At 37.3% G+C, this 72089-nt stretch overlaps 1 protein-coding gene across 2 annotated transcripts; it reads right to left on the reverse strand.

Annotated features, from left to right (window-relative positions):
• Window positions 1–887: 887 nt before the first annotated feature.
• LOC105480804 (lipase family member K) lies at window positions 888–40897 on the reverse strand. Of its 2 annotated transcripts, XM_071068851.1 has the most exons (11): window positions 40758–40897; window positions 40581–40637; window positions 29963–30078; window positions 27706–27823; window positions 23782–23881; window positions 22681–22790; window positions 21312–21448; window positions 15842–15988; window positions 13595–13666; window positions 10273–10344; window positions 888–1147 (listed from the first exon to the last, which is right to left on the reverse strand). In XM_071068851.1, exons 2-11 carry the CDS (start codon window positions 40594–40596, stop codon window positions 908–910), a joined length of 1128 nt encoding a protein of 375 aa, XP_070924952.1. In that variant the 5' UTR covers window positions 40597–40637; window positions 40758–40897; the 3' UTR covers window positions 888–907. The 2 variants fall into 2 exon arrangements, with proteins under 2 accessions (XP_070924952.1, XP_011738280.2); XM_011739978.2 differs by lacking the exon at window positions 40581–40637 and having other exon boundaries at window positions 23782–23980.
• Window positions 40898–72089: the final 31192 nt, after the last annotated feature.

The following is a 72089-nucleotide window of genomic DNA, read 5'->3' on the forward strand; positions in this document are numbered from 1 at the left end:
AGTTTACTATTGCTGATAACAAATTACCACAAACTTAGCAGTTTAAAACAATATACATTTATTATCTCACGTTTCTGTGGGTCAGTAGTCCAGACATGGTATAACTGGGTCCTCTCCTCAGGATCTCCCCAGGTTACCATCAAGGTGTTGACCAGGATGCTCGCGCAATGGAGGGTTACTAGGGAAGAATGGGCTTCCAAGTTTATTCAGGTTTGGGCAGAGTTCATTTTCTTGTGGTTATGTGACTGAAGGCCTTGGTGTTTTGCTGTTTTATCAGCTGGAGGCCACCCTCAGGTTCTAAAAACTATGCTCAGTTCCTTGTAAGGCAGTTTTCTCAACATATCTGTTTATTCCATCAAGCTAACAGGGAGAATCATTTGCTCTAATCTGCTAAGATGACGTGCAGTGGCATGATCTTTGCTCACTGCAACCTCTGCCTCCCGGGTTTAAGTGATTCCCCTGCCTCAGCCGTACAAGAAGCTGGGATTACAGGTGTGTGCCACCATATCCAGCTAATTTTTGTATTATTAGTAGAGACAGGGTTTCACCATGTTGGCCAGGCTGGCCTGGAACTCCTGACCTCAAGTGCTCCTCCAGCCTCAGCCTCCCAAAGTCCTGGGATTACAGGTGTGAGCCACCAAGCTGGGCCGACTTCTTATATAGTGTAATCAGGATTGACATCTTATCACCTTTGCCATATGGCATAACCTAATCAAGGGTGTGACATCTTACACCTTTGCCAGTTCTGTTGACTTGAACAAAGCCTCATATCCCACCCACGTTGAAGGGGAGGAGATTATACAAAGGCATAGATACTAGAAGATGGAAATCACTGGGGATCATTCTAGTGTCTGTTCATCTCATTATTATTATGAAAATCCACTTGCTTAGAGAAAGGAAAGTACATTTAATTTTTTAAATATGCCTCCATCAGTCTAATTAGGTCTTGATAAATTTCCTGAGGTGCATCCTCTCCAAGGTAAAAATCCACATGATTGTAGTGTGGAATCAGCTTGTAATAAATAAGGTTGGCAATTTGAGGAAGTAAATTTTTGACATCCTTGGGATCAGCCACAATGTCCTGTCCACCATTCCATATTGCTGTTGGAACTTCCATCTTAGTAATGTTGTATAAAGGAGGTGTAAGCTAAATGCAATAAAAGAGAGAGAAAAAAGTTTTTACAGAAAAATACATTATAGAAGTAACATTAACTATCAGCTGTTGAGCAAGTTCTTTAAATGCTACAAGTGTACAATTAGTTTACACTTAATGGTATAGAAACATTAAAATGTTAAAAATACTTGAAACCACTTTTGTGCACTAATATGAATTGTGAATCGAAAAAACAATGATTGTATTTCTGACTTGCACGTTTGGGAAAATAAGAAAAGATTCTAGAGGAAGAGGGTTCTTTTTTCCATGGGGGATCATCTTTCTAGTCAGCATTTGATCTCAGAATGTGACCTTTTCAAGCAAAATGTCGGATAGGATAAATATCCTTTCTCCTAGGCACAAATCTGGGCTCAGTGGCATTATCAATATTTGGGAATCAGCAGACTCTTCAGGGAGCATTGAGACCAATGCATGAAAGACATTTGAAGTATGATGTTAAAAAGGAGTCAGTCTGTTACAAATAACTAGTGACTATAGTACTCTATAAACTCTCAACAAATTTTCCCTTACTGCTTCTTTCTTGTATTGATTCAACACAATCTCTGGTCCAGGTAACCAGGTCTGGCCAGTTCGTCCTCCATTCTTCAGGCTACAGTGATTGTATGAGAGATAGGCATGTGACTAAAACTGGGCCAGAGGCCACTCTAGAATGCTTTGCCATAGCCATTGAGAATATAGTATCTTTTGGTGGAGGTTGGGGTGAGGGGGCCGTTGGAAAAACTGTATGAACTAAGTACATCTAGTCACCACTGTTTCCTCACAAGAGACAACCGTATTCTAAAATAGTGTGTGTGTGGCATATCCCCACCCCACTCCTGCCACGTACATCTAACTATAGCAGCTGTGGAGAAAAGTCAGATATTTCACAAGAGTTAGAATTGAGTTATACATTTTCATTATTATAGTTGTTATAGTAGTTGTTATGGTGACATTAAAAATTCCCACATTAAAAATTTTTTGGCTGGGCATGGTGGCTCAAGCGTGTAATCCCAGCACTTTGAGAAGCTGAAGCAAGAGAATCGCTTGAGCCCAGGAGTTCAAGATCAGCCTTCACAACATAGTGAGACCCTGACTTTATTTTTAAAGGTAAAAGAAAAAAAGAAAAAAAAAGAATTTTTTTTCCCCAAATTTCTACATCCTAGATTTGAAAAACCCAAGTATCATTGAAGACTACTTTTTCAGTTTAAGCTCAGTCTATCGGCAAGAAGCCAAAATCATTATTGGATTTCCTCACACACTTGGGAATAAAATAACAATAACAACAATACACATTTCCCTTTAATATAAAACTTTCTCTAAGTTTTCATAGATCTGGTGACACACCAGATCAAAAGTAGTACTATTTGCTAGGGAATGGTGTGCCCTGGCAGATACTACTACTTCCTAAAAATGATACTTCTTACTTATATATTTAATGATCCAAATAATGGTATTTTTAAAAGTGGCTAGTAAATGACATCCTAAAGAACTATTAGGCAGTCCTAGTTATTAAACATAGATAAGAAGTCAGAGAATATACTTTAAAAACAAATATGTTTTTTGTTTGTTTGTTTTTTGTTTTTGTTTTTCTGAGAAGGAATAAGTGTAGTGGAGAAGACTAGACTTTAAATCCAGGAATCCTGGGTCATATTCTGGTTGATTTTATTCCCCTTCCAACTTTTATTTTAGATTCAGGGGGTACATGTGCAGGCTTGTTACATAAGTAAATTGTATATCATGGAGATTTGGCTTACAAATGATTTTGTCATCCAGGTAATGAGCACAATACCCAATAGGTAGTTTTTCAATCCTCACTCTCCTCCCAGCCTCCATCCTCAAGTATGCCCCAGTATCTGTTCCCCTCTTTGTGTCCCTGTAAACTCAATGTTTAGCCCCCACTTATAAGTGAGAGCATGTGATATTTGGTTTTCTGTTCCTGTGTTCATTTACTTAGGATAATGGCCTTCACCTGCATTCACATTGCTGCAAAGCACATTATTTCATTCTTTCCCATGGCTGCATAGTATTCCATGGTGTATATGTACCATATTTTCTTTATTCGGTTCACCTCTTATGGGCATCTAGATTCCATGTCTTTGCTATTGTGAATGGTGCCACAATGAAATACGTGTACATGTGTCTTTTTGATAGAACAATTTATATTCCTTTGAGTATATACCTAGTAATGGGATTTGTAAGTCAAATCACAGTTCTGTTTTAAGTTGTTTGAGAAATTGTCACATTGCTTTCATTTACATTCCCACAAGCAGTGTATGTGCATTCTCTTTCTCTACAACCTCACTAACATCTGTTATTTTTTGACTTTAAAATAATAGCCATTCTGACTGGTGTAAGATGGTATCTCATCATGGTTTTGATTTTCATTTCTCTAATTATTATTGATATTGACCATTTTTCATATGCTTTTTGGATGCATGTATGCCTTCTTTTGAGAAGTGTTTGTTCATGTACTTTGCTCACTTTTTAATGGTGTTGTTTGGTTTTTCCTTGTTTGCTTAAGTTTCTTATAGATTTTGGATATTAGATCTTTGTCAAATGCATAATTTGAAAATATTTTATCTTATTCTTAGGTTGTGTGCTTACTCTAATAGTTTCTTTTGCTATTCAAAAGCTCTTTAATTTAATTAGGTTCCACTTGTCAACTTTTTGTTGTTGTTGTTGCAATTACTTTTGGCATCTTTATCATGAAAGTTTTGCCAGGTCCTATGTCTAGAATGGTATTTCCTAGGTTTTCTTTTAGGGTTTTTACAGTTGTAGGTTATACATTTAAGTCTTTAATCCATCTTGAGTTAATTTTTGTATATGGTAGAAAGAAGGAGTCCAGTTTCAATCTTCTGCATATGGCTAGCCAGTTATCTCAGCACCAATTATTGAATAGACAGTCCTTTCCCCATTGCTTGTTATTGTCAATTTTGTTGAAAATCAAATGATTGTAGGTGTTCAACTTTATTTCTGGGTTCTCTAACCTGTTCCATTGGTCTACGTATCTGTTTTTGTACCAATACCATGCTATTTTGGTTACTGTAAACTTGTAGTATAGTTTGAAGTCAAGTAATGCCTCCAACTTTGCTCTTTTTGTTTAGGATTGCCTTGGCTATTCAGGCTTCTTTTGGGTTTCATATGAATTTTAAAATAGTTTTTCTAATTCTATGTCAGTTGTCATTTGTAGTTTGATAGGAATAGCATTGAATCTGTAAATTGATTTCGACAGTATGGCCATTTAAATGATATTGATTCTTCCTATCCATGAACATGGAATGTTTTTCCATTTGTATCATCTCTGATTTCTTTGAGCAGTGTTTTAAAGTTCTCATTGTAGAGAGCTTTCATTTCCCTGATTAGCTGTATTCACATTTTATTCTTTTTGTGGCTATTGTGATTGGGATTATGTTCTTGACTTGGCTCCCAGCTTGGACATTGTTACTGATTTTGGTATGTTGATTTTGTATCCTAAAACGTTACTGAAGTTATTTATCAGTGTAAGGAGCTTCTAGAATGAGAGTATGAGGTTTTTTAGATATAGAATCACAACATCCATGAAAAGAGATAGTTTGACTTCCTCTCTTCCTATTTAGATGCCATTTATTTCTTTCTCTTGTGTGATTGCTCTGGCTAGGACTTCCAGTACTATGTTCAACAGAAGTGGTGACAGTGGACATTCTTGTCTTGTTTCAGTTCTCATTGTCTTGTTTCAGTTCTCAAGGGGAATGCTTCAAGCTTTTGCCTATTCAGTATTATGTTGGCTGTGGGTTTGTTATAAATGGCACTTAATATTATTATTTTCTTTTCTTTTCTTTTCTTTTTTTTTTTTTTGAGACAGAGTCTTGCTCTGTTGCTTAGGCTGGAGTGCAACGGTGCAATTTCGGCTCACTGCAACCTCTGCCTCCTGGGTTTAAGCTATTCTGGTGCCTCAGCCTCCCAAGTAGCTGGAATTACAGGTGCCTGCCACTACACCCAGCTAATTTTTGTGTTTTTAATAAAGATGGGGTTTCACCATGTTGGCCAGGCTAGTCTCAAACTTCTGACCTCAAGTGGTCCACCCGCCTCAGACGGGATACAGATGCAGAATGTGCAGGTTTGTTATATAGGTGTACATGTGCCATGGTGGTTTGATGCTCCTCTTGACTCATCCTCTAAGTTCCCTTTCCTCACCATCCAACCCTCAACAGGCCCTGGTGTGTGTTGTTCCCCTCTCTGTGTCCATGTGTTCTCATTGTTCAACTCCCACTTATGAGTAAGAACATGTGGTATTTGATATTCTGTTCCTCTGTTAGTTTGCTGAGGATGATGGCTTCCAGCTGCATCCGTGTCCCTGCAAAGGACATTATCTCATTGGCCGCATAGTGCTATGACTGCATAGTATTCCATGGTGTATGTGTACCACATTTTCTTTATCCAGTCTATTATTGATTGGCATTTGGGTTGGTTCCATGTCTTTGTTATTGTAAACAGTGCTGCAGTAAACATACATGTGCATGTATCTTTATAGTAGAATGATTTAGATTCCTTTGGGTATATACCCAGTAATGAGATTGTGGGGTCAAATGGTATTTTTGATTCTAGATCCTTGAGGAATAGCCACGCTATCTTCCACAATGGTTGAATTAATTCACATTCCCACCAACAGTGTAAAAGTGTTCCTATTTCTTCACAGCCTTGCCAGCATCTATTGTTTCCTGACTTTTTAATAATCGCCATTCTGACTGGCATGAGATGGTATCTCATTGTGGTTTTGATTTGCATTTCTCTGATGATCAGTGATGTTGAGCTTTTTTTCATATGTTTGTTGGGATGGCTTTTATTATTTTGAGGTAAGTTTCTTTGATGCTTAGTTTGTTGAGGGTTTTTAACGTGAAGGGATGTTGAATTTTCTTAAGAGTCTTTGCTGTGTCTATTGAGATAATCTTGTGGTTTTTGTTTTTATTTCTGTTTATGCGATGCCTCAAATGTATTGATTTGCATATTTTGGACCAACTTTGCAACCCAGGAATAAAGCCTACTTGATTGTTGTGAACTAGCTTTTTGATGTGTTGCTGTATTAGGTTCACTAGTATTTCATTGAGAATTTTTGCATATATGTTTATCAGGGATATTGGCCTGAAGTTTTCTTTATTTGTTGTGTTTCTGGTAGATTTTGGCATCAGAATGATGGATGCTGGCTTCAAAAAATGAGTTATGGAAGAGCCCCTCCTCCTCGATTTTTTGGAATTATTTCAGTAAGATTGGCACCAGCTCTTCTTACAAGTATAGTAAAATTCGACTGTAATTCATTCTGGTCCAGGGCTTTTTCTGGTTGGTAGTGTTTTAGTACCGATTCAATTTTGGAACTTGTTATTGATCTGTGTATGGTTTCAATTGCTTCCTGATATAATCTTTGGAGGTGTTATGCTTCCCGAAATTTATGCATTTCTTCTAGATTTTCCACTTTGTGTGTGTAGAGGTGATAATGATCGTCTCTGAGGAATTATTGTGTATCTGTGGGGTGGTGGTAATGTCCCCATTGTCATTTCTGACTGTATTTATTTGAATCTTCTCTCTTTATTAGTCTAGCTAGCAGTCTATCAATTTTATTTATTCTGTCAAGGAACCAACTTGTGATTTTGTTGATCTTTTGTGTGTTTCTTTGCATCTCAGTTTCATTCAGTTAAGCCGTGATTTTGGCTATTTTTTCTTCTGCTAGCTCTGGAGTTGGTTTGCTCTTGTTTTTCTAGTTTCTCTAGGTGTGATGTTAGGTTGTTAATTTGAGATACTTCTAACTTTTTGACGTGGTTGTTTAGCACTATAAGCTTTCCTCTTAACACTCCTTTAGCTGTGTCCCAGAGATTCTGGTATATTGTATCTTTGTTTTCATTACTTTCAAAGAATTTCTTGATTTCTGCCTGTATTTCATTATTTACCCAAAAGTCATTCAGGAGAAGGTTGTCTACTTTCCTTATAATTGCATGGTTTTGATGGATTGTCTTGATATTGGTTTCTACTTTTATTGTACTGTGATTCATGAGTGTATATGGTATAATTTCAGTTTTTGTTTAATTTGTTGAGAATTGCTTTATGGTTGCATGTGTGGTCGATTTTAGAGTGTATGCCATGTGCACATGAGAAGAGTATGTATTCTGCTGTTGTTGGGCAGAGTGTTCTCCAGATGTCTGCTCAGTCTATTTGGTTAGGTGTCAAGTTTAGGTTCCAAATATCTTTGTTAGTTTTCTGCATCAAAGATCTGTCTAGTACTGTTAGTGGGGTGTTGAAGTCTCTCACTATTGTCGTGTGATTATCTAAGTCTCTTTGTAGGTCTCTAAGGGCTTGTTTTATGAATCTAGGTGCTCCTGTCTTGGGTGCATGTATATTTAGGATAGTTGTCTTCTTGTTAAATTCAACCCTTTATCATTATTTAATGCCCTTCTCTGTTCCTTTTGATAATTGTTTACTTAAATTCTGTTTTGTCTTAAGCAAGATTAGCAACCCCTGGTCTTTTTTCTTTTCATTTATTTGATAGATATTTCTCCCTCCCTTTTCTTTGAGCCTATGAGTGTCATTGCATGCAAGATGGGTCTCATGTAGGTAGCATACAGTTAGGTCTTGCTTCTTTAAGCAATTTGCAATTCTTTGCATTTTAAGTGAGGCATTTAGCCTGTTTGCGTTCAAGGTTAATATCGATATATGTAGATTTGATCCTGTCATTGTGTTGTTAGCTGGTTGTTATGTAGGCTTGATTGTATAGCTGCTTTCTAGTGTCAGTGGTCTATGTATTTAAGTGTGCTTTTGTAGTATCTGGTAACAGTCTTTCATTTCCATGTTTAGCATTCCATTAAGGACCTCTTGGAAGGCAGGTCTGGTGGTAATAAATTCTCTTAGCAATTTTGCCTGAAAAATATTTTATATCTTCTTCACTTATAAAGCTTAGTTTGTCTGTATGTGAAATTCTTGGTTGGAATTTCTTTTCTTTAAGGCTGTTGAATACAAGCCCCTAATCTCTTCTGGCTTCTAGGGTTTCTGCTGAAAGGTCCACAGTTAGCCTGATGAGGTTCCCTTTGTAACTGCCCTTTCTCTCTAGCTGCCTTTAATATTTTTTCTTTCACATAGACCTTGGAGAATCTGATGACTGTATGTCTTGGGGATGGTTGTCTTATATACTATCTTGCAGGGGTTCTCTGAATTTCCCAAATTTAAATGTTGACCTCTCCAGTGAGGTTAGGGAAATTTTCATGGACAATATCATCAAATATGTTTTCCAAGTTACTTGCTCTCTCTCCCTCTCTTTCAGGAATGCCAGAGAGCTGTAGGTTTGGTGTCTTTACATAATCCCATATTTTCTCCAGATTTTGTTCATTTTAAAAATTCTTTTTCTTTATTTTTGTCTGACTGGGTTCACTGAAATAACCAGTCTTCAATCTCTGAGATTTTTTCCTGAAATTCTGCCATACTATTCTGCCATTAATACTTCTGATTATATTATGAAATTCCTATAGTGAGTTTCCCAGCTCTATCATATCAATTTGGTTATTTCTTAAAATGGCTATTTCATCTTTCAGCTGTTAAATTATTTTACTGGATTCCTTAGATTCCTTGGACTGAGTTTCAACTTTCTCCTGAATTTCAATGATCTCTGTTGCTATCCAGATTCTGAACTGTGTATCTGTCATTTCAGTCACTTCCATTTGGATAAGAACCATTGCTGGAAAAGTAGTGTGGTCATTTAGAGGTCATTTGCCTTTTCAAATTTCCAGAGTTCTTGCACTGATTCCTTCTCAACTGTTTTGGCCGATATTCCTTTAATCTTTGAAGTTGCTGTCCTTTGGATGAGGCTTTTTGCTCTTATGTTCTTTGAAGCCTTTGATATAAGTTGTGTTTAGTTGACCGGCTTCATTTCTGAATGACTTCAGGGTGCCAGGGCTCAGCTCAGCACTCCTGGGCTGTGTGCTATAACCTTGGTAGGTGGGACCATGTGCAAAGCTTTGTTCTCTGGCCACTACTGTACTGGAGAGGCTGAGATGTTCCTCATATACTGGCAACAACACTCTGATGGGAGGCGGGGCAAAAGCACTTCATCCTAGCAGTGGTGGTGGTAAGGTTTGCACACATGCATGCTTGCAAAGCAGTCATGGGAGACTACAAGTATGTTCACATTGGTAGGGGCCCATCTGCAAAAGCTCTCCTATGGCTAGGCAGAATCTGCCAGTGAAGGAGGTATGGCAGTGACCACTGGGGAAGCACCCTGGTTGGGCATGTGAGGCTGTGCTGCAAGTGGGTGCAGCCAGGCAGGAAACCTGAGAGAGGCCAGCAGACAGGGATGTGCTGAGATCACACTGGCCACAACCCATGGGTAAGATAGCCCTGTTCTGTTTAGGTTCAACAGTCAACAAAGGCCAATGCCACCTAGAGGAGCTTGGCGAGCCTTGGGGAATGGATGTCACTGGCCGTATTTCACTGCAACTCTTCCTGCACCAAACCCTCTTGGCTTTGCACAGGCAAGAGTCCTGTCCCTGCCAACTCTCCAAGCAGCTCTGCCTACTAGCTCAAATGTCTATGGGGGTTGTGGGGTGTCCTGCAGCTATGTCCATAGTAAGAGTGGGCCATTGCACTGCTATTTAACTCACCTCTTCCCCAGGAGCTAGTCAGGGCCTGGAATGAGTCCTGGTGCTCAGCAACCCCGTGCAGGCTTCCCAGAATCCTCCCTCTAGCCCAGGCTCAGCATCCTACCTCCATTCACTCTCAATGCCTTTCTTCTGAAGATCTGCTTAGAGTGTTCCAATCTTCTTGATGGTCTTGTCTCTTAATGGGAGAACCTCTTCCTGGCTGTGTCTAGTTGCCCATCTTGAGCCCCTCTCTCTGGTTGTTTACTAGCTGAATAACTCTGGTAATTTACCTACCCTCTCTGTACCTCTGAAAAAAATAGGGATAATAATATTTACTTTGCAATGTCGTTGTAAAAATTAGAAATAATGATGTGGCACATGGCAAGAACCCAATAAGCAGCTTGTGAGAACAGCAATAAGCAATATCCAGTGTGGTAAATGGAAGTGGCAGGTGCTTAATGAGTGGATACTATTTTTGTTAGTTCATTTGCAGCATGGAACTGATTATGAGGATTATTTTTATACCTGGTGAAAGTGCATCATGTTCTGATCAGAGTTTCCCCAATCAAAAGCTTGGAGCCGACCAGAATTAACAGCCTAAAATAAAATAAACACATTAAAATAATATAAGAAAATAGTGTACATTTAAAGACAGTACAGAAGAAATATACAAAGAAGATTAACATTATGCCCCACTCTTTAGAAATGTAGTTCAATAAAGATTAAGAAAATAAGTAATAAAAAGTGATAACTCTTACCGTAATTCACAGAATTGGTACAATCTTTTACTCATTCCTGTATCTTTCCAATGAAAATCATCAGATTTTTTCATTTAAATCCAATGCCTTTAAATGTTATCATGCTGCACACAGAAATATTTTTTAAAGATGCAAAATTGAATGATTCTTGAATATCTTTGCTTCAGGAATTTTAATAATTTTTTTAAAGGCATTAACTATAAATTTCTTACATTTAAAAATTACTGCTATTGTTATTATACAACTTTGTACCTTATCCTCATGATGTGGTCTAAGCTGTTATGATTATATTCCCTATCCTTAAACATTGTTTTCACTATTAAAAGAAATATTCACCTACTGAGCTTTCCCAGTTGTGTGTGAGGTACATGGCTGCTGTCTGCCTCCCATATGCCAGGGCAAGCCACCTGCTGTGATGTGCATAACGTAGCCATGGGCTGACTGAGACACTGTGCATGACTACTTTTGCATTTTGGTATTGAAACTTCAAGTATTAGAATATAAGGACATTCATATACACAGCATTTCATTTTTCTGTTATTTGCCACCCACGAAGGATCGATGAGGCAGATAACTTTTACATTTATGTCAAGCACTTCATTAAATTATTCTCAGACTCTTCTGTGTTTTCCTTTCTTAGCTTGAATCTCAGATATTTTTCCCACTTACTAATTTAGTCCTGATTTTTAGTTTAAAATTATTCCCATCATGATTTATATTCAGAGAGGCAGCAGTCTGCTGCTGTTGAAATTCTGCGAGCTTTTAGAAATGGGAGGCAATAGGATGTAGTACTTAGGAACTTGGGCTCTAGGATCAAATCTGGTGATTTGGTTTGGCTCTGTGTCCCCACCCAAATCTCATCTCTAATTGTAACCCCTGCGTGTCAGGGGAGGGGCCTACTGGGGGTGTCCCCACCCAAATCTCATCTCTAATTGTAACCCCCACGTGTCAGGGGAGGGGCCTAGTGAGAGGTGACTGAATCATGGGGGCGGGATTCCCCTTTGTTGTTCTCGTTATAGTGAGTGAGTTCTCACAAGACCTGGTTGTTTGAAAGTGTGTGGCACTTCCCGCTTTATGCTGTCTGTCTCCTGCGCCGCCATGGTAAGACGTGCTTGCTTCCTCTTCGCTTTCCGCCATGATAGTAAGTTTCCTGAGGCCTCCTAGCCATGCTTCCTGTACAACCTGTGGAGCTGTGAGTCTATCAAACCTCTTGTCTTCATAAATTACCCAGTCTCAGGTAGTTCTTTATAGTAGTGTGAAAGACACTAATACACCTTGTTTGTATCCAGGCTTAATAGACTACTGAATCTGTGATTCAAAGCAAGATATTTGTGAAATGAGAATGATAGTAACACTATTTCTTAGGATTGTGAAGATTATGGTAACATCTATAAAGCATGTAGCACCTAGTAATACCCAACAAACAGCTTTTTTTCACTAGGATTACTACCATCATCATGATCATCACTTTTCCCTTAGCTGCCTATGTAACTTATAACCAAATATTTACCATGCCCCCACCATCCCCACTTATTTCTATCCTGAAGAGGATTTTCTGTCAAAGGGGAAAAGTTTTTCTTAAGTGAAGTCAATTGTAAAATGTATAAGGAATAGGCAGCCATACGCAGTGCTCACGCCTATAATCCCAGCACTCTGGGAGGCTGAGGTGGGAGGACTATTTGAGTCCAGCAGTCCAAGACCAGCCTAAGCAACAAAACAAGACCTCATCTTTGTACAAAGAATCAAAAGTTATCCGGGCATGGTGGTGCATGCCTATGGTGCCAGCTACTCAGGAAGCTGAGATGGGAGGATTGCTTAAACCCAGCATGTCAAGGCTACAGTGAGCCATGATTGTACCACTGTACTCCAGCCTGGGTACAATGATAGTACCACTGCATGCTTTTTTTGAGACCCTGTCTCAAAAAATAAATAAATAACATGCTATGACATTTGTAGAGTGGGGGGATATCAATGCCTTTACTAAAAAGTTGTCATAATAATTCAGTGAGACTGAATAAAATCACATGTATGAGCAGCAAGAAGAGCATATATTAAGTGCTCAAAAACTGTGAAATTAAACGTGTACTACCTTGGAAGGTCATGCTCATAAGAGGACTTATCTGTCTCCTCATCAGTAGGAAGCCCTATATTCTGAACATCTTTCTTCTTAAAGGAACTTGAAGCCTTATATCCTGGAGGTCAAACTCTTCCAAGTATTTCAGAAATTCTCACCTAGTATTTCAGGCTATCTATAGTACTGATTGTCTAAAACAGGGAGCAAATTTGTTAGGGTATATATTAAAATGCAAATTCCTGGGGGGGGGTCTCAGATATATTAAACCTTTAAGAAGACACCAACCCTCTCCCAGTCATAGAATTATTTATATTTTGTTCACTTTTCAAAAGGCGTTGTGACTGCCATCAGCCAAGAATATAGGCAAATATTACATAATAAACAAATGAATGTGCGTGCACATGTGTGTGCATGCATACACAAAGACACACACAAGCCTCAGAAAGTCAAACCAATTAAATTAGACTTATCTCTGAGCTTTCTGTATATTGAGTAACAAAATAAAACAAATAAAACTTTAACTGAGGGTAAAAACATAAGCCATAAATCCATTTTAGTTCTTCCCTAGCTTTCAGTTTGCTCTGAATAAAGCATCATTTCCACATTCTCAAATGCCCCATATATTGATTGGAGGATGAACAGCTCTTTCTAGAATAAGATGCATCATTTTATATAAAGTTCTATTAGAGTTGATGACTTTCTGAAAGAGGAAATAAAAGCCTTCCCTTGAAATGCAGTTTGGAATAATCTAAGGATCAGAACTCAGTCAGAATATCTGAGAACCATGCTCAAAACCCAGACACTGAGGACAAGGAGAAGAAGTGGGAATGAAGTAAATAAAAATGAGGAGTTGATGCTGATTCCAAAAACATCAATGTGACAGTGGCGGGTGCCTGCAGAACCCTGCAGTGAGCTCTCTGAGAGCACTCCTTGAGGGTCTTGCAGAGGTATGTGTGCATCAAGCAGGAATACGACAGAGGTATGTGTGCATCAAGAAGGAATAAGAAGCACGTACCTGGGCCCAGTGCAGCATATTCTGAACAGATGTTCCCGCAGGATTGTGTGACAAGTAAACATCCAAGCGACTCTGCAAAGAGATTACTTCTCATTTAGAGGCTAATCATATTATCATACCACAAGTAAACATTTGAGAGAAATTTAAAATATTTCTTCTTTTTCTCTTTTCCCTTTCTTTATTTCTTTTTTTATTTTTATTTTTATTTTTGAGATGGAGTCTCGCTTGTTGCCCAGACTGGAGTGCAGTGGTGCGATCTTGGCGTGCTGCAGGCTCCACCTCCTGGATTCCATTCTCCTGCCTCAATCTCCCGAGTAGCTGGGATTACAGGCGTGTACCACCACGCCCAGCTAATTTTGTTTTTGTATTTTTAGTAGAGACGGAGTTTCACCATGTCAGCCAGGGTAGTCTTGATCTCCTACCTGCCTTGGCCTCCCCAAAGTGCTGGAATTACAGGTGTGAGCCACCGCGCCCAGCCTCTTTTCCCTTTCTTTAAGGAAAAAAACATGTACCATATAATCTGAAGACATATTAACCAAAGAAGCCCATCTTAGAAGAACTTTTTCCTCCACCGACTCCGTCCTGTCCTCAAACCTACAGGGGGAATCCCACTGGGCAAAGACAAAAGGAAATCTTTTTCCAGACTCAACTCCCATAGGTTCAAGGGTATAGGAGATTAAAGGATAAAAACCCCAGTGATCTTCTCCTTCACCCCATGTTAAGTCCCAAAGGACATTCAAAGGGAGCTGTTGACCCTAAGGTGCTAATAATAGATCTGAATGTTACCTTTTGTTTTCTGAATTTTAAAATGTGGTAAATATTCTACAGGACTCTGAAAGTTTGTGTGGCATAATTAATTCAGTCGGTTTATTCAGATATCTTATGGATAAACAACCACACACACACACAAGAACAAAAACAAAACACGCACACAAACTCTTGATTCTCTTATATTTTCAACTGCACTGTTTTTAAAATAAGAAGAGTTATTTTCAACCAAAGTAAGCATCAGAAACATCTTAGGGCTTTAAAAATATTTTAACCTACTTATTAAGCTATCCAAATGTACTGAATACAAATCAAAATCTCAAAGGTTGAGTTCTGGATATGTGTATTTTTCCAAAGTTCCACCAATATTACTTATGCACCCCTGGTTATGGTTCTTTGAAACAAATGTCCGTGAAGGTGCTGTAATATTTTGTAAGCCTTGCTTTTTGGCAGGAAGACAAAAGGTGATCTGAAAAAAGGTGTCCATATGGACAGCAAGGGCCAATGAATAGTCAAGGGTGTTATTTTGTGATGTCTTTCTTTAGCAAACTCTTAGGATATGCTGAGAGGGTGCTTTTAAAATACACTCATTTGTGTTTGTTTCAAGGTCTTTTTACTCAGCTCTATCTACATGATATGCTTTCCCCTATATATATCCTTACATCTAAGTGATAGGCAAGCATAGTTTCCACTGTACATTGAGAAAGTGAGAGAAGAATGTAGAAAGGCAGTGGCTAAGACATGTTTTGCATAAAAAGTCTTTTATAAATCTTTCTTGAAAGCAAGAAATATTTTAAGCAGTGCTTTCCACTGACTGGAAGATTAGGCTCTGGGCAGAAGTCTGTGAGAGAGGTGGAGACCAACTTCAGCCTGATCCTACCTCTGGTTTCAAACACATCTCCTCTCTTTCCCTCCTCCCTCCCCCAACTCCTTGGGTCATCATGGAAAATATCTCAGTTAAGTTAGACATTACTTGACAAGAACGCTGACACTGATCCTTCTCAGTACCCCTTGAACAATAAATTTGTAGCTGTTGTTGAAGAACCATCTCTCCTTTTATCTCTTTGGATTAAGGAAGTAAGTGGTTCATAAAATAACTTTCCAAATCAGCTGTGAAAGTGGAAAATTGGTAAAAATAAAAATACAAATGTCTGGACTCATCCCTTGATATTCTACTTCAGTGAATATGACATAAGGCTCAAGCACAGCAAGATAAATATCAAACCCATAGCCTTTATCTAAGTGAAGGACGTTTCAGGTAAGAAGAGATGAGAATTGTTGGCAGTAAAGCTTTCTTCTCAAATCCTCCTGTGAAAGCAAGTGGACTCTCAACCCTCACTGGAAGCCATGAATGTACTGATGACATTCCAAAAGCAAAAAGGAAACCTCGAATTGCAGTTGCCATATACTCCAGAATGAACTTTCATCACCTCTGTGCAACAAAACAATGTTTTCCCAGACCCAATTACTTACACTTACCATATTTAAGTTTTGCGGATCAAATCCACTCAGAGTAAATAGGAAGTTGCTGCAAATACGATGGAATAGCTTCCGACTGCACACTTTGGTGGCAATGAATTTGTCAAACAATGTATGAGGGTGGAACATTTTGTCACCAAACAACACCTACAAGATAATTTAAAACCATCAAATCTTATAGACGTGGATATCAAAAGTGGAGAAAGAGGTAGTTCAAAGAAGGACTGCACAGTATTAGGTGACATCTGCTCAGTGTTGGTCCTTAGTGAAATCATGAGGCTTGTTATTAGGTATGTAATCCTTCCAATGCACCTCTTAATGGCTTTTCCCAAAAGCCCTTAATTGGGGTGTTTTTTAGAATGCCCCTTGAGAAACTAGTTCCCACAGGAAATTTGTAAGGCTTTGGAGTGAGGCATACATGTGTTTCATTCTGGATTCAAACACATTCTATACCTTAGGAGAGTTTTAAATTTCTATTATAAATTTTCTTGTCTATAAAATGGAAAAATGTTCTTATAGGCAGGGCTGTTGTAAAGTTAGTAGGTCATGTTTAAAAGACAATTAGTGCAGTTCCTAGCATCTAGTACACATGAAAATATTATTTAATTAAAATATAAATTAATGTAATTATTATTACTGTCACAATTAGTGACTCATACAGATTTGAGCCATTCCTTCCGGAATCCTTTAATGAATTCTTTCTATAGACAAAAGCTTAACCCACATAAATGAATCTTTACTAGTGGAATTTCAGGCAGTGTTGCCAGCAAGTTCCTTTGCGTCACAGCTACTAGTTTTATAATATTAGCATAATAAACTACATATAAAGTTAAAAAGATATTTTTTAGTTCTTAAAACTTTGGAAACACCCATTTACAGTAAAAATAAACACACATTTCTTCTGGAATTCTTTATTAACCAGATATTACAACTAAAGAACAGTAATAACTAGCATTTATTCACTTAAAATCTAATTCACTTTAAGATCTTATACTATATCTAGAAAACTAGATCAAGTAAATTCCTACTGTTCATAGCTTATTAAATTCTGACTTTAAAAATGATTGTCTTATATAGGCAGATATAATCTTTATTTAATGGAATATTTGATATTCCATGGAATATTAATGGAATATATGAAGTACCAAGATTTCATACTCCGCTTCATGCCCAAGAGAGGAAGAGAGGGATAGAGGCAGGGAAAGAGGAAGGGAAGGAGGGAGAGGGAGAGAAGATGGAGGAGGAAGAAGAAGAAGAGGAAGAAGAAAAAGGGAAGGGAAAGGAAGGACAACAATATGTTAAACTACTTCAAACCACACTTCTCAATTATTTAGGTCTGGAAAGTAATAATAAGCCTTATACATATTATCTAATTGATTCCAGACTCTTCTTCATTTTATCACAATCACTAGGACACTTAGATAATACCCTAGATAATTAATTTAACTTGCCAAATTGTAATTCTTCCTGTGTAAATGTCCCCATAATAATTTAATAATAGTAGCAGCATACACTCATAAAAGGAGTATATCTTTTAAAATAATGTTGACATTTACTTCATGTTTTCAAGTGTGACAATTTAAATAGATTGTCAAATGAATAAATAAAGTAAAAGGCAGGATCTGACTTTAACCAGTAAACAAATTTATTTTTATTTATCAATAACTTAGTCATCCATGCTTGGCAAAACAAATCCATGTGAAAGAAAATAGCCAGTTCATAAAAGTAATCAACAATGAAAATGCAGTGTTAAGAAACAGGTGACATCTACCGTAATGGATTCTTGGTTCTCTGTTCTGAAACCTGGAGTTGGCTTTCCCAAATACAGAGTAAATTAGCAGGACATTCTCTGATTCCACTCTACCTCAATATCCCGTGACTCAGCAAAATTACTATGCATTTACCCAAAGGCGAATAATTTCTCCTTTACCCTAACCTAAAAGAGAGGATATTAATGAGGCCAGCCAGTAGGAGAGCACCCATGTACACAGTAGCAAACATGCCAACTTGTAGATGTAATTCCAAGTTGGCTCTGGAGGAGGCATGTTTGTCACATAACAGCAGGGAGCCAGTCTCCTTCTAGTAGCTCTTTTGGTATGTGTGAGAATTAGAAAAGGCACCTCTCTTTATGGCAACATGGCCCCATGCCAGGGCACATGGCTTGCTAAGCAGAACATGGGCTGGATTCAGCCCTCAACAGCCCATTGAGCCGGTCACCCTTGTTCACTAGCTTCTTCAGGTTGGCATTGAAAAAGTGGAAAAACCACCACATATAAAAAAGACCATTGGTTGGGTTGCCTGGTCACATCTGGGTTCAAATTCTAGCTCTGCCATCCATTAGCTGGGTGACTTGGGACAGGCTGCTTAGCCTCTCTGAGCCTCAAGTTCCTCATTCAAGAAATGGAGACAGTACTAACAATCTTTAATGTTGTAGAGACACGTCAAAAGCAAAGGATCAAAGCAATCTATAAGTCAGAAAGAAAGTAAAATGACAAGAACACAAAGGCATAAAAGTCCAGGGGAAAAATGGGATGTGAGGAAGGGGAAATGGATGAATGAATTTCTCAACTTGACAAACTCTACTCATTCTATCAATGTGAAAATTGAGGCTTAGCATGGTTAAATAACTTGTCCAAGGTTACAATTGGCAGGAGGCGGAGGCAGAGTGTGAACCCAGTTTTGTCTGACTTAAATCTTTATCCTCTATACTCAATTCAATTCAACTCTCATGAATTGAGTTGAAGTAATAGAAATGGAGCAATTGAAAATACTGGCAGCATCAATGAAAAAGGAAGTGCTAATCAGAGAGAGAAAAAATGTTGTCTCAGTCCAGAAGCTCCCATATAAAAGGAACCCTTTCACCAAGCATGCCTGCGAGCATCTGGCTGATGGGAGAGGAGAGGAGAAAGAAAGTCTCTTCCTCAGAAAGTCAAAAACATACCTAAACATTGTCTATCATTTCATTGTCATATCTTATAGATTATTTTTTGTTGCACAACTCTTGTTCCAATCCCCAGTATCTATCAACTGATGTGTTAACAATAACTCCATCATTATTCTCCTAATCTTTCACCCTTCTTGATGTCCTTTACCCCCATCTGCTTACATTTGGTTCCCAGGGGAATCTTTCTAAAAAGGGGCATTATGCATGTCATTCCTCTGTGCAAATATTTCCATGCTCCCCAATTACCTATAGAATACATTCCAAACTCATTAATTTGGCACTCAAATCCCTGTATAATCTGCCTCTACATTTCCAACATGATTTCTCATACTCTCCTTTACTAATACTAATATAAAACTCCAGTAAAGTGAGTTATGTGTGGTTTTCCATGACCTGAGCTTCACCACTTCAATGTTGCTCATGCTTCCCTCTTGCTTTGGAAAGCCTTTCTATACCACACTCTATATTGAAATGTTATCCTTAAGTGCAAACTAAAATGCCATCTTATCCAAAAAGTCTGTTGTGATTCCAACAGCTAGAAGTATTTTTGCTTTTCTCTGAGTTTACCTAGCAAAGTTTTTGCTCTATCATTATAATACTGGAATTTCTACTAGGAATTAGTAGGTCATATGTGGCAGTTCTTCTGTTGGTACATAGTTACTCTACTGGAGTTATAATTTAGAAAGGGCTGAGAATGACGTTTTCCAGCTGCATCCATGTCCCTACAGAAAACCAAACACCGCATGTTCTCACTCATAGGTGGGAATTGAACAATGAGAACAATTGGACAGAGGAAGGGGAACATCACACACCAGGGCCTGTTGTGGGGTTTGGGGAGCGGGGAGGGATAGCATTAGGAGACATACCTAATGTAAATGATGAGTTAATGAGTGCAGCACACCAACATGGCACATGTATACATATGTAACAAACCTGCACGTTGTGCATATGTACCCTAGAACTTAAAGTATAATAAAAAAATAAATAAATAAAACAATAATTTTGAAAGGGCAATCTTTCTAAAATTACAAATTTGATCAAGCCACTTTTCTATTTAATATTCTTCAATGGTCTTCCATCATTAACAGAACAAAGTCTAAACTCCTAGTCATGACACTGCTTTCTTCCATTGTCTCCTAATACCTCCTTAGTTGAATCCCATTCTACTCTCACATACACCCTAGTTTTTACTCATACCAATGAGCTGAAAAGTTTCCTTGTAGACATAGCTGTTTCCTAATGCCAGGGCCTTGAAATAGTAGCTCCTAGATATCTTTTGGCTGAATTAACTTGTACACCACATCCTACACATGTCAGGGAATGCAGTAAGTTTAAAGACAGCTATGCAAATGAAGAGGAATGGAAAGATCCCACTGTCCTAAAATATCTCTTAATTGTGTGGGAATACTGAAATAATTTAGCAAACAGTCTGACATTGTTTACTTAATAGCAGGAGCAGGCCAGAGTGAAGTCTCAATGGTATAAGAGGCCCAGGTACCAACAGGCAATGTAAGCATGTTGTGTTATTTTCAGGTGGTTTTTCTGCTACCCATCTTTCTGGGATGTATAGATAGGCACTTCAATCACCATAGACTAATTTGTTTAGCTCTCAACAGGAATCTTCTGTAAATCTTTGGGCTTCTATCAGAATTGTTTCACTTTCATCTGCTTTCATTGAAATCACTGAACTGTACAATCACCACCGTGGGAGTTATTACCATGGGAGAAGCCCATGTTAAAATACAAGAAGAAAACACACCAACCCATGTAATGCAATTCACCTGGACTAGATAAACGATCAGATTAGTTAGCCGTCAACTAGAGGAGATCAGGGGGCCCAGAGTTTTGCCTGGGTTTTCGGAATTGTCAAAATGACAGCCTATAAAGTGTCAGGAAATGAAACAAGGTTGGGCATTTAGTGATGGAGGAGGGTACGTTCTATAAAACTAATGATAGCCAAAACAATTGTTAACATTTATTAAAGGTTTACAGTATGCAAGACATTGTTTTAAAGTATATGCTGTATTAATTCACGTCGTCCTCATGGTAGCCCTATGAGTGAGAAGTATTATTATCCCCACGTTACAGATGAAGAGCACTTAAGGTCTTGACCAGATTTACCCAGCTCACAAATCATACAAATGAGATTCAAACCCACACCATCTGATTCCCTGCTGTGAACTCAACCACTACTGCCCCTAAAAAATTAGGGATCACCAGAAAAATTTAATCCGCTAAATTCAACAAACCAATCAATCAAATAAGCTCTCTCTATCTGTGGTTGAGGAATGATACAGGAGACATGTTTCTAGACATAGTTGAAGAAAGTAGGGTAGATTAACAACAGGGGGAGTTCCCTGAACTCTGCTAATAAGATTGCGTACATCATCAGTGAACTTACATGGATTATCTTGAATACCTATTATTTTCTCAGAAGTTTGTAAAATGTCATTGGTTTTCTGTTGAAATCAGTGGAAATAAAGCTACTTTTAGTTATTTCAGATTAAAACTTGGGAAGTCACATACCTTGACTACTTGCCTGGAAAGAGTTGTTAGTTTTTTCATAGGACTTCGGGTGTATTTCAGTGTGACAACTGGAGCCAGTGCAAAAAATATCTTAATCCTTTTAGCCAGTTCTGGGTTTGTAGAAAATGCTATAAAAGCTGAAATGGAAGAAGACACTAGTTCATAGTTTTCACATAATTATTTGTTCATTGTAAGTTGTAGTAAATGTAGCCATATTAAAAACAAAACAGAAAACAACATAGAATTAATACCATTTGTAGAGAAGAATTTCTCAATTTCTCAAGGGTGGAATTGGCTAATTCAGAATAAAGTGTTTCCTGTCCCTGGGGAATGCAAGGAGAGAGGGTTCAAATATCTACTGTGGGGCATGTCTAGGTAAACTCCAAAGCCCATTCCAGCTTGACGATAGTCCTGGTATCAGACAAAACTGGGCTATAAATTTGGCTTCCTATTTACTTCCTATTTCCTACTTCCTATTTACTTCCCTGTGTGAGTCTCGGTTTTCTCAGTCTGTAAGTGTGAATGGTAAAATCCTTATAGGATGATTTTTATAAAAGTCAAATGTATGTAAGTTATATGCATTTGACCTTTATAACCTTTGTGTCTGTAATCTTTATTAAAGATATGAAATGTAAGATGTTACTTGGGAATATCGCCATTGGAACAGATTGCTCGATTCAACCATTTGTGGAGCATGGATGATAGTGATTTCAGATGTTTGCAGTTTCCAATAAGAGAATGTATGTGAGATGTGTGATACAGTACAAGTATGTACAGACCTGCTTTACACCAGAATCCTGATTATAATTAAGATATAGAAAACGGACTGATGGAAATCCTGTTGGTAGTGTTAAGGCCTCTAGCCAAAGTGAGAACAGTAAGGGGACAAATAGGCCTCATAACACTGCCAACATAGCCCTACCCACATCTGGCCTACTCCAATGCCTCCCTGGCAACTAAAAGTCATACTGATTGTAGCATATAATTGCTGAGTTTTGTAATCTCTGCTTTCTTTCTAGTGTCCCTCACTAGACTGTGAGATCTTCAAGGAAAGAATGAATACCATATTTATCTCTGCTTCCTCAGCATATAACAGTGTCTGACAAATGTTTGTTGGTCGCACAAATGAATATATGAATAATTCTCCCTCTTTCAGGCTTATCTATCAACCTCCAAATTTAGTGTTGAGGGAAAATTCCCTATTGTCATTCTTATTTTATTTACTCTTCAGAAATTAGCCAGAGGAAATGGTTTCCCAAGTCAAGCCCCCAAGCTAGAGATTGCACAGACAGAAGAAATACTGACCCCCTTCCATGAATATGCAAGAAGAGCCCCTGACATTCTCTGAGCTCATCTGCCCCAAACACACCTATGGTGGTGCCTTGTGAGTGACCCACGTAGTAGAGTCGCTTCTGTCCTGTTTTCTCTATGATAAAACTGATTGTGGCTGGAAGGTCATATTTAGCCATCTCATCCAAACTATCAAAAAGAAAGAATAACAAATTAGAAAAGTCATCTCATTGTTAGGCCTAGAACATTTAAACACATTCAGTGAAAACATAAATACTTCGATTTTGTTAAATATAGACTAGTGTCAATATATGATATTAGGCATCTATGCAACTTTAAAGGGTGCAACACCTTGATTGCAAGTCAACATTTTTAAGAAACTGAAATCAGAAAAATTTGATTTGTCAAGGCCTACTGATGCTTTTCTTGCAAGGCTAGTCATATTCACTTAATTCTATAACGGGTTTACCAAGCTCCTCTGAAAAGAGCAATTACCTGGAATGCTTATCTAAAAGAATAATAAAGCAAACAGATTTGCAGACCTCAGCCAACTGACTGAATCACAATTTCCTGGGAAGAGACCCAGTAATCCGCATATTTAACAATGACCTCAGTTACTTCTGATACTGTATATAGTTTAATAAATACTTACCTAGGGAATTTTCTAGTCATTTGCAAGGGTGCAATGGATTATGGTTATAGAATTAGGAAATGCCAGTGCTTTCCAGAAAGAAGGCTGGCAATGAAGCCAAGGAACACAGGGTTTTCATGACCTCCAAGGCATGGTTCTTAGCTCCTATGCCAGTGCATGGGTTTGCTACTGTAACCAGGTAGGCATAGCTTCTGAAGCAGACAGCAACCCCTGGCGCTGCTGCTGGCAACACTGTTGCTTAGCCATTCTGTAATCAGGCTTTCTTCTTACTTCCCTTAGAACATACATACACACACTCACCCACACACAGATACCAGGAAGGAGGTAGGAATTCTAAAACAGTCATGCAATAATAATGACAGTTCTTTAGAGCCTGTGAAGAAAGTCTGGGTAGAGAAAGAAAGGTTTGTTTCCTTCTTGTGGATTCCACTGCGTGCATTTGGACACAAAAAGGGCAAAAATCACTAGGTGTTCATACATACACATGAGCAGAGTACACACTGTATTCGTTAATAGGTTTCTCCTTACCTGAAGGCCCAGTATTCTGGTGATTCGGGCGACAATTTAAGGTGTTTTCTGGACCAAGTGTTTCCTCGGCTGTTCCCCAACCACACATCATAGCCACTATCTGCCAGAAGGAAAGCCAGGCTGTTGTTGGGCAGGTTGCAAATCCAGTTACTGGCAGATGCAATTAAGCCATGCTGCAAATACACAGCAGGCTTTGGAGCTGCAAAACACAGGCAACAAGAATTTCATGTCTGAACTTCCTCAGTGCCTACAAGAAAAATCTCATTCCTGAATTTCTGTAGTATAGAAGAGAGGTTAAGAGGTAAAATCTGATGCCAGGCAAATCTGGGATCTAGTCCCTTCTGAGCTACTTACTTGGGTAAGTTATTTAAGTTCTCTTGGTCTTATTTTCTCATTTGTAAAGGGTTATATATAATGTATTGTATTATTTACGTGTGGAAGTTAGATTGCCCTAGTTCAAAATCCCTTCTGATATGCATGAACTCCTTTGTGCCTCAGTTAACCTATCTGTATAATGGGAAATAATAACAAATGCTATCTCCTCGTGTATTTATAAGAATTCATTGAGAACTTAAACGTATAAAAGGCCATCTGGCACAGTAAATATTAGCCCTATTACTGTTATTTATATTAATAGCATTATATTTTTCAAGACTCATCTGATTAAAACTTTAAATTTTTTTTGAAATAATAAAAAATAATACAAATGCCATTTGTTGAATGCTCACTGAATGTCAAGCACTATGCTAATTTTTATAGGCACTGCTTCATTTCATTTGAATTGCAAAAAACAAGGATATAAGTAGAACTTTATAGTTTAAAATTGTTAATATGATACAGAAGTCCTATTCCCAATGTCAAATAGGGACATTTTAACTAAGAAAGAGAAAGGAAAAAGAAGGAGGTGAGAAAGTGTTGAAAAAGAGAGAAGAGAGGGAAGAAGTGATTAGGCTTTTCCTCTGCTTTATAAATGGTTTGTGATGCTGTGTTGGTATCTCAGGACCCTACCTCAGGTCACTTTTGGAGCTAGAGTGGCTTCCTGAGAGTAAGTTGTACTCTCAGAGAGCCTTCAGCCACCGGGACCAAGGAACTAAGAATCTATGTCCATTTTTCCACCTTTTGGAATAGAGGGAAAGAAGAGGTGTTACTGACTTTGCCAAAGTTAAGTACCATTAAATAGTTAAGTATCATCAGGCCTCTGTGATCTGAGTCTGAGACAGATCCAGGGATCTCAGATTAGAGAGACAGTTTCTCATTGTACAGCTTTTTGTCTCATGCATTTTGGGAACTGTGATAGAAATGACAAGAGAAAAGCTTGGAGAGACTTAAAAGTTCTCTCGAGTATTTACAAAGTTATTTGTAATTATGGAGTTATTTTGGGAAATGATTGGCTCTGTAAAGCCAGCAACACCATTGTATCTTCCACTCTTTAAAAATCTAGTTTTTCTTTAAATAAGTGGTCTTTCTGATATTGAGAAGTTTTGTTATTCGACCTGCCAAAGTATAAAATGAACTAAGAAGAGAGAGAAGAAAACAAAAGCAAATCGTTTCTAGAGAATGAAATGCTCACTTTTTTCCACCTATGGATAGCCACCTGCATTGTAGGGAGCTAGAATTGACGCTTTAATGAAGTTTAAGCACAGAACTGATAGGAATGAATAGGGTCTTTTTTGCAGAGATTCCTAAGGATACCTGAGGCTCTACTTTAGAAAAAAACAACAAAAAAATAGAATTGGTTTTTTAATTGGAGGCAAGGGCAAGTGGTGTACTCTAGGCAGTAAACTATCCCTCTAGGCTGAGAGCTAGGGCTGAGCGTCAGGTGGGTCTCCAGTTGCCCATGCTCCCCTGCACAGCTGCCTCCCCAGCAGGATGTGGGGCAGCCACAGGAAGGTTAAGCTGAGAAGTGCTGCCGTGGACATTCACTTGGGCAGGACATCAGAGGACTCAGATACCAGCTTCCCAATACAGGTCTCAGTCTTCTTCACAACTATGGCCCTGCAGGAGCTGGTGCGGCTGAAAGAGCCGGAGCCCCCGCCAAAGCCAAAGCTGGACTGAAAGGAGTCCAGGCCATAGGTGAGGCCAGAGCTTGTGAGGCCGAGCCTAGTCCACCGGGTTAGCCACTGCTGGTACTCCTATGGATACCCCTGCTCTGCGTCCCAGACTCCAGCGGGCTCTCCTTGCCCTCCAGCAGCTTCCTGTAGGTGGCGCTCTCGATGCTCAAGGCCAGCTTGACATTCATCAGCTCCAAGTTCTGGTGAAGCTACGGCGCCCCGTCCTGTTTGATCCGCTGCAGAGCGGCCTCCAGCTCTGCAGGCTCAGCGTTGAGTCCTTAAGGGCAAACTCCCCACGCTGCTCCGCATTCTCTGGACTTTGAGGCCTTCAGTCTTATCCTGGAATCGGCTGATGTTTCGGTTCATCTGGAAGATCCTCTTCTTGCGATACCGCTCATTCTCAGCCTTCCCAGCCAGGGCCTGCAGTTCCTCATACTCGATCTGGTGGTGCATGCTGTCAGACTTGGCCCAGCTGCGGCTGGCGATCTCCTGGTACTGGGCGGATACTTCGAGATGATGCCGTCCATGTCCAGGACTCGGCTATTGTCCATGGACAAGCCCACAGATGTGACCGAGATCTGGGACTGCAGCTCACGGATCTTCTATTCTCCTGGGGCAGCCCTTCTAGGCGAGACTACTTGTTCTGCGTTGTTCATGTAAGCTTTATCCACATCCTTCTTGATGAGGAAAATTCATTCTCCATCTCTGTATGCTTGTTGATCTCATCCTGGTACTTTTGAAGTCCTCCACCAGCCCCTGCATGTTGCCAAGCTCCACGTCCAGCTTCAGCTTCTGGTCCCATGTGTCCAGCTGCCGCAGAAGGTGGTTGATGCAGCTCTCCATGTTGTCCACGTTGATCCCAGCTGTCTTCTGCTGCTGCAGGCTTCACATGGTCTCCAGCATCTTGATCTGCTGCTCCAGGAACCACACTTTGTCAATGAAGGAGGCAAAGTTGTTCAGGGTCTTGATCTGCTTCTTCTCCTGGATGTTCACAGCATGGATGTTGGGATCCACCATCAGTTTTAGGGAACTCAGCAGACTCCGGGTCACAGTGATAACTGTGATGCCTCCCATACCACCAGCCCCAGCAAAGACCTCACCCAGACCCATACTGGTGCCCAGGCCACCCAGAAAGCTGCTGCCCACCTGAAAGAAGCTCGAGGAACTGATACAAGCACTGGGTATACTTCTGTACCAACAGCTGCTGAAGGCGGACTTCTAGGTCACCCTGATGGACATGGTGGAGGCTGGAGTGAAGGCAGGTAGGCTCAACTAGATGGTGATTTGACAAGCTGGGAAGCTGTTGCTAGGTGGGAGCTAATAGGGTAATATTTACTTTAAACCATGAAATCACACAGACTTGGGTCCAGAACTGACTACAAATAGTTTAATACCAGTGAGAAGGCATCGTAGTAGTTGAAGACATTATGTCCAAACCTGGGTTTGAATGATTATTGAAGCTAAAAGTTTTCAGACTAGAGAGAAATTTAGAAGGCAAAATTGATAGATGGTAATGTTAGGTTGCATGTAGAAGGTGAGGGAGAAGGTGGTATCAAGAATAACCCCTAGGTTTCTGATTTTCAAAACAGGACAGTGGTATCACTAGGGTAAGAACACGATGTGTTTTGGTGTTTGCTTGGTAGGAAGACGAAGTCAAGAAGAAAAGGAGTGACCAAATAAACAGTGTATATAAAAGTGACTTAAAACTTCAAAGTTACACTAATTAAACAGAGAGGTGGAAGGTGATGATTTTTCTCCTCTAATGGAAAGGACACTAAGGATTTCAGAACAGAAACTGCTTGACTTCTCCCAGGACATCTAAGTACCTCTGCTTTAAGTATTATTTTTCCTTTCATAACAAAATAAATAATACCTGTCCTCCCTGGGCATCCTCTTCCATGTGGAATCCTATAAATTCCAAGGATATAACCATCTTTTGTTGTAACATCATACTCTTCACAAGGATAACCCCAGTAAGAAATAATCTGGCTCTAAAAAGAGGAAAGGAAATATATACCTTCATTTTATAATCTCTTAATTTTTACACATGCATTACAATATAGTACTTTGTTTATTTGTTTGAGATGGGTCTCACTCTGTTCCCCAGGCTGGAGTGCAGTCGTGTGATCTTGGCTTACTGCAGCCTTCGCCTCCTGGGCTCAAGTGATCCTCCCACCTCAGTCTTCCAAGTACCTGGAAGTACAGGCACCTGCCCCAGTGCCCAGCTTAATTTTTTGTATGTTTTTATAGAGATGGGGTTTCACCATGTTGCCCAGGCTGGTCTTGAACTCCTAAGTTCAAGGCATTCATTCCCCTGCCTTGGCCTCCCAAAGTGCTAGGATTATAGGTGTGAGCCTCCATGCCTGGCCACAATGTAGTACTTTAAATTGCACCTACTGCTTATCACTCTATGTGCTGTGATGGCATGTAATATTCCTATGAGTATAATTTAAAAGGGATTTCTAGGAGTTACATAAAGAGGCATAGGTAAGTCTGGGTGGGGTGACCCTACATTCTTGTTTGCTCAGGACACTTTCTGGTTTTGCCTGTTGGCCTGGTATTATTAAAGCACCCTAGTTTGTTTTGATGAAAAATTATATGGTCATCTAATGAGGGAAACCACAGGGAATTGTGGAGTACCCTGTGGCTAATAACAAGTGAACTATTACTAAACAGGCTTAAAAGAAGAGGGAGGAAGCAGTTACCAGAAGCCAAAAGGAGAAAGTCAAGCTGAGATAACCAAATTGAGGAAGACAGCTTGTCTAAGTTGACTTCACAGGGAGGAAGCCAGGGCAATAAAAAAATCAAACCTTACTGGCCTATTTCTTTCCATCTTCTGCTCACAATGTCCATTGGCTGAATTGAACTGAAAACCAAAAGACAAGGTTGCTTGTTGACCTGTCCTTACAGTTCAGCCTCTTGGCAGAGAGAAAGGTGTCAAAGAACAAAGAGTGAGCCTAGAGGGGTCAGAGAAGATACCCCACCCACAGATATACGAAGAAGAGGAGAACTAGTGATTATTGGTTATCTTCTGCATAGAGGTTTACATTCCTTGTCTCATTAACCTTATAAGAGGCCTTTGATATAGAATTGTACCATTTACAGTTGAGAAAACTGACATTCAGGTAGATTAACAATTTGTCCAAGATTATATACTAGGAAGAGATAAAAATAAGATTAATGCTAAAGTAAGTTTAACTCCAAAGCTTATGCCTTTATCAAAGGATTATGCATTTTCCCAAGTCAGACACAGAGATGCGTGTATAAATTATGGGCTACATAGAGCAGCGGCGAAGAGCCCAGGCTCTGGAGACAGACTGTGACATTGTGAGGATTATATGTAATATGTGCAGAACAATGCCTAATATAAGTGCTTTATAGATGATTGTTCTTATTATCATTATACAAGGATTAAAAGCTAAAAATCACTTATACTAGAGAGAGAAAAATTATGTGAGTTCAACAGTGTGGTACGAGATCAGGGGTACTTGCTGGATACTTTGGAGAGAGAAACAAGAAGAGACACTAGTGAAAAAAAACTTTGGCAGTTTCATTACTTTTATGATTCTAATACAACTTGGGTATGGTACAGGAAAGCAATTGTGCACCGTTTATATAGGAAAATGGAGTATATTATCAGAATGAATTCTGTAGTAGATATTTGTCATTTGGCCTTTTTTTCTTTGCCTAACACTATTCCATTCCACTTCTGGTATGAATTCCTGAATGTTAAAACACTTTGGTAATAAACAAAAGAAACCAACACTGGCTTATTAAACCAAAAAAGTGCATTGGGATAGTTCACAAAATCAAAGAAACTTCTCTATGAAAAACCTCAGGGAAAACTCAAAGATACTCTATAGAGATCATCTGTATTAAGTCATGAACCTTCTCTTTAGGAAGCCACCACTGGATGGTAGTTCAAACTAGGAGATGGAATATTACTGCCCCAACTTGGGTCAGATCTTTGAATTCTTAGATTAGTTAGCCATATAAAGAAACAGGAGAGGAAGCACAGATTTAGTCACTGGAGGAATTGTTGAAAACTGAGAAGGCACCCCAGTTGTATTTCAAATGCTGAAATATGAATAATTCCTCATTTTAGCATTTTTTCTTAATAAATGACTTACAATATTCATATTAGCTTCAGGGTTTGCGTTGTTTCCTTTCTTATCATAACCATACAGAGATCCAAGAGGAAGCATCCAGCATGCTGCTACTAAAAGCTGCCACATTTGGGATCTGCCTGGGAAAGGAAATTTAATATATTGGTCATCAAGATAAATTCTATGAAGTGAAATTTGGTGTAATCTTTTTATAACACTGCTGTGAGAGAGAGCAGAAACATACTTCTAGGCTGTGCTTTAACCAGTAGAATACTGAATTATACAACATTCATTCCATGAAAAATCTAAAATGACTTTTTAGTAAGAAAAGAAAAGATGGAAGGAAAGAAGAAAAGAGGGAATGAATGGAAAGGAACAGAGAAAACAATCAATCAAGTTTCCAGTAGATAACTGGACAAAAGAGGGAATAGATAATTTGTAGAAAAGAAATGTAATGGCCAATAAATTAATCAAAGCACATTTAGTATCTCTAGTCATTAGATAGATTGGTACTTTTTTCTGATGGTGGAGTTTGTCATTGGCAAAACCTTTATGAAAAAAATTTGTTAACATGTCTTATAAATTTAAAAGTGTTCATAACCTTCACTCAGTAATTTTGTTTTCAGGAATCTATCTAAAAGAAAAATGATGTATATATAAACACTCAGTATAAAATTATTTCTTATTGTATATATTAAGACAGTAAAATTTCCCAAAGTAAGAGACTGGTGACCTAAATTATGGGTGAGAAAAATGGAATTATTCAGTCATTAATATTATGCTTATGTGTGATGTGTGAAAATTCCTGCTACATAATACATATGGAAAAACAGAATTCAAATTGTGCATATATTTTGAGTTCAATGATGACACGAACCATAATAGAAAAAAAAGCCTAAACATCAAATTTTAATTATAGTTAGATGATTATTTTCTCATTTTTAAGGTGTTTTTCACACTTTCTAAATTTTCTATATCCAGTATTACCTTATCATAAGACAGATATTATTATTTAAACTTTTTTAAAAATTGTGAACATTGTAGAGAGAAAAAGATTATGAGTATTTCTTATTTGTCTTTGAAACTACTTAAGTTTAAAGCAAAAAACAACTTTGCAAAAACAACCAAGGGGAACATTATTCAGGAGGACTTCTTTTTACAGTGACTTGTAAAATACAGATCTTCAAATTATTTTAGAAAATACACCCTCCCTGCTAATCTGTTTTGTTACTGTATAGTAATATAATATATTGACATCTAAATTAATACAGATTAATATAGCTTAATTCTGGTGCAACTCTATGGCAGCAATAATAATATCACCTTCAGAAGCAATAATTATTGCTATTACAACTATGTATTGAGCACCTATTCTGTACCAAATAATGTGCCAGACATACATTATTTCATTTTATTCTCAAAATAATTCTAAAAGATAGGAAATATTGGACTGGGCATGGTGGCTCATGCCTGTAATCCCAGCACTTTGGAAGGCTAAGGCGGGCTGATCACTTCAGTCCAGGAGTATGAGACCAGCCTGGGCCATATGGAAAACCCTATTTCTAAAAAAAATACAAAAAATTAGCCAGGCATGGTGACATGCACCTGTAGTCCCAGCTACTCATGGGGCTGAGGTAGGAGGATCACCTGGGCCCAGGAGGTTGAGGCTCCAGTGAGCTGTGATAGCACCACCACTGCATGCCAGCCTGGGCGACAGAGTGAAACCCTGTCAGAAAGAAAGGAAGAGAGAAAGAGAGAGAAAGAGAAAGAGAGAAAGAAAAAAGAAAAGAAAAAAAGAAAGAAGAAAAGAGAGAGATTGAGAAAGAGAGAGAGAAAGAGAGAGAGAAAGAGAAAAAAAGAAAGGAAGGAAGGAAGAAAGAAAGGAAAGAAAGAAAGAAAGAAAAAAGAAAAGAAAGAAAAGGATGGGAAATATTGTCCTCATTTTATTTAAAATAAAACTGGGTCTTACAGAAGTCAAGTAATTTGCCCAGCATCAAACAGATGGTCTTGGAGGCAGAATCTGAACTCAGGGTGCCTGACTCTTGGAAATGCACACGAAGACTGTCTTTTAACCATTCAGTCCATTCAGGCTGGTTTTATGGGGGCCCTCTGGCTTCTGTGTGTCTAATTAGTGTTTATCTAAGTATGGCCCATAGACCACAGGCATCATAATCATCATGAAAAACACTGAAGACTCTTAGACCTCACACTGAAAACTCTTAGACCTCACCACTGCCCAGCTGAAGAAGAATCTATTGTGGGGTGCCCAGGAATCTGCATTTTAAACCATCATTACGAGTGGTTCATACACATTCTAAAGTTTAAAAAAACAGCCAGACTGGTTGGATTCTTTCAAAAGAGAAACTTTCTCATTTTCATTTCTGTTTCTCTGAGACCTAGCATGGAGGTTTTTATAAATGCCAATAAAATGGATAGATGAAGGAGTAAATGAATACGTTATTTAATTTTTTTTTTTTTTTTTTTTTTTTTTTTTTTTACCCCTGAAACTGAGTTTCGCTCTTGTTGCCCAGACTGGAGTATAATGGCGCGACCTTGACTCACTGCAACATTCGCCTCCTGGGTTCAAGGGATTCTCCTGCCCCAGTCTCCGGAATAGCTGGGGTTACAGGCGCGAGCCGCCACACCTAATTTTTTGTATTTTTGGTAGAGACGGGGTTTCACCATTTTGGTCAGACTGGTCTCGCACTCCTTACTCCTGGTGTTCCACCTGCTTCGGCTTCCCAAAGCACTGGGATTACAGGAGTGGGCCACCGCCCCTGGCCATGTTATTTAATCTTAATGACTACGCCAAATTGACTCACTATTTTATATTACATATTGCTTCACTGGTTTGATTTTATTCCACTTCATCATTCCTCACCGAGAGTAAGCTTTGAATGTTGATCAGGTCCTTACCTTGGGATTATATTTTATGGCAAAGTAGTAGCGAAATGTGTAAAATTTCGTCTTCTCTCTCAAGGCTTTGACAGTTTACATGCTCTCATTTCTGCTGAGTGGTTGGCATTTTGAGGCCTCTGAATCACAATCACCGGTAAATAAACCTGGGGCCCTTGTGCTGGAGCAGATCCAGCTCTCTTCCAAAATGGCTAAACCTGTGGGTGTTCTAATGTTGCAGGGGAAGAGGGCTGTGAGCTAGCACAATGTGCTCCTTATAGAAAGAGCTGGGATCCAGCCCCAAGGGACGGCACAAGGATATACTAGCCATGACAGATTGCCTTTTGTAACCATGACATACAGCCCATCAGCTGCCTTTGTTTCACTCCCCTGTGTTATATGGATCTGGATATAGAAGGATGACACACCCCAGCAAGAGGAGTCTCTATGTGTTCCATTTAGGAAGGAGTGTCAAGTCCAATCTAAACAGCCTGTCTTCCAGCACCTCTTATGAGGGGTGTTCTTTCCTGCTTTGCCTATCCAACCAAGCCTTATAGTAGTAACTATAATTGTTGGGTAAGGGTGCTTGATTCAGGAACCTCTCTTAATAATACTCTGAGTTTTTAAATTTATTTGACCTGTTTCTGTGACAGCTCCCTGATGAGTATTGCCTTCTCATGTGTCCCACATCAACATTCTGCTGGTTCATATATCCTTATATTCTATATAATATCATATATCCTTATATCCTGGTTCACATATCCTTATATGCATTAGCATACTAGACTAAGAAATATAAAGATATTAGACTAAGAAATATAAGGATATTAGACTAAGAAATATAAGGATATTAGACTAAGGATATGCTAATGCATATAAGGATTTTAGAGTAAGAAAAAAGCAGACATGATAAATTCCAGGGGATTCTCAGTTTTTAAAGATGAGACCCTTGGTTGCCAGTACTCAGATTAAATCACAATAGATTATATTTATTGTATATTTTATTATAAATGTAATCTATAATAGATTATATTGATTTATCACTCTAAATCCACTTTTCACATTGCTGTCTTACAAAACATGACTCCCATAAAATGCTATTTGTATAAAGAGGCCATGGGTAAATATATGTTAAACTCTATATGTGTGTGTGCATATTATGTATATGACTTCCTTGGAGACTCATAGACTCTGTGTGTATGTGTGTGTGTGCGCGTGCATAAAACTTGCTTGGATATTCAGACTACACACACACATACAGGCACATGTATGCGGATAGACTTATATAAATGCTATAAACATCACTTATTTGGAGAGCCTCAGTTTATAATTAAGGTTTGCTATAGTCCTGCAATCAAGACTCTATTTAACTTTATTTAACCTACTTTTCTGCAGTCTTTTTTAAAACTTTTATTTTGGATTCAGGGATAGATGTGAAGGTTTGTTACATACATAAACTTGTGTCATGGAGGTTTTTGCACAGATTATTTCATCACCCAGATACAAAGCCTAGTACCAAATAGTTATTTTTTCTGATCCTCTTCCTCCTCCCACCCTCCACCCTCAAGTAGGCCCCAAGGTCTGTTGTTCCTCTCTTTGTGTCCATGAGTTATTAAATGCTGGTTTAATATTTCTTTCTTTATTTACTATACCAAAAAAATCTATATAATGAAGGAAAGGCTAAAATAAGTGGGCAAAAATTGGAAATTTCTCCTTCAAAAGTTTCTTCAGGCAGATGCTCTACATGACTGTGGAGACAGCTGCTAGTTTTACTCAAATTTGGTTGGAATTTGGTTGGGAAAAGGTACATTACCTGCAAGACCCTCTTCCCATGCTCAAAAATCTCACTTCTCCAATAGTTGCTTTTTGTCTGCTCCCTGCCCCCAACCCCTCTAGCTACTGCAGTCAGTAGGAAATATGAGACTTTCAAGAGAATGTTGCCTTGACGTATGTTTGATTTTATATTGGGTTCATATATTGTACATCAAATGCATGTTGATTATATGTAGGCAGTTCTCATAAGTAATGCATTTTACACTGACAAATACCTTGATGGTGAAATCAAGTATAGCAATTTCTCAACAAAAGAATATCAGAAGTAATAGAGACCTTAATTCCATTTTTCTTATTGCCCCGTAATAGGAACTATCAGGCTCATCAAGCAAACACTTAACAACAACTTATGGCAATAGTTGGAGAGCATTCTTAACCAGTCCCCACCCTAATTCTTCACTATATTCATAAATGGAGGTGAGAATTGGCCAGAGTGTTCAGGTACAAAGACCCCACAGAAAACTCTAAGCTCTAAGTTTGGAAAACTCTTAAGTTTAGAAAATTCAGAGAGGTCAGTTTCTACAGATGAATTTCAGTTTGATCAATGGTAAAATAAAGCTAATGGTGAATCCCTGAAAGCTTTGTGGAGAATTCTGAGTTAAAATTCTAACTCTGTCCTTCAGAAGATATGGCAGCCATGAGATTGCGGCTATCAGAGCTTCAACTGTGGGGAGCAAAACTGGCTATGAGCCACAGCTCCTGTGTCTCAACTCCATCACTAGCTTCCCAATGAAGCCACACATTGTAGACATTTCCTAACTATTGGCTATCACTGTTTTATTATTAGTTGTGTGATTGCTAGGCAATTAAACGTCTCCGAAACTTAATTTTCTTATCTGTATAGTGATATAACAACACTTACATGTATAACAACACCTACATGTAGGGTTGGCTTAAGATGATAAAGATGTGATAAATAAGATGATAAATAATGTCTATAAAACATCTAACAATGCTTGACTCTTAGTAAATGGTAGCTATTGTTATCACATGTCTTCTATTTCTGTGATTATTTCAGTTGTATGTGTTGGTTCTCCAACTAGTTCATAAGCTTCTTATGGGCAAGAACCAGATTTTATACTTTATGTTATAAATACAAATGCTTCATATTTATAACGTTTTAAATCTTTTGTGTCTGTAGTTTTGTTTATACTGAATATGGCACAATTATTTCAATTGACTTATGAAAAATAACAACATATTTTGTACCAACACTTCTCAAATAGAATAAGAGCAGTCAAGAATTTCTGTTTACTTGTTAATTCTACTAATAATTTTCATTCTTGACTGTATAGAGTACTTTGCCTATTTAATCTATAATTTATATACCATGGACTGAGCATCTATATGCTTAATCATTATTTTTCCACCACTAGCAAATGTAAATGTCAGTTTAGAATTTGAACAATATCTGTTTTATTCGATTTCTTTTCACTGAGTCTTACTCCCCTTATGAAAATATTTTCAAAGTATTAATAGAGGTTAGAAAGTTTGGGAACAGTGTAACTCATTGGAAGATTACAAGAGAGGAACAATTTTGTCTTAACAAATTTGAGTGACAAAGTAAAAAATAGGATAGGGCCCAGAAAAGTGAAAATAGAAAATATCTTGTATATGTAGGTTACCTGGTAAACAAATAAAAGACACAAAACAAAGCTGATGTCAACATGCACAATAAAATGTAAGCAAAATGTGTGACATCCTCACAGCCCAAGGAAGATGTGACAAATGGGATTAAAATTTACATACATATATAATTTTCTAAAGTGTATATATATATAAAATTTTCATCCTATATAATATTTGGCTTCCCTCTATATATACACACATATATACATCTATATATATACAGTTTTCTAAATAATATGTATGTATATGTATAGAAGGAAACCAAGAATAATATTAGTGAAAGACATGTAACCATATCTTGCCTGTCATCAGTTATGGCATACATTTTTTATTTCATCTTTTCTTGATTAATGAGCTTAGAAAGATATGGAAAAGAAATATGGGAATGGAGAATGTATGGGAGGAAGAAAATGATTATATAATAGATCATTATTTGGACAAAAGAATAAAAGGTCCATGTTTACAATGAATCAATATTATGATCTTAAGCAGGGTAAACAAAAAACTGAAAGAGCCAAATTCAGTTTTTTGAAACTGAAGGATCTTTTTCTTCAGGAGAGGGATCTTTCTGTATAAGATTGCTTTAATTCTTGTTATTTGTAATACAAATTAAAAACATGTTTTCAATTACAAGAGGATTTTAAAATAAACTATGATGTATGTATTTAATCTTGTAGATAAATCCATTAAATTATTTTTAAAGACTATATAATAACATGAAAACATACTCATAACATGATTTTAAATTGAGGAAAAACTTGTTGGGCAAAAGAATTATATACACCAATAGTCTATAAAGTATACAATAATTTTCAAGAAATACACAGGCACATATGTAGTTTTAAAAGAATGAAATTCTAGACCTTTGACTCTCATCTATACTCTTTTGTAATACTAATTTGGCCTGAGAATTTCTGGTTTGAAGCAGATTCTCCTTTTCTAACTTTGCAAAGGAAAAGCCCAACCCTCTCCTTTCCTGAATCTTACAATGTGAAGTGTTCCAGACTGAGACTCCCTAACAAGGGAATAATTGACAATATTGACATTAGTATTGGGAAAGGAACGACTTTAATAAAATAGCAATCCCTTTCCAAGGGCATTTAACCTCTGCAAGTCAGTTTCCAATAGTTTGCTTTGAAAAAAAAGGTAGAAAAAGGATGCACTTGAGTGGTTAGTAGATAGATCATAAAAAATAATTTTTGTGTCTTGGCTGGAAACCATAATTCTCAGCAGACTAACACAGGAACCAAAATCCAAACACTGCATGTTCTCAGTCATAGGTGAGAGTTGAACAATGAGAACACAGGGAGGGGAACATCACACACGGGGCCTGTCGGGGGCTGGGGGACAAGGAGAGGGATAGCATTAGGAGAAATATCTAATGTAGATTACGGGTTGATGGGTGCAGCAAACCACCATGGCACATGTATACCTATGTGACAAACCTGCACGTTCTGCATATGTGTCCCAGAACTTAAAGTACAATAAAAAAAAAATAATTTTTGTTGATGCATCACTATGTGATTTGTGACACAGAGCTTCATAAAGAGCTCAAAAAATTGTGGCATTATGTAAACATGGTTTCTCAGCACTACTCACATCTATTCAAAAAATGAAAAAATTGATGATGAATTTTGTTTCATTCTGTCAACAAATAATAATCATCAATGGATGCAGAAATTGAAAGGAAAAGATATATTTATGTCATTAAGAAAAGCATTGCCAATCCAGTTTTACTCCCAATGCTTAATCATTTTTCATTAAACTTTTAATGTGTTATGATCCTTTGGACAATTATATACAAATAAAAATTAAAACAACACATCATTAAAAACTTTTTAAAAAATGCAACCTTACGATCACAGGAAATGAAAACAATTTAAGTTTTAATGTATATGGGCCTTTTAGTTGCAGAGAATAATCTACTGATCAATAAAAAATAATAACACAAATATGTTATATTAAAATATATTTGTAAGAATATGTAAAACATCTGTAGAAATGACTGGAATGAGAATATGAATAGAAGGAGAAAAACAAAATATGTAAAACTTCAAATTCATTAAATAAGGGAATTTTTAAACGGATGATATTAGGCATCAAATCATTATTCTATTGGATGTGTTTTGAAAATTGTGTAACAATTTAATTTTAAACTATTAATATTTACAATGTGCTATAAAGTGCATCCTTAGCAACAATTTAAAAATATGACAGAAATTTTATATGCCAACCAAAAAATGTGCAGTCACTTACAGAGTTTTACAAATTTTGGGGCTATAGAAGCAAAAATAATATTTAAGGAACTGTTATATATTTTTAAATTTTTATTGCTTTTAAACTTCTGAAACAAATTAAAAAAAAAGGGGGTCTTCAAAAGACTAGAAAAATTACCCCAAAATGAAAATACTTACATTTGATCAATGGGAATAAACATTTTCCCTCTTCCACTAATTTGCTTATAGGTTATATATTTTCCTTGATGAATTTATTAGCTTGAATTATCCTTATAATAATAGCAAAGGTTATGACATTTATAAATAATTAGGTATAAATTTAAACTCAATGACCTCTAAGTAAATGTCCTAGATGTATTCTTAGGGGCAAAGTTCAGAAGTTTTAGTACTTACATCTTGTAATAATCATTTCAGCAGTATCCCATAGTTTTTGTTTATTAAAAGATTCTTGGCAGCCATACAAATGACTGGGTTTGCCAGAAGACTGTTGTTTATCAATTAGAATGTTTTGTCATCGGCCACATTTTTCCGTTTTATCTAACATTTTAAATCTAAAAACCCAATGGGTGTTCACAAAGATTTAGGATCTGTCTTGCTCCTACCTCAGCGTCCTTCATAAAGCTCTAATACTTTTAACCTCTTACCAAAACACAGTAACTCACAACTATTAGTGGTCAGGTTTGTCAGAAACTAGATTTAAATTGCTTCCCTGTTTTCTCCCACCCACAGGGTGAAAGACAATGAATCAGGAAGAGTGAGGAGACTATTAACAAGTGAATGAAAGGAAATCTTTACACAACAGGATATCCAGTCCTAAAAATTGTGGATTTGAGAATTAAACACCTAGCACATTTGAATCAGGAAAAAGGACTAGGCAACTTTGATGGAATTTTCAAATAGGTTAAGATGCCAGTAGCTCTGTGCTCTAAGCCTAGAGGCAAGCAGAAAAGAACAAGAGTCTTAGGACGAATGGGAAATAAAATGCCAAGGCAGAAAAAAAATGAATAACAAACATATTTAAAGAGCATTGTATTTCACATGTCTTCTGTAATATGAAGGACAAAGCACTTGTCCTGCCTGGCACAATAGGCTCTGAACGATTGTTGCTTCAAATTGAAGGTAGCAATTAAATAAAATAAACCACAAAGGAAGAGCAGTGAAGGAAATAATTTTTCCCTCAATGTCCTTACAAAATAAAGGAGAGACAGGATAGGCCAATAAAGGAATATGAAATCAAGTCATATTAGAGTAAAATGGTACTTTAACTTCACATTGTTATTCCAAAATTCAGCTCCATACTCTCATATTTACAGTCTGAAGTGCTAAGTGTGCCAAGGTGCTATATATTTGAGTTGGTTTCTGTTTTCAGACATGAAGAAAGCCTGGTAAAACCTGCTTTCTTATTTCTAGAAAAAGGGTAACTTATTTCTAGAAAAAGGATAACAAAAAAAACTAATAACAGTTTGGCTTTGACACATAGAATTAAAGAATAATAATCTCTCTATGTCTAGAGGGGATATTAGTCCATCCAATTGACTCCTCTTCATCTTTCTAGCTTCCAATCAGGTCTGCAATTAAGAGGGTGACAGGAGCATGTTACTCTTAAATATCATCTATATTAATGTGAACCACATTTTCACTCCTAACCCAGTAAAGCTATTTATTACAAAGCAGCAGAAAAACAGAATGGTGTGTCTTCCACAAATGATTAAGTTCATAAGCAGTAGTGTCACTCTTGACAGTCACTTTGCTTCATATTCCCCTGCAGATGACTGTGATCATAAAAAAGAATATTCATACTCAAGGCCATTGGAATGAGAACATTAAGAGCTTTCTGAAAAATAATAAATGGCTTTGAAAACATTATCCAAACATTATTTCCCAACCCCCTAGATACAAGACTCAAAAGAGAGGTTCATAAAAAGTATCTATTGCTAGATTTTTCCAGGTGTAGGCTTGTGATACCTCCTCTCACTGAGATTCAAATATGGTGATGCCTGCTTTCTAAATGCTATCGCTTTCTGAAAGGGAAAACTGTCATAACATGCCTAGAAGACTCTCCATCTGAAGTTGTCACATTATACTCTTGCTGTGTCTTGCTTAACCTGATAGAATCAAAATCCAATATTCATCATCAACATGTAAAGTTCTGTCCCTCTGAAGGTTTCCCGTGTCTCACTAATATACTATGATCCAGGCTCTGCAAATAGATGAAAAGCCATTACCTGATCCAAGTCTTTGGAGGTCTGTCTTCAAGTCCTGGGAGCTTCAGGTGCATTCCAGATTCTTCCAGAGGCAACTGTCAGTGGAACATGCTGTGTTTTAAACAGCTCAGAAGATGTCGCAACTAGAAATTTCTCAACTGGAAGCAGATTAATCATGGTTTCAAATATGGCAGATGCTACTAAGTTAACCTTGTCAGGTGAGTTCTTAGCCAGTGATGAAAAAGAGTGTGATTGAGACTAAAATTCTTACTCCTGCCAAGGCAATCCTCATGTTCTATGCCTCAAGGGTCAGATGAATTGGAAGATTCTCAGCCGAATCTGAGACTCTCTACTTAGAAAATAATAGACTCTCTACTTAGACTCTCTACTTAGAAAATAATTTCCACCAAGGGTGGATGAAGTGACCCCAGTCATATGAGCATCTCTATAAAATGCCACATCCTCTTGCCTCATCCAGCTGCAACACTTCTAATGCTACCACATTCCCAATGATTGCTTTGGCTTTTCTAAATTTCTTTTACCTTGGTATGTAAATTGGGCATTAGAAGTGGCAGGAAGTAGTATATCCAATTCTTTCAAGATCTCTAGCTAGCTAAAGGCAAATAAACACAAACAAAACAGGCTTTTTTTTTTTTCTACTCTCAAACCAATCTCTTTCTTGCCATGTAAGCAGTCTTGTGTCTGCACTCCATGAAAGTTTGAAATCAGATAATCTAGAATTTCAGAACTGCATACAGTTCTATTTTCAGTAGAGGGCCTTTATATTATGGAAAATTACAAGGGTAATTACAAGTCCAGTTTGGGTAAATTACAACAACCAAATTCCTAAAATGATCTCAAAACTAATATTTTACATGCTTCAAAGTCATGTAAAATATGACTTTGAAGAGTAAGAATATTCCTGAATTAGTTCCTGAAAGTTCATCATTGGTTCAGACATGTCTATGTACACTCAGAGCATAGGAAAGAATTGCAAACACACTTGTATCAGAACATGAATTTTAGTCAGGCAGGACTTAGTGGCATGAGGTTAGTTTAAATACCTTCAAGTTTCTTTGGATTGTTGTCAGTTGCTAATTAGATTCCATTAGAGTCAGTTTGATTGGAAATTGGAGTTGGAGTTGGCTTTGCTTCCGTTACTATAATAGTTTCAACCACTTAATTAAAATTATTTACAGATTTACTTGATTTATCAGAAAAGTTTGATATTCCTATATTTTTAATGTATAATTCCACTTACAGTGTAGTACATTCTACTGGCATGCCATTTGTGTCTCTGAAATAAAACGTAACAACTGGAAAGATAGTTCATGTGTTGGCAATATACAGACTGCTGGAATCTAGTCTATGCTAGCAAATACAGACATTTCCATACTAGAAAACACAGATATTCTTGGGGGGAAAAAAAGAAAAAAAGATGGAATTTTCAACTATTACATAGTTGATCTTGAACTATTTTGCCAAACATTCTCTGCAATGCATTCCTACCCACAGGAAATCCAAATCATTGTACTTTGGGGCACTTTTACACTGAATGGATTATTCATCCATATAAGGGCCCTTTATTGCTTTGTTTACTCTTATTTTATTTAATTTATTTTGACCTTTGTCCCTGATCCCACTTTCATTCAATCTCCAGTTTATCCTAAAGAATGACCATATTATTGTAAAGTATATAGCATATATGAGATTTTCATATATTATTTTGTTATAAACCTCATTGTTTCCTACTTTTCTTACTGTACACTATGCCTGTGAACTGGATTGGCTGCATAATTTGTGGGACCCAGTGCAAAATTTTAAATATGGGACTTCTTATTAATAATAATTTAAAGATGGTGACAGCAAAGTGGCTAAGTGTGAGGGCCTTCTAACCACACCTTCTAACCCTCTGGAGTTGCATATTTCACACGTCTATAAAGCAGGTTCGACTTGTGAGAATCCAACATGTTGCATTAAGCATATGTTGTTTGTTACTTCTTACTGTAAAACCTCCTCTTTTAAACTATCCTATTCCCCAATGACCGATAATTTCATTTGCTTAAATTCTGCACCATTAAAAATGTCAGCATTTATATGCTCCACGATGGAATAGTGTGCATGCCATACATCTAGGAATGAGAATTTTTTGGTCATAGGTCATATAGTTGCTCAGTTTTACTATATATTTCCAGATTATTCCAGAAATAGGCTTTGCACTTCCATCAACAGTGCTGAGTATTCATTTCCCACTCAGTTTGCTAGTCTATTTCTGTCAATCTGTCATTTCTCTTTTCTTTTTCCTTTTTTTTTTTTTTAAAAATGTAGTTTCGCTCTGTGGCCCAGAGCCACTGGAGTGCAGTGGTGCAATCTTGGCTCACTGTAACCTCCACCTCCCAGACTCAAGCGACTTTCCTGCCTCAGCCTCCTGAGTAGGTGGGACTACAGGTGTGTGCCACCATGCCCGGCTTATTTTTCTGTGTTTGGTAGAGATGGGGTTTCGCCGGTCTCAAACTCCTAACCTCAAGTGATCCACCAACCTCAGCCTCCCAAAGTGCTGGGATTACATGCGTGAGCCACCACACCTAGCCATTTCTCTTTTCATTTATGATTTAATTAGTTGAACAGAAATCCATCTCTGTTTACACGCATACTTGTATAGTAGTATTTATGATTTTAGGGTCTTAAAAAAATTATTTCTCCAACCCTAGAACACAAAATAAAAGGGCAAAGGGGCTTTCCCTTCTCTGGTCTTGGTAGTGGCTTTAGGGCCCTGCAGAAGGGTGGGGCCCATCTTCTCTTTCACTCCCTCTCCCGGCCTTATCATGCGGAAGGGGTAGGTGTTTTTCCATGAAACACTTCATCTCCTACTTCCATCAAGGTGTCTAACACCCCCAAGGTATTTGGGCGAAGCAAGAGAAAGAACCTTGCCCTCTAACTGACTCATGCTGCCCATACCACATGGCCAGGATATTTACCCAGCTGCTTGTGTTCCAGGTGTTAAGGAGTTGTTATAGAGAATGCAATCTACTCATCTGACAAAGGGCTAATATCCAGAACCTACAAAGAACTCAAACAAATTTACAAGAAAAAAACAACCCCATCAAAAAGTGGGCAAAGGATATGAACAGACATTTCTCAAAAGAAGGCATGCATACAGCCAACAGACACACGAAAAAATGCTCGTCATCACTGGCCATTAGAGAAATGCAAATCAAAACCACAATGAGATACCATCTCACACCAGTTAGAATGGCAATCATTAAAAAGTCAGGAAACAACAGGTGCTGGAGAGGATGTGGAAAAATAGGAACACTTTTATGCTGTTGGTGGGATTGTAAACTAGTTCAACCATTATGGAAAACAGTATAGCGATTCCTCAAGGATCTAGAGCTAGAAGTACCATATGACCCAGCCATCCCATTACTGGGTATATACCCAAAGGATTATAAATCATGCTGCTATAAAGACACATGCACACGTATGTTCATTGTGGCACTATTCACAATAGCAAAGACTTGGAATCAACCCAAATGTCCATCAGTGACAGACTGGATTAAGAAAATGTGGCACATATACACCATGGAATACTATGCAGCCATCAAAAAGGATGAGTTTGTGTCCTTTGTAGGGACATGGATGCAGCTGGAAACCATCATTCTCAGCAAACTATCGCAAGAACAGAAAACCAAACACCGCATGTTCTCACTCATAGGTGGGAACTGAACAATGAGATCACTTGGACTCAGGAAGGGGAATATCACACACTGGGGCCTATTATGGGGAGGGGGGACGGGGGAGGGATTGCACTGGGAGTTATACCTGATGTAAATGATGAGTTGATGGGTGCTGACCAGTTGATGGGTGCAGCACACCAACATGGCACAAGTATACGTATGTAACAAACCTGCATGTTATGCACATGTACCCTAGAACTTAAAGTGTAATAATAAAAAAATTAAAAAAAAAAAAGAGAATGCATACTTTAGAGTGGAGCTGAGCTGAGTCTCTAATCTGCACACATTTTAAAATCTGTACCTTTAGGTCTGAAACAGGAATTTATTGTTTTCTTAAGGAGATTAAATTCCTTGATATTTGCATAACAACTACTCTTGTTTTGGTTAATTAGTTTGGAGTACCATCCCCTGAGGTTTGCATTTTGTGAGCCTGTTGGTAGGAACCTAGACTATCGCTCTCTGAGGTTTAAAATCTCAAATTTAGGGTATGTGATTCTTCAATGGTGTGCAATGAGGACCTTTTGTAAGTTCACATATGTATGCAAACCTGGTATTTTGAATGGCTGGAGTATACTAGAGCTTATGAGTCAGAGGAAAACAAGGCCCACAGACAAGGCAAACATCAAAACTTACTCCCTTTGCTAATGACCATAGCAATTCATTAAGGCATGTGGATTTTCCTAGGAAGGGGGTGGTAAATTGGAAAACGACTGAGGAAGATATTACGGTATGTTATTACCCTAAGATGTCCTCATTTGTAAAATGTACCATTGTATTACATACTCCTAGACAAGAAAAACGATGCCAGTTATATTTTTAAGATGTCATCAATTTTAAGTATTACTCTGAGTAGATATACAAAAAAAAAAAGTAAAAAAAAAAAAATGCACTTTGAAATCGATGAAAGGTAGTTTATTCTAATCCAAGGACGGTTAACTCTTCATAATGATTTATTTTATGATTCAGATCAGTTAAAACACTCACATGCTTTGGCGTATGATAAAGTGAAATCACTTAGGATTTTGCAAGGCCCAAAGATCTCTTCTTCAAATTTTGTAGGGGCTTTAAGAGGCCACAGCTACTGGGAAAAGGGTCTTGAGACAGGTTATCTGTTAACTCTAATTGTTACCCACACTTTGCACAGTAGGTGCATAATCTCCATTTTCCAGGTGTGGAAACTGAAATTCACAGAAGTTATAACATGCTTAGAGAAGCCGCAGATGAAGGCTAAATAATATAACGTAGAGCCCTTCACTGAGACCTTGAATCCATAAAGCACCAAATGCCTGGTTGCCCTACTATGTAGATACTTGAGATTTTGTTATAGGTCTCATAGTCCAGATGGCTACCTGTACATATTTTGGAATGTAGAAATTATATTCCCTTTCTTATATAATAAGAAATACGATTTATAACTTAGTCCAAATGAGGTCTCTAAGTCAATATTATTTATGTTCATGTTATTATCCAATAAGCTACATGTGTAAACAGGGTATAAATCTGTTCCTTCTACAAAATGGAAGGAGGCAAAATAAAATTCCTCCTCCTCTCAAAATATTTTCTCCACAGACCAGTTATATATAATACCTGTCTTTATAGACAACTTAAGAATTCATATTTTTAAAGGAAAAAAATACATAGGAAATAGAAGAATTAATACATATGTTCAAGAGGCAATTCTTTGGATAAATGTTAACAGTTATATAAAATAAACAGAAAAAGTAATGTACAAGATTCAGACTAGGAAAAGGAATTTAATTCTTTGTGCAGAGACAATTTGAAAACAAATTTAAGGGAATGCTTTAAGACAGTGTGTTAGCATTTTGCAAAGTGTATAACTTAGAGAAATATTTGTACAAAAGAATGAGTTAAACAGCAACATGTTCTTGGACAAAAAAAGTTTAAAAAAACTACTTTGTGCTCTTAGAGATTCTTAATGCATATCAGCTTTACAAATGCTTCTGGATGAAATGGAAAACTTTATTGGGAAATAATAAGTGATCAACATCAACTCTAGAGGTCATAAAAAACCTGAAGAAATCATTGAGAAGTTTAAAAGACAATAAAACATCTCTTCATGAAAAATTCATCATGCTTAACGGGGTTATAGATTATAGTTCTATCAAGTCATCAAAGAACAGACAATTCTTATGCTATCTAAACTATTACAGAGGATTTAAAAATGAAATTTTCTAATGCACCTGACAGGCTAGAATAATCCCGGTATTAAAAAATTTAAAAGGTCAGAAACAACTACAGACCATGCCTACTTATAAATTGTGACACATTATTGCTAAATAAAATATTAGCAAATATAATCCACCAAGTAGGGCTCATTCTAGCTGTGCAAAGTTAGAATAATATAATGAAATCTTCCAATATAAAAATATATTTTAATGCTAAGACTTTAGAACACAATAAAGGTTTGTTTAAGATTTGTGGGTAGGCCGGGTGTGGTGGCTCATGCCTGTAGTCCCAGCACTTTGGGAGGCCAAAATGGGAGAATTGCTTCAGTCCACAAGTTCAAGATTAGCCTGGGCAATATAGTAAGACCTCTCTTTCTGCCAAAAAAAAAAAAAAAGAAAGAAAAGAAAATTAGCTAGGCATGGAGTGGTGGTGCATGGCATGGTCGTGTATGCCTGTAGCCTCAGCTATTCAAGAGGCTAAAGTGGGAGGATTGCTTAAACCCAGGAGTTGGAGGCTACAGTGAGCTATGATGGTGCCACTGCATTACAGGATAGGTAATAGAGTGAGGTCCTGTCTCTGGCTGTTTTTTTTTTTTTTTTTATTTTGGGGAATTGATAACTAAAAATTAGAGTCTTTATTAGCATTCAAACCGTGGCTACAATGAAGTATGGAATAGTCTTAAACAAATTCTAAGTCCCTGCAATGCCATGCCATGCTTTTTCTGTTATCTATGTATCATTTATTTATTTGCAAAGCAAAATACTAGCATAGTCCTGAATATTTGTCTTCCTTAACAGCAGCCATGGAGGTGATGCCACCAGCCATGACTGGTGTTGCTATTTTTACCTTTTTCCTCCTCCTCTTCTCCTGTTTCTCCTCTTTTTTCTTCTAACTCTTCTTTTTCCTCCTCCTCTTCTTCTTCTCTCCAACTCCTCTCCTTCCTTCTTCTTAATTTTTTTTTACTATGATAAAATACACATAACATAAAATAAATCATTTTAACCACTTTTAAGTGTGCACTTAATGTGTCATTAAGTACATTCATGTGGCTGTGCAATCTATCCCTGGTAATTTATTGATGTCCCATCCTGGAACCCCTAAACTCAGGCTGGGGCTAGCATAATCATTGCCAATGTGCTTGAAAAGTGGAGAGTTGCAGACCTCTGAAATGCAGCTGGGTCTTGCTGGGCAAACCCTTCTGGAAGCTGTCCTAGTGCAGCTCAGCCATTACCTCCATGGACTCCTGCTATGCCGGAGCTCTCCTGCCACCACTGTCCCAGCTGCATAGTCATTACTGTGTAAGTGAAATAAGACTTGAGCGACTCTTTTCTTATAACCAGTTGAATAATTCTCCATTTCCTTAAAAATATTTTTCTTTCTGAATAGACTGCTCCCTCATCAATCCTGCATCCCTATACTAGCAGTCCTGAAGCTTTTCCTAAGTGCTCAAATGCCTGTTGAGGCATTGCACATTTTCAAATGCATTGCTGTTTATTGATACAATTATACATTCTTTTCTGGATCTACATTTTCTGTGAGCTTTCCAGCTTGCTCCACCACTTCTGAGGTTGCTGGGTCAGGGCTGCTGTTTTCTAGATACATCAGGCAGACTGGTTGTTTCTGCATCTCCCTCAACCTTGTGCCAGCTTGCTTGGAAGCCCTGCTTTTCCACATTCAGAAATGCACCGTCACAATCTGGCTTCCATTTTGAGAAGCTAGTGTGTAGGTATTTATCTGCTTTGCCAAGGGACTCCAGCCCCTTATTTCTCTTTTTGCACTACCATATCCACATGGGCCTGCATGGTGGATGAGAAAGCCTTTTTCTTTTCCTTTTGGCCCCTGACCAGCTGACCAGAAAGAGTTCTGGTCAGCTATTCATAGGCTTTTCATTTCAGACATCTTCAGTTTACTTACTCATGGTCTCTCTCCCTTATTTGAATATAATCTCTATGTCGACTTTTCAATCACTGTGTCCCATGCCTGGCACATCACATGAAGATAAAGAGGTATGCAGGGAGAAGGGCTACAGAGCTTCCAAGCCCTTCCTTGTGCCCCAGTCTCTAGGAACCTCCAGATATTCAGCTATATAGTTGCATCAAGATCCTGTCTCTTAAAAAAAATTTTTTAAATGAAAGATTTATAGGTAAAGGATGAATTATTTTTTGGATAACATTAGAAAACTGACTAAATATTTGGAACAAAATAAAGCTAAATACCCCATTTGAAATACCAAAGAAATTCCAAGTAAATTAAGGATTTAAATATCTAACAGAACAATATCAAAACCTGAAGAAAATGTAGGTACATATTTATATATCAGAATGAGGAAGGGCTTTCTAAATATGATGCAGAATTCATGACAATAAATCATCAATAGATTAAACTATATAAAACTTTCAGTAGTTTTACATTTCCATAAGTGTCATAAGAACACTTCAAAAGCAATGAATTCAGTTGATAATTATATTAAATTTTCACTTATTCCCCTCTTTGTCTGTGTCTCTTCAGTTGCTTCATGAAATTTCCTCATAGAATTGTGGAATTTCAGAGCTCCTGGGGTCCTTAGAGATTATGTATGCATGTTGCTTTATTTAAAGGAAGCCTACACTTTTAAGAAATTAAGATTGACTGAAGGTTTGTGGCAGAACTAAGTTTAGAATTGATTTCCTGCCCAGTATTAATTTTACTACATTACTGTGTTCTTTAACCAAAAGTCATAAAGAACTTTTCTTCTCACGTTGGGTGTGCATTTAGGACGTTCAATTTATATTTTACAACTTAAATATGCTCCCTACATTCTTTTGAATATTTCAAATATTGCACCACAACAATTTTTTAAAAATAAATTTACCCGAGAATTACACAAAGGGTAGGTTTAGTTTAGTTTAGTGGTAGGTGTTTCAAATGTATGCAAATAACTATAACAAAGTTCACAAAGTGACTTTTTGTTAGGTTAAGTGCTATAGTGGCTCAATGAAAAGGAATTCATAAAAACGTTTTGGCCCATTTATAATGAAATTTCAACTTTTGAGTCAGAGATTCCTTCAGTGAATATTGGAGATAAATTAATTGTATTATTTAAATTTGGGCATTATCATGACTAATGTTTTCATTGAAAAGTGATTGTGATGTGCAAGCTTTAAGAACTTCATCAGTAGACAAGTTGAATGTTGGTAACAGGACCCAAGCGTTCTGAAAAGGGTGTCAGGGACATAGGAGTGTGCTGACAATTCTAGGCTCTTGAGTCTATGACATTAATTTGCACAAGGGCAGCGAGAATGGCTAGATCTTTCCTTCTCTCCGCTAGTATTTGGGGTAAACAAAATGAGGAGCACCATCTTATCTGGACCTTGATTGATAAGGGATTATATTTATAAAACAGTGCTTCCTTAAGTTTCAGTGTTACAAATATTTCTAAAATATATCTTCCATGTTTGCCTTAGATTTATGTATTCAACAGATATTTACTGAGCTTCTGCAATATGTCAGGTACTTTTCCAGGGAGTGGAGATCCAGCTATAAGCAAACAAATAAAAGTCCCCTTCCTGCTTGGACTTACGTTCTGGACATACTGGACATGTGACTAATTTTCACTCTCAATTTAACCAAGTATAACACTACCAAAAAAGTAAATTAAAAAAACAAGTACTATAGAGTTGTGCTTCTTGAATTTTAATGTGCAAACAAACTACCTGGGGATGTTTTTGCAATGCAGATTCTGATTTAGTCAATTTTGCTGAAATGCAGATTCTGATTCAGTGAGTCTGGAGTCTGAGATTCTCCATTTCTAGGAAGCTCTTTGGTGATGCAAAAGTACTACTGGAAATTGGATAAGACTTTGAGTAGCAAGGTTAGGTTGGAGGCATTGAAGTTTGGAAAAAAGCACCTAGATTTGAATTTTGACTCTGTTGCTTACGAAGTATTTGAGCTTTTGCAAGCTTCTCTGGCAATTTTTGAAATAAAAACTATGGTAATTGTAATGATGTAGCTACCATTTATTGAACATCAGCTATGGGCCGGGCACTGAGCTAAGGGTTTGACCTGTATATTTTAATCCTTAGTACAAGTCTACAAAGTATGAATAGTTGCCCTCACTTACAAATGAAGACACTGTGCTTGGAGAGATTAAACACTTCATTTAAAGTCACTCATTCGGGTCAGGGTGGAAACTGTGCTCTTGCTGTTTCCACAGTAGGTTTTCATCTGTAAAATGTAGACAAAATGTGAATGTGATGATGCATGCAATGTGCTTAACACAGTGCGTGATGTTTAGTAGATGTTAAATAAATGTCAACCCCTTTTCCTCTTTAGGCAGGATTTAGGTTATATATTTAACTATGGTAGGAAAAGATGATATGCTGAGTTGACAAGAAACGGAGGAGGGGCACTCTGGAAAGGCAATATCCTGAAATCCTGTATTTCTCCTTCCTTTTAGGTCCACTTCACTTGTCTGGGGGTTCGTTGTGATTGTTGACCACATTCTCTCACTGTTAGAGTCCCGTGGAACCTGTAGTCACCAAAAGAAGCCCTAATCCCAGAGTCTTTCCTCTCCTACCTAATCCTTCAGTAAGGCAGCTGCTGATACCTCCTCCACATAGTACATATTTCTTAAACTTCTCCCATTGCCAAAATCTTTTTTTCCCACTCGGGCCCAGTAGCCTTCACTCTCAGGGTCTTTGTTGCCTCTCTTGATAGTTGACTGAAGTCTTGTGAAGTGGAGGAGATGCTTCATGTGGCGGTGTAGGAGTGGGTTTTTCATTGGGGATTATAACTGAGACTGCAGTTGGAAAGGATATATGTTCCTGGAATTTTCTATTGTAGTTCTAGTGCAGATTTAGATTCCACTAATATGATATAGTAGTATATGATGACTTAAATAGACTTAGGTGAGCTGATGTAGGAATTCGGCCATTGTATAGAGCAGTGCTACTCAAATTGTGGTCTGTGGACAGCACCAGCAGCAGGAGGAGCTTGTTAAAATGCGATTTCCTTGGGTTGCACTACCAATACACTGAATCAGGGTCTCTGGACTTGGGTCTCTATGTTTTACCAAGATTTCCAGGAGATTTCTGAGCATGGTAAAGTCTGAGAAGCTCTGACCTACAGCACCATTTTCATAGCAAAATGTGTTGCAAGTTTCAGAGTAGCAATTTAGAAATTAACATTTATAGACAACCCATTATTAAGTACAGGCATGGCTGACTTTATGAAAATGAGTAGAGGGCTATTGACACTGTCTCCAAGGAGTACATCAGATAGTAAAACCTCTCTTTCCAGTGTCTTCCACCCTTAAGACCATGATTCATTTGTACATCTTTGGCCAACATAAGGTTTCCACATACACCTGATTTGTGATAACAGAAAAAAAGCACAAGTATGCAGAAAAGCTGACGTTTGGCTGAAACTTTTAGAATTTAGGTTTATTCCTGCCCCAACACCCTACCTCAGCAATCGTATTTTCACTTACATGTTGCCTGTATTCAGAAGGACAGACTGTTGATAAGGTTAATAAAAATACACATCCTTATGTATGTTGTGCTCTATTTTCAGCTTAGCTCAATTAACCAACTATCAAGTGCCACTTCCTACCCAAACCTGACTGACCAAAGGCAAAGTTCAAATTTATAGGACTGCATATTCCAAAAGCCTTTGGCGCAGTTTTTTGCACATAGTAGATTGAGTGCTAATTGATTAAAAAGGCGATTTTTTTTTCCTTTTCAAGGAAATGCTTGAGTTTTGTTTTAGAAAACAAACAGTTCCATATTTTTTTAAAAAAAAACTCCTAGAGGTAATAAAAATATTAAATTGATTCTATGAAAAAAAATTGAACCCAATAGCCTTCTTTTGCTTCAGTGCAACTTAACATTGCTTTTCTCTCCAATCCTGAGGGTGATATATTATCAGTAAGGGTGGGTACAGCTCTGATATGGTTTGGTTCTGTGTTCGCACCCAAACCTCATGTCGAATTGTAAGCCCATGTGTTGGAGAAGAGACCAGCCTGGTGGGAGGTTATTTAATCACGGGGGCAGACTTTCCCCTTGCTGTTCTCATGATAGTGAGTGAGTTCTCATGAGACCTGGTTGTTTGAAAGTGTTTGGCACTTCCCGCTTTGCTCTCTGTCTCTCTCCTGCTGCTGTGAGAAGATATGCCTTGCTTCCCTTTCACCTTCTGCGGTGACTGTAAGTTTCCTGAGGCCTCCCCAGTCATGTGGAACTGTGAGCCCATTAAACCTTTTCTTCACAAGTTACCCAGTCTCAGGTATTCTTTATAGCAGTGTGAGAGCTAATACAGGCTCTCTTCTAGAAGATGTATCAGAATCTCTGAGGGTGATATGAATACAGTTTGAATAAACTCACTGATAATGTTGAAACTCCTCTGTTGATAGTCACAGTTAAAAACAAGCAATAACTAGCTAGGATATATGCTTTAAAAATCTAATTTATGTTAGCAATGATATTACAAAATCACTAGAAATACCTTGAATAAAAAATGAGGGTGACCTATATGTAGGAAATAGCACAGTTTTACTGAGGGATGTAGATTAAAAAAACAAAAAGTAAGTCATTCAGTGTTTTGAAGGAGTATGAGCTTTGAAAAATGTTCAACTCTTAAATTATTAAAAAGGCTTAATGCAATTTCAATTAAAATTCTGGTGAACTTTTTCAAACTTATTGAAAACATAATTTTATCAAGAAGAAAAGGGCAAAAATATTTAAGAATATTGATTTAAAGCAGAATAACAAAATAGGAGTTACCCAAGTACACAAACACACACACACACACATTTACTATATATACACATACCTAACTATCAATCTATTTACTTGCCCCATATATATATATTTTCTCTCTATATATACCCTATATATATTATACATACATATATAAGTAGACATATAGAGATATACAGATACCACATATATATATGGTAAGTAGATATATATATCCACTTACTATAGATTTATATATATAGGGTAAATATATATACTTACTATATATAGGGTAAGTAGATAAACAGATAAGGTAAGTAGATAAATACACTTACTATACTAGATATATATGTATACAAACACATATACATACACACACATACTTACCCAACTATTTTTTATATATATATAGGGTAAGTAGATATAAAATATATATGTGTGTATATATATAGTAAGTGTATTTTATCTATCTACTTACCCTATATATAATATATTTTAAATATTAACATTAAATATTATATATTTTAAAATATTTTAATGATCAGGATTCTTTTATGATTTCAAATCTTTGCTGTGCTAATAGGATTTTCAGTTTTTTTCATTTCAATTACTTCAGACTTACAGTGCAATTACCTGGATTAATTGCTCAGTAATCTGACTAAATTATATATGTATATAATATATAATATATATATATTTATATTTTTTAAGATAGAGACAGGGTTTTACTATGTTACCCAGACTGATCTCAAATCCTGACCTCAAGTGATCCTCCTGATTTAGCCTCCCAAAGTGCTGGGATTAGAGGCTTGAGCCACTATGCCTTGTGGCAATAACGTTTTAAAATGAATTTTAAAGCTAAACATTTTAAAAGTATATCAGAGAGCAAGAATTGACCACAGATCTACAAAAGTGAAAAAGAAAGGTCACAAACAATTGAAAAAAAGCAAAATATAGTATACTGCATACAATATAATCAAGAGTATATACATCAGCCGAAGAGAAAAGATTAATAATGTTAAAGATAAATGTTAAATTGGAAAATAAATTGGATAGGTTTTTGTGGTCTTAGAGCAAATATGTTGCACCTAGCAGGAAGGAATAAATATAAAACATTTTCGGATTTTGAGATGATAAAAAACCTTTTCAAAAATTGACACCATTAGTTATAAATTGCAACCTGGATTCAGACTGAGCTCTATTTAAAGCCTGTGTTCCACTGCTCTGTATTGGAATACAGGAGGAAAAAAAGATAAGGAATAAGCAGTGGGGAGTGGGAGGTGTCTTTTATTCAGCCTATATTTGTATCTTCTATATAAACTAAGACTTTAAGATCAAGTATTTTAAAATATTTTAATGATCAGGATTTTTTATGATTTCAAATCTTTGCTGTGCTAATAGGATTTTCAATTTTTTTTCATCTCAATTACTTCAGACTGACAGTGCAATTACCTGAATTGATTGCTCAGTAATCAGACTAAATAAATTCCCTAACTGTGCTATGTATTGACTTTGGGTTTCTAATACAGGGAAAGTTACATTTTGAGCCATTTGCAGTGAGGTTCCAAATCATACTTTTGAATAAAGAGATTTACCTTAACATCTTGGGAACAAATAAGGATGACTGTGCTGGTGGTTCTCAAGCAACCGCCTTACTCTGTCCTTGTTGATCAGAGCTCCTCTGGACCCAAATGTTTTTATGATTCCACCATGCTGTTCATTAACAGGATATAATAGAGATTTCAGAAAGAGCTTTTAGTTGTTAATGAGTAAGCAAACAAGTCCAGGAAGAAAAACCTCCCCATCACATACTAATTTTTCTTGAAGGCAAACTTTGATATTTTGATAGGAGAGTGGAAATCCAGGAAATGATAACACCTTAAAAATATAAGGATATTTATAATCATATAGACCTATCATATCATGACTGAAAAAGACCATTTAAGAGAAACTCAGAAATAAACTTGATGTTAATTTAGGAATTAAGTCCTCTCTTGGTTAAATCAAAAGCTACAAATGTGAGAGACTCTCTGTTGGATTCGACAAGTAGAGATGGCACGACAACACTAAGGCTTAGACATTCCAGCTCTCATATATGAAGTTGAGGATAGGAGCCTTATAGTTTTGATGTTATATGGGAGGAGATGATGGAAGGAGGGAGTAACATTTTATTAGGGGTGTAAATATTTGCATAGACTGAATTTAAAACGGGCCCTTTTGGGAAAAAAAGTTAAATGTTAAAAGCTAAAATGGAAATATAAGTTAGATAGAGCTGATTGTTTTAGAGCAAAAGAATAGCCCTTGGCAAAAATAAATTTGAATAAAGTATTCTCAAAGATGGATCATATTATCGGGACTGAGGAATAGCATAAATAAATAAATGGTGAAAAAGAAAACCAGGAGGAAAGAGCTAGTATAGAGTGAGTCTTATGATACCTATAAATCAAATATGATGCCTGACACTATTTATATCCTGATTTGGACAAACTCGTTTAAAAAAACCACACATTTATGAGATAATCATGGAAATTTGAACAATTGCCTGCATATTTGATATTATTTTATTTATTTATTTATTTATTTTTTTTTTTGAGACGGAGTCTCGCTCTGCCGCCCAGGCTGGAGTGCAGTGGCCGGATCTCAGCTCACTGCAAGCTCCGCCTCCCGGGTTTACGCCATTCTCCTGCCTCAGCCTCCCGAGTAGCTGGGACTACAGGCGCCCGCCACCTCGCCCGGCTAGTTTTTTGTATTTTTTTTAGTAGAGACGGGGTTTCACCATGTTAGCCAGGATGGTCTCGATTTGATATTATTTAAAAAGTTTTGATCTGCTTGGTTTTTAGGCATGATGTTTGTGTACTGTGATTATCTTTAAAATCTCCTATGTTTTAAAATTACATTATAAAATATTTTCAAAGGAAATGACATGTGTCTGGAAGTTTGCTTTAAAATATTTTATTGCCAGCTGTGTTAGGGTATAGATAAAATGAAATTGACCATATGCTAATAATTATTGAAGCTGGAAAATGGGTGCTTCGGGTTATACTATTTTCTTAATGCTTGTGTGTTTGAAAATCTTCATAATATAAATTTACAAAATAAATAACAATGAAGATGATAAAGTAAATCAAACTCAGAGAACTAAAAGTTTTGTATTAAATTTGGGAATACTTTTTAATTTTGTGGGTACATAGTAGGTGTGTATATGGGGTACATGAGATATTTTGATACAAGCATATAATGAGTAATAATCATATTAGGGTAAATGAGAGTATCTATGCCCTCAAGCACTGATCCTTTGTGTTACAAACAATTCAAATATACACTTTTAGTTATTTTAAAATGTACATTAATTTATTGACTATAGTCATTCTGTTGTTCTATCAGATACTATATCTTATTTATTCCATATTTTGTGCCCAGTAACCACCCCACTTCACTCTCCTCCCCTTCTACACACAAAGCCCTTCCCAAACTCTGGTAACCAACATTCTAGTCTCGATATCTCCATGAATTCAGTTGTTTTAATTTTTAGCTCCCACAAACAAGTGAGAACATGAGAAGTTTATCTTTCTGTGTCTGGCTTATTTCACTTATGACATGACATCCAGTTCCATCCAGGTTGTTGCAAATGACAAGATTAGCTACTCTCTGTCTTTTGATTGGAGAGTCTAGTCTATTTACATTCAATGTTATTATTGATAAGTGAGGACTTACTCCTGCCATTTTATTATTTGTTTTCTGGTTGTTTTGTAGTCTTCTCTTGCTTCTTTCCTTCCTTCTTGTCTTCCTTTTAATGATTTTCTCTGGTGGTGTGTATTAATCTATTGCTTTTTTTTGAGATGGAGTCTCACTCTGTCACCCAGGCTGGAGTGGTGCAGTGGCACCATCTCAACTCACTGGAACCTGCAACCTCCACCTCCCAGGTTCAATCGATTCTCCTGCCTTAACCTCCCAAGTAGCTGGGATTATAGGCACTCACCACCACACCTGGCTAATTTTTGCATTTTTAGTAGAGATAGGATTTCACCATTTTGGCCAGGCTGATCTCTAACTTCTGACCTCAAGTAATCCTCCTGCCTCAGCCTCCTAAATGCTGGGATTATTGAGACATCACACCCAGCCAATTTATTGCTTTTTTATTGTTTGTGTAACTGTTGTATGTTTTTTTATTTGAGGTTTCTACAAGGCTTGCAAATAATATAACCCATTATTTTCAACTGATGACAACTTAACACTGATTGCATAAACAAGCAAAGAGAAAACGAGTAAAAATTCTACCCTTTAACTTCATCCCCTGCTTTTAAACTTTTAGTTGTTTCTATTTATATCTTATTGTACTATATATTTCTTGAAAATTAGTTGTAGTTATTATTTTTGATTGGTTCTTTCAGCCTTTCTACTTGTAGTTTAAACACCACAATTACAGTGTTATAATCTTCTGTTTTTCTGTGTACTTACTATTACCCATGAGTTTTGTACCTTCAGATTTCTTATTGCTCATTAATGTCCTTTTCTTTCAAATTGAAGAACTCTCCGTAGTGTTTCTTATAGGTCAGGTCTGCTGTTGATGAAATGTCTCAGCTTTTGTTTGTCTGGGGAAGTCGTTATTTCTCCTACATGTTTGAAGGATATTTTCACCAGATACGCTATTCTAGGGTAAGAGGTTTTTTTGTTTGTTTGTTTTTTGTTTTGTTTTGTTTTGTTTTTTCCTTCAGCACTTTAAATACGTCATGCCACTTTCTCCTGACCTGAAAGGTTTCCACTGAAAAGTCTTCTGCCAGACATACTGGAGCTCCTTTGTATGTTTCTTTCTCTCTCTCTCTCTCTCTCTCTCTCTCTCGCTGCTTTTAGGATCCTTTCTTTATCCTAGACCTTTGGGAGTTTGATTATTAAGTCTTCTTTGGGATAAGTCTGCTTGGTATTCTATGGGCTTCTTGTACATGAACACTGATAACTGTCTCTAGCTTTGGGAAGTTCTCTTATATCCCTTTGAATAAACTTTCTACCCCTATCTCTCTCTCTACCTCCTTTTTATGGTCAATGACTCTTAGATTTGCGCTTTTGAAGCTATTTTCTAGATTTTGTACTCATGCTTTTGTGCTTTGTTCTTTTTCATTCTTTTTTTTCCCTGACTGTATTTTTTTTTTTTAAGACAGAGTCTCACTCTGTTGCCCAGGTTGGAGTGCAATGGCATGATCTCAGCTCATTGCAACCTCCGCCTCCCGGGTTCAGGAGATTCTCCTGCCTCCGCCTCCCGAGTAGCTGGGATTACAGGAGCCCACCACTATGCTCGGCTAATTTTTTTGTATTTCTTTTAGTAGAAATGGGGTTTCACCATGTAAGTCAGGCAAAGTGCTCAGATTACAGGTGTGAGCCACCACGCCCCACCCTCTGGCTGTTTTTTCAAATAGTCTATCTTCAAGCTTACTAATTCTTTCTTCTGCTTGTTCAATTCTGCTAAGAGACTCTCATACATTCTTCAGTATGTCAACTGCATTTTTCAATTCCAGAATTTCTGCTTGATTTTTTGTAATTATTTCAATCTCTTTGTTAAATTTATCTGATAGAATTCTGAATTCCTTCTCTGTGTTGTCTTGAATTTCTGTGAGTTTCCTCAAAACAGCTATTTTGAAGTTTGTATCTGAAAGGTCACATTTCTCTGTCTCTCTGGGGTTGGTCCCTGGTGGCTTATTTAGTTTATTTGGTAAGATCATGTTTTCCTAGATAGTCTTGATGTTTGCAGATGTTCGTCAGTGTCTGGGTATTTAAGAGTTATATATTTGTTGTAGTCTTCACAGTCTGAGCTTGTTTGTACCCATCCTTATTGGAAGGTTTTCTAGGTATTCAAAGGGACTTGAGTGCTGTGATCTAAGTTTTTGGTCACTGCAGCCATATCTGCATTAGGAGGCACCCTTAGCCCAGTAATGCTTTAGCTCTTGCAGACTTATAGAGGTACCACTTTGGTGGTTTTGGAGAAGATCCAGAAGAATTCTCTGGATTACCAGGCAGAGTATCTTGTTCTTTTCCCTTACTTTCCCCCAAACAAATGGAGGGTCTGTCTCTGTGCTGAGCTTCCTGAAGTTGAGGGGCAGGTAACACAAGCACTACCCTGTAGCCACTGCCACTGGGACTGTGCTGGGTCAGACGTGAAGCCAGCACAGTACTGGGTCTCACCCAAGGCCTGCTGTAACCACTACCTGGCTACTGCCTATGTTTATTCATGGCCGTAGGGCTCTACAATTAGCAGATGATGAAGCCAGCTAAGCTTGTGTCCTTCCTTTCAAGGTGATGAGTTACCCTCAGCCCCAAGCAGGTCCAGAGATGTCATCTAGGAGTCAAAGCCTGGAGTTGGATATCTTAGGAATCTGCCTGGTGCCTTATTCTACTGCAGCTGAGCTGGCACCCAAACCACAACTCAAAATCCTTCCCACTCTCCCTTCCCCCTTCCATAAACAGAGGAGTCTTTCCTCATGACCACCACCACCCCAGGCTTGTGGTGTGTATTGCCAGGCTACCTCCAGTACTCATTCAAGGCCCAATGATTCTTCAGCCAGCTTGTGGTGAGTGCTTCCAGCCCTGGGACTCACCTTTCAGGACAGTGGGCTCTCCTCTGGTCCAGCACAGATCCAGAAATGCCATCCAAGGGTCAAGGGCTGGAATTGGGGACCCAAGTGCCTGTTTGGTACTCTACCCCACTGTGATCAAGTTGGCACCTAAGCTGATTTTTGCTTCTTCTGAAGGTGCTTATTTGTGTAGATAGTCGTCAAATTTGGTGTTCTGGTGGGGAGGATGGTCGGTAGGGGCTTCTATTTGTTCTTTTGCTTTGACGATCAGTAGAGGCATCTATTTGCTCTGGCTTTCCATCTTGCTCTGCCTCCCTAGAACTGTGGATCTGGGACTACATTTTGTAATGATTAAGCCAATCTCTCTCAAGTGTGTTTGCTACTTAAATATAATTTTAAAAATAATCTGACACATTAAAGAACAAAACAGATTATCAACAGGGAGAAAAACAGTTAGTTGTTAAATTATTTGTTCATAAGGCATTTATTATATAGGCACGTAATAATAAGCTTCAAAAATTAAAGAAGAGCTCCCATGTGGATGGTTGCCATGCAGTAGAGGACATATCATGAGGTGCAACATGGGTTACCTGAATTTACAGAGTTCAGAAATCTAGAAGCAAGGATAAAAACACATCACACATATGCCAACTATAGAAAACAAAGAAGTAAGATTGATAACAAAGGTAACAAATGTACTGTTTAGCAGGGGATCATGTGAGAGTTTATTTATATTACGGCTTGATTTGATTTGTTAATGTAGTATATTGGACAAATTTGGGTTTTTGAGTCAGGGAGACCTGAATTCATAGCCTGGTTTCACTATTTTCCATGAGAATTTGCACATACAATTCATTCTACATCTCCTTACTTTACATGCTCTAATAAAAAATTGGCACACTATGCCAATATTATATATTTATATTATGTATATATTTTTATAATTAACATAAAATTGGCATAATATTAACTTTATAGTACTTTTGTGGGTATTAAATGTTATTCCATATATAAAGTGCTTAGCAGAGTGTTAGTTTCCCTATCTTCCATCTGGGAACTTCTCTAAAATTTAATTCCTGATTGGGTTTTACTTATTCAGAAAGTCTTTTTTTTCCACAATTTTTAATAAAGGGGCTGACATGCTAAGTAAAATGATTACAGACACCATCTATTGACTAAATAGAGTAAATGCCCTCAGATTAAGAGGAAAAACAGAAGCAGCCTCCACACCTAACCTACCCTCTAATGGCAAATCTGGATAACTGCAATTTCATCGAATTCTGTGAAAATAGATTGTGAATGTAAAAATATTATTTTAAATAACAGTAAGTGTTTTTTTAAATAGGGTTATTAGCTGCATGTCCTTGTTGGGTTACTTACGGAACTAATTTCAAAAAGCAGTTAAATTTTAGAGCTGTGGAAACAAAACACTGCTAGATTTGCAGCAATTCTGATATAATCACAAAGCATAATTTCCTTATTAATGGCACAGATTTCTGGACCTGTGTGTAATTTGAGAAATCTAAATACTATTTGGTTATTTAAACTCAATTTTGACTTCAAACACTTTTTAAAGATGAAGAAACTGAGTATGTTATAGGGGTAGAAAATAATAAGGAGAGAGAAAAAAGAAAGTTATTAACACTCTTTAAATGATACACATCATCTGTGCTTCAGTCGGTGCATTTTGTAGCTATAGACCAGAATGTCATCAATACTAACATTAGATACAAGGTTAATATTACAATTATTATGATACCCTCAGAAGGAGGATTTTTTTCTCTATTATTTCAGTTGTCTCCTTTGTTTCATATCTGGATAATCTGAAGTTGATACTAGCAAAGGTTTGTCTGGGGAAGAAATACATATGTCAATAAGCTCAACCACAATGTAAGATATGAAAGTTGTCTCTAATAAGAGATATGTTATTCACTATATTTAATGAAATCAAAGATAATAATAGGCCTAAGTAATCTAGAATTGTGAGTTGCTGATTATAAAGTACAGCCAAATGAAAGCAAATCAACAATAGTGCCACAAAATGTGATCCGTTTAATAGACTCAAAACAGTAATTCTCAAGTAGAAATTCCTGACCAGTGGCATCAGAATTGGCTGGGAACTTGTTTGAAATTCAAATTCTTAGACAGGGCCTAGACCTACTAAAGCAGGAACACTGGAGACGGGCAAACTCCAGGTGATTCTGGTGTATGCTAAATGTTGATGTTAGGAGATTATTCTCCAGGGCATTTCTTCATATCTCAGATCAGTTTTTGTCCCAGACTATCTTTTCAATGATGTGCATTTAGTGAAAAGCCTTGAAAGAGAGAAGACCATCTCCCTCCAGTGTAGAGGGTAGATTTGTTCCTAACTAGTATAGTAAAGATGTCTTCATATGGGGCAAAGATTGGACAGTTTTGCTGGCAGCCCCTTTATAAGATTGGAAGGTTCTTAAACTTGGAATTCTTCACTGTGACATAGGCTTACTGTATGTGCAACATCCACCTGGGTCCACTTCTGCATCTTCTCTATGGACTTGTGGAACAAGGAGAATGTAAAGGTGATGAGGTCCACTGTGATACAAGTCCTTTGTCTTTGACCCAAGAGTTTCCTGTCTCCTGCCAGCATCTGTGAAATTGTGGCAGGCTACTTTGTTAGCCTGTAAGACTCTTTGTGGTCCTTTGCAGTTTAGAACTACGGGACCAGAACACTCAGTTAAAATGGATCTTTCTCACTTTAGTCACTTCTCTGCTCAGGTGTCATTTCCCAGGGGAGCTTTTCCTGACCACTCTATTTAAAATAGTATATTGCACAGAAGAACGGATTTCTCCCATTTTCACTTATATGTAGGAGCTAAAAATGAAAAATATTGAACTCACGGAAATGGAGGGAGTACAATGATGGTTACCAGAGGCTGTGAAGGGTAGTGGGGAGGTGGGGATAAATTGGAAATGGTTAATGGGCACAAAAATACAGCTCGGTAGAATGAATAAGATCTAATATTCTGTAGCACAGTAGGGTGACATAGTTAACAAAAATCTATTGTCTATTTAAAATAACTTTACAATTAGAACTGGAATGTTACTAACACAAAGAAGTGATCAATGCTTGGGTGACAGATACTCTAATCACCCTGATTTGTACACATTTTCTGCCTGTATCAAAACATCACATGTACTCCATAAATATACATGATTATTATGTACCCATAATCATTCAAAAAAGAAAAAACAAATAGTGCCTTGTGTCATTCATTTCTACTCCACAACCTAGTGTATTTTATCAGCAATTATTCTTACCTAATATAATAATATATGTGATTATAATTATCAACCTCCACCACTAAAATGTTAAGCTCTGTCAGGACAAGGGGTTTGTCTTTTATTCCTAAAACAAAAAGAACAATGTTTGTTTTGATAAATATTCATTAGACATAAATATTAAACAAATATCAATATAATATATACGATTTAAATTTATCAAATGAATGTATCTTTTCCAAGCAGTGCAGATTTCATAGGCTAAGAAGCTTTTATTTTTTTTAATTCAATCAGATCAATTTTTGGCCTATTTTGTTAGTAAGTTCAGTCACATTTTTGTATCATTGCCTTGACATGCATCTGGCAGAAGGCATATTAAATAGCCCCAGGATATATAATTTCCAATGCCTTCTTGGCTGATTTTTGGTTTGAACTCGCTTTAGAGCCCAATCATTTGCAGATCTTCTAATCTTTTAACCTCCTTTGCTGATATGACCTGTTTTGAATTCAAGTAGCTTTTGGAATTCTAAAGAATAGTAAGTATTTGCTGTGAGGTGCTGCAAAATGAACGCATGAAACACAGAATTCTAAATTCACTAGAATGCACATTTATGAAGTTCTCAGAAAAGCAATATTAAAGCTTAGATGATTGAAATTATTTGCCAGAATATTTATTGAAAGACATGTAATTCTTTTTCTGACTGTGTGCCTATATCTGTATAAACACATTCTCAGTAAAAGTATATTTATTTGTAAATGTGTATTTACAAATATATAGTGTATACACACACACACGTATGTACACTCACATACGAGTATACGTTCTTTATCTTCAGTGTCTTATAACTTTATTTAAAATATTTGAGATAAGGATTCACAAAGCAGAGCCACTCAACTCCCAGTAAATATTATTGGATCATACCTTTCCAATTAGTAGGTACTGACTGAACAGTAAGATAGTAAGTCAGGTAATCTACCGGCACACATGAATTGGGTTTACTACAATAAAGAACAACAGATTCTTAGCACTTATAGGAAGACTTTTAATTGAGGAAATTTAGAAAAGCATAGGTGTTTTTCTTAAATATTGAACTCACAGATATGGCAATTCATATCATCCAGCTGGCTCTCCAGATCAACCATATCTGTGAGTTCAATATTTAACTCACACATATTAACCGGATGATATAAACAGATGAGAAGAGAGCTTGGGCAGAATGAGCAGGGAAACCAAATGAATACAGGCATACAAAAATTTTCACATGCTCTCGGTCTTGACAACAAACCTTGAAATAAGTACACAAGAAAGTTAAAATTCAGAGAAATATAATTTACTAAGTGCCAAAATGTAAATATTAAAATAAAATTATTAAATGGAAGCTGGCTGGCTTCTCAGATTTGGCGTTACTTGGTTCAATAATTGTATGTAAGCTTTGGCTATGCACACTTATGAATATGCTTTTATTAGGTTACTGAAAGGTAATCAGGCTTCTAGGAACTGATTTATATGAACCAAAACCACAAAGAAGACCTGATAAGCCAGAGTATCAATGTTTTATGTGAGCAGAGAAATTATCCATTGTTCTGTAATCAGATACTTACATAGGCTGTTCTAACAATTTCCCACTTAGGAGATGAGTCTAACTAGACTCACCTACTGTAAGTTATAGTAACTTATAATAGCCTTTAAGTTATTATAAGAAGATTGTTTAATATGTAAGAGCAAAGGAATAATAATCCTAATAACTAATACCTTGCAGTTATAAAACCAATAATGGTGGGTAATATTAATTAAGCAATACCACAGATCATGCACTAATTATATTAAAATGCTCAATATAAAGAAGTCATTCAATAGATATTTGTTCAAGAAATAAACACAAAAATCCTCACAACTCTGGGAGTTAGACGCTCACTGTTCACTGAAGGAAATTAAAGCTCATGAAGTTAATAACTTTCTCCATTTATTAAATGGCTAGCCAGGAACTCGAATCCAGGTCACTCTGACTCTCTGTGTTCAAAACAATTTTGTTAAATGGGTTGCTTGAAAATGTATGTATTCTTCTCTACCTTCACACTGGCTAGAATACTCTCAGTTTTAGGCTTCATTTATCCATACCTACTATAGATTTTATTATGAGATTACCTCATTATGATGCTTTGCATTGTTTAATGGTTTATTTTAGTGATAATTTAAAATCCTTGAGGAAATTTTGGACTCACAGTTATCATCAGCAACCCACTTGTAAACTACTTTGTACGGTGGGTTATTTCAGCAAATAGTTAATCTCATCTGTTTGTTTGTTTATTTATTTATTTTGAGACAGAGTCTCTGTTGCCCAGGCTGGAGTGCTGTGGCACTATCTTGGCTCACTGCAACCTCCGCCTCCTGGGTTCAAGTGATTCTCACGCCTCAGCCTCCTAAGTAGCTGGGATTACAGGTGTGTGCCACCACACCCTACTAATTTTTGTATTTTCAGTAGAAATAGGGTTTCACCATGTTGACCAGGCTGATCTCAAACTCCTGATCTCAGGTGATCCACCTACCTCAGCCTCCCAAAGTTCTGGGATTACAAGCGTAAGCCAGCACACCTGGCCTCATCTGTATTTATATTTGTTCTTCAGAATGTTACTTTCAAAAGAAAATTCTAGAGTGGCATCTTCCTTGTATGCTTTAAATACTTTTTCTGGTTTGGTTTAGATTATATATAGCGTTTAGAATTTTTCCAGTAGGGCTAGGATAATGGTCAACTGAGATATGCAGGTAATGTTTGCACCTGGAAGCTCAAATTCCTTTCTGTGTCTTCTAATATCTTCCTTTCTTTACTTCCTTTTTGCCTCCATTCCTCCTTTTTCCTTCTAATATCTAACTGCTACTTCTCACTTTTTCTCACACTTTCAGAGAAAGCTGACATTCAACTGGCATTTTCCTTTTACCAGATTTCTGTGTACACTCTAGAAGCTGAGATACTCAGTATTACCCTGAATAATATTTGCTAAAACCCTTAGCAACCCCCCTTCCATTTTCTCCCTCAGACAACTCTAGTAATATTTGACACTGTAACAGAGCCATTCATATCAGACTTGTGCAGCAAAAGGAGAAGAATACTTGGATTAGGAGATATTGATTCCATCTCTAACACTGCCAGCTGTATGACCTTTATCAAGGTGCTGAACTTCTATTAACTTTAATATCCTCACTTGGAAAATAATAGGATTAGACTAGATAATTGCTTAGATCTCTTCAAATTCTAAAATGCCGTGATTTTTAAAAATATAAGTCAAGTTATTTCTAGTGGGTTTGAGATTGCAACACAGTTCTCAGTTCATATATATTGATTTTCATGTGAGTTATGCACAAAAGCATAGAAAACTACCTGCAGCCCCAAGACAAGTTACACGGAATTTTGGAGGGAAATGTGAACAACAATATGATGACACAAGTTTAGAGGTGCATTTGAGGCATAATAAAGAGAAAACTTGACTATAAGGGAAACTACTAGTTAAGGTAGTTGGAAAAGAGATAGTATATGTAAGTAACCAGCTTTATGAGGATTTTACGTGGCAGGTTGAACAATTTGAACTTAGGCGGAACAATGAAGAGGATTTTAGGAATCAATTTGGAATGTTAAGCAGAGACAAGAGAAAGGTAGACCATTTAAAATGCTACTTTAACAGTTCAAGCATTGTGTGTTGACAGCTGTCATGATGGAGAAGGAGATGAAGAGCTGACGTATTTTTTATCTGACAAAGAAATATGAAGTACTGATAAATCTTATCTCAAAAAGAAATTCATAGGTCTCTGCATTGAAAAGTCCTACAAGTAATGACCTAATAACAATGATCATCCTCACTTATAGAACATGATCTTGTAAAATTCCACATTAAAAAGGAATTGGGACCTCTTAGGGAAATAATTGAGCAGAAGCAGCATACATTCAGGATGACAGCTTTGGTAGAAGAACTTTGGAGCCAACTTATAGAAGCTCTCACAAGTAACAGAGGGTATAATTTTCATTATACCATTAGGATTATTATCCTTACTGATTTGAAACATCAAACATGCATAGAACCATATATTTATTAAAATGCTAAACAAAGAAAAATCAATTTTGGAAATTCGTAAAGGGAGAGAATCATGCATTTTGGATAACTAAAAGATGCGTGAGAACAATTCCTCTTTATGGAAGTATTCAGTTAATAAATGAAGAACTGATCAAATTGGAATGCCACCATTTTTAATTTCCTAATTAACTCTTGGGTTTGTGTATTGAAAAGCAGTAGTCACTGACATTCTGAAAAAGAGAAACAGCTGTGCATTATCAGCCTCGTTATGGAAGAACACTATACGGTCTATAAAATAAAATTTTAAAAACATCTTAATCTGATTAAGGTTATAATTTACAATACTGGTTCTTAACTGAGGAGGGTGGGCATTTTGCCACCAAGGTGATATTTGGCCATGTCGGGAGACATAGTTGACTGTCACAACTTGGGATGTGTGTGCTATCAGGATCTAGCTAGAGATATTGCTAAACATCCTCCAATACTCAGGACAACTCCAACAATAAAAAAATTACCTTGAAGGTTGAAAAATCACCTATTGGGTACAACGTTCACTATTTAGGTGATGGGTGCACTAAAAGCTCAGACTTCACTGTTACGTAATATATCCATGTAACAGAACTGCACTTGTACTCCCTGAATCTGTAAAAATAATAAAAAAGGATATTTGATAAGGGAAAAAATGACCTTACCAAAAATATCAATAGTGTTGAGGTTAAGAATGCTTGAGTTACGGGAAATATGAAGGGCGAGGAACGTGAAATATAATCAGCAAAATTCCAATGGTATGAAACTACAACACAAACTACAGCTTCTTCAACAACAAAAACAACAACAAGGCCAGGTGTAGTAACTCATGCCTGTAATCCTAGCACTTTGAGAGGCTGAGGTGGGTGGATCACGAAGTCAGGATTTCGAGACCAGCCTGGCCAACATGATGAAACCACATCTCTACTAAAAATACAAAATTAGCGGGACGTGGTGTTATGCACCTGTAATCCCAGCTACTGGGGAGGCCGAGGCAGGAGATTCGTTTGAACCCAAGAGGCGGAGGTTGCAGTGAGCTGAGATCATGCCACTGCACTCCAACCTGGGTGATAGAGCAAGACTCCATCTCAAAAATAAAAATAAAATAAAATAAAATAAAAAGGGCAAGGGCAAAGGGACCTATATATGTAAAGAAACATGAGAAAACATCAAGTAATAAAAGATAAAGGCCTTACTTGAATTTCAATTTAAACAAACTATAAAACATTTTGACATTTATGAGATAATTAGAAATTTGAGCACTGGCTATTTTTAAAATTTTAGATGTAATAACAGTATTATGTTAAAAAAGAGACTATCTTTTAGCAGTTCATCCTGAAATCCTCATGGATGAAATATGTGATGCTTGAGATTTGCTTCAAATTAAGATGAGAGGACAGAAGTGGCTAGAGATACAGATAAAACCAGATTATGAAATAAGGCTATGTATTGATAATAGTTGAAACTGAGTAATGGATACAAAGGGGATTATTAAACAGTTTCTATTTTACAAAGGGAAAGGGTAACTAGAGGAGAGGCAGTAATCGAAGTTGATTCCAGAGTCTCACTCCCTGGATACTTTGGCCGGGCGCGGTGGCTCAAGCCTGTAATCCCAGCACTTTGGGAGGCCGAGACGGGCGGATCACTAGGTCAGGAGATCGAGACCATCCTGGCGAACACGGTGAAACCCCGTCTCTACTAAAAAATACAAAAAACTAGCCGGGCGAGGCGGCGGGCGCCTGTAGTCCCAGCTACTTGGGAGGCTGAGGCAGGAGAATGGCGTAAACCCGGGGGGCGGAGCTTGCGGTGAGCTGAGATCCGGCCACTGCACTCCAGCCCGGGCGACAGAGCCAGACTCCGTCTCAAAACAAACAAACAAACAAACAAACAAACAAAAAAAACTTGACACTTATTTGGCTCAGAGACGTGGGGATGATGAATTTGAGTTTGAAATGATTGAGTTTGACATGGCAGGAGGTTGCCCAAGGAGTGGTTACAGCAGGCAGATAGAAATAAACTCTTAAAAATTAGCTGATATATTGACAGTTCAAATTAACAAATGAGAAATAGCAAAGCTGCTGTGGGAGCAATAAGACAGTATTTAATTGTGTTCAAAATCCAAACCAAAACTGCATGTAGATGCTGAGTACCGACTAAAAGAAAGGCAGTTAGCTGAAAAGCACAGGAGACTGCAAGAATCTAATGATTTTTCTTTTCTCGAGGAAGTAGAGTTGATAAAACATCTGAGTCCTTAACTGTTTCCACCACCATGAACATTTGTAACTAGTCACCGACATGTTCATGTCAGCTTAGTAAAGTCTGCCAACAAAGTTACTGAAATATTGAATAAAGCCTCCCAAGTTATCTTCTTTTAGCAATTTCTTGCTTAAAACAAATAAGTTTGGGGCTTCCTAACAAAGGTTGAGGGATGTGACAATATAATAAACATCGTTAACAGGTTTTTGTGAGTACTCACTATGTTCTATACACTATGCTGGGTACAAGATATTCCTTATCTCATTTATATATATATATATATATATTTTTTTAATTTATTTATTATTATTATACTTTAAGTTGTAGGGTACATGTGCATAACGTGCAGGTTTGTTACATATGTATACTTGTGCCATGTTGCTGTGCTGCACCCATCAACTCGTCATTTACATCAGGTATAACTCCCAATGCAATCCCTCCCCCCTCCCCCCTCCCCATGATAGGCCCCGGTGTGTGATGTTCCCCTTCCTGAGTCCAAGTGATTTCATTGTTCAGTTCCCACCTATGAGTGAGAACATGCGGTGTTTGGTTTTCTGTTCTTGTGATAGTTTGCTAAGAATGATGGTTTCCAGCTGCATCCATGTCCCTACAAAGGACACAAACTCATCCTTTTTGATGGCTGCATAGTATTCCATGGTATATATGTGCCACATTTTCTTAATCCAGTCTGTCACTGATGGACATTTGGGTTGATTCCAAGTCTTTGCTATTGTGAATAGTGCCGCAATAAACATACGTGTGCATGTGTCTTTATAGCAGCATAATTTATAATCCTTTGGGTATATACCCAGTAATGGGATGGCTGGGTCATATGGTACATCTAGTTCTAGATCCTTGAGGAATCGCCATACTGTTTTCCATAATGGTTGAACTAGTTTACAATCCCACCAACAGTGTAAAAGTGTTCCTATTTCTCCACATCCTCTCCAGCACCTGTTGTTTCCTGACTTTTTAATGATCACCATTCTAACTGGTGTGAGATGGTATCTCATTGTGGTTTTGATTTGCATTTCTCTGATGGCCAGTGATGATGAGCATTTTTTCATGTGTCTGTTGGCTCTATGAATGTCTTCTTTTGAGAAATGTCTGTTCATATCCTTTGCCCACTTTTTGATGGGGTTGTTTGTTTTTTTCTTGTAAATTTGTTTGAGTTCTTTGTAGGTTCTGGATATTAGCCCTTTGTCAGATGAGTAGATTGCAAACATTTTCTCCCATTCTGTATGTTGCCTGTTCACTCTGATGGTAGTTTCTTTTGCTGTGCAGAAGCTCTTTAGTTTAATTAGATCTCATTTGTCAGTTTTGGCTTTTGCTGCCGTTGCTTTTGGTGTTTTAGACATGAAGTCTTTGCCCATGCCTATGTCCTGAATGGTATTACCTAGGTTTTCCTCTAGGATTTTTATGGTATTAGGTCTAACATTTAAGTCTCTAATCCATCTTGAATTAATTTTCGTATAAGGAGTAAGGAAAGGATCCAGTTTCAGCTTTCTACTTATGGCTAGCCAATTTTCCCAGCACCATTTATTAAATAGGGAATCCTTTCCCCATTTCTTGTTTCTCTCAGGTTTGTCAAAGATCAGATGGCTGTAGATGTGTGGTATTATTTCTGAGGACTCTGTTCTGTTCCATTGTTCTATATCTCTGTTTTGGTACCAGTACCATGCTGTTTTGGTTACTGTAGCCTTGTAGTATAGTTTGAAGTCAGGTAGCATGATGCCTCCAGCTTTGTTCTTTTGACTTAGGATTGTCTTGGAGATGCGGGCTCTTTTTTGATTCCATATGAACTTTAAAGCAGTTTTTTCCAATTCTGTGAAGAAACTCATTGGTAGCTTGATGGGGATGGCATTGAATCTATAAATTACCTTGGGCAGTATGGCCATTTTCACGATATTGATTCTTCCTATCCATGAGCATGGTATGTTCTTCCATTTGTTTGTGTCCTCTTTTATTTCACTGAGCAGTGGTTTGTAGTTCTCCTTGAAGAGGTCCTTTACATCCCTTGTAAGTTGGATTCCTAGGTATTTTATTCTCTTTGAAGCAATTGTGAATGGAAGTTCATTCCTGATTTGGCTCTCTGTTTGTCTGTTACTGGTGTATAAGAATGCTTGTGATTTTTGCACATTAATTTTGTATCCTGAGACTTTGCTGAAGTTGCTTATCAGCTTAAGGAGATTTTGGGCTGAGACAATGGGGTTTTCTAAATATACAATCATGTCATCTGCAAACAGGGACAATTTGACTTCTTCTTTTCCTAACTGAATACCCTTGATTTCTTTCTCTTGCCTAATTGCCCTAGCCAGAACTTCCAACACTATGTTGAATAGGAGTGGTGAGAGAGGGCATCCCTGTCTTGTGCCAGTTTTCAAAGGGAATTTTTCCAGTTTTTGCCCATTCAGTATGATATTGGCTGTGGGTTTGTCATAAATAGCTGTTATTATTTTGAGGTACGTTCCATCAATACCGAATTTATTGAGCGTTTTTAGCATGAAGGGCTGTTGAATTTTGTCAAAAGCCTTTTCTGCATCAATTGAG

This window comes from Macaca nemestrina, chromosome 9 (genome assembly GCF_043159975.1).
Source record: "Macaca nemestrina isolate mMacNem1 chromosome 9, mMacNem.hap1, whole genome shotgun sequence".
Taxonomy (NCBI): Eukaryota; Metazoa; Chordata; class Mammalia; order Primates; family Cercopithecidae; genus Macaca; species Macaca nemestrina.

What these genes read in the sequence shown, in the direction of transcription:
- LOC105480804 (XM_011739978.2), bottom strand. Translation starts at nt 30,067, where the DNA reads ATGTGGCAGCTTTTAGTAGCAGCATGCTGGATGCTTCCTCTTGGATCT. An exon ending in TTTCCAGGCAAGTAGTCAAG is followed by an intron (nt 15,989 to 21,311) that starts GTATGTGACTTC and finishes ATTATCTTGTAG; the next exon opens with GTGTTGTTTGGTGACAAAAT. An exon ending in ACATGATGCACTTTCACCAG is followed by an intron (nt 1,148 to 10,272) that starts GTATAAAAATAA and finishes TATTGCATTTAG; the next exon opens with CTTACACCTCCTTTATACAA.